Raw genomic sequence first — 72,089 nt, 5'->3', positions numbered from 1 at the left:
CACATTGAAATCCCCATGTCATGATAGATCCCAAATAACCAGTATGCGCATGAGTACAAGTCTGTCAGACCCACACAATGGCGACACATGACTGAGAAAACCCACATTGTGACATGCACAAAACCAATGAGAGAAGACCACACAAATGAAGTAAAAAACAAAAATGTATAACATACAAAAATGAATGAATGAAACGAAATTACACAAGAAAAGAATTATAAATAAAAGGATGTCCAAAATTAAGAAGAAAATATGAATGGTGAAATCAATAAAACTCCAAAGTCTCTCTCCATAACACCAAATCCAAAGTCAAAATAAAAACAAAACCATTCCTCCATGGTAAAAATAAATATGTAAAGTCAGGTCCATAACTATATACAATGTAAAAATCAAGGGTCCATGGGCCCAACAATCCAAATCAAACCTAAGAAAAAACCTACCTAATAAATAACTATTTACAAAAAGGCGGGGCATAGTCCATGCGCCCCAAAGGAAAAAACAAATAAAGGAAACCTAGAACTACATAACTATTTACAAAGGTGGCGGGCTAGTCCCACGGCTCACTGTTTGATGTTCCGGCCCAGGGCATCAATGAACTTCACGTCGATGTTCCCGAGGTGGGCCTGTTCCCTGGACTCGAGGTCTCGCAGGGATGCAGCCCTGGAATCCCTCAACTCCCTGCGAGTTTCCTCGAGGCTCTTTGCCCGCCTCAAAGCCCGGTGCATGAATTTCTCTGCCCTGACCATCCTGAGCCTTGCCCTCTCCGCACGCCGCCTCTCCGCATCTATTTGCTGGCCCAACCGCTGCCACACGGAAGACACTCCCAGTCCGGGGTCCTCCTGCCCCTCGGCCGATGCCTGCCCCCGGGGTGTTGATGGCCCTGAGCCATGATGCCTCCAACACTGAGACTGCTGCTGCCTCCGACGCAAATGCCTCTGCCACCACAACGGCATCCGGGTTGATGGAATCTCCCGGCGCCGTCGTGCACATGCCCTGCCCGATGATGCCGGCACATCCTCCATCCGCTGGGGTCCAGTTGGTAGGGTGGTCACCCCTGCTGGACCTCCGACTGCGGCAGGGATGGGATCTCCACCTAGCTGGCTGCGTTGGTTGGGGCAGATCCACAGGAGGCCCTGGTGGCATCTGGGCTGGAAAACGGCACAGAGAACGACTGGCGTATAGTGTGCACAGAGGAGGAGAGGGCTGCAAGACTGGCCGACACATGGAAGAAACCCCCAACCATGGACCCTCCCAACTGGGCCACGTTGGCACACAGCTCTTCATGATGTCCCCTCGTCCGCAGGTAGAGGAGTGCCAGATGACATGGACCTCCCCCCTACCTGCGGACGGGCCTGGGACGGGGCATTGCTGCTGGTGCATGGTGATGCAGTCACAGTGTCAGGGACAGAGACATGCACAGGCACCTCCGCGGCAACCTGTGCTGCCTCCTGCCCATGCCCCTGCCCTGGACTGCACCACTTGCACCAGTGGTACCACCCCCACCAGGCCCCATGTGCGGCTCTGTAGCGGCCTTCTCCTCCTCTATACACACCACCAACCTGGATGGCTCTGCACCGTCTTCCGCCGTTGCAAGCCCCTGTGCGGGCTCATACGCCCCTTCTGCTGCAGCCGTAGTGGCAGACGCGGCACCAGTCCCCTCGCTCCCGGATGATGGAATTTCCTGTGAGGGTGACTGGGCCTTGTGTCGCCTGCCGATGGAGGCATCCCTGCCGCTTTCCTCCAGAGCGCCATCTCCGCCCTCTTCTTCACTCACCACTGTGTAAAGGGAGACATTGAACACAAGCATCAGGGTACTGTACAATAGTCCCCTAGACAGAAAGCAATAGCACATGAGTGGCACTGTGAAACAGCACTTCCATCATGTCTCCCAACAACACATGGGTCAGTGCAGGCAACACACATGCAGGAACCGGCATGGCACATGCAACGAACATTTGCATCCTTGTCCACGACACCATAGAAACATCCAATGGTGGGCTGAAACTCACATGCATCATGGGACATGCTGATCACATGCACACGCATCACCGGAGGGTCATGCATCTGGCCCCGTATACCCAGAGACACAGTGGATACAAGGATGAGTAGGCTGCATCAGTGAATCAACACATCGTCACGGACATGTGTCATGCATCCATGGTGCACACACTACTCAGACACACAGACATGTACATCATGCATGTCCATGACAGCAGCACACATCTCTCACACCCCAAACATGTCAAAGTGCAGACACAGGCATGCATACATGTGTGCATTCCGCATGCTGCTCCGCATGATGCATTGTAACACATACACCATCCATGTGGGTCACGCCTGACTGGACTCACATGCAGCACCATCATGTCCCTGCACACACACATCCAAACATGACCCATGTCACACATGCAGCCAAGTAGCTAACTACCAGCACACTGCAACATGCACTGTTTAAAATGTGAATGCATGGCCACTTACCGCTCGACTCCAGACGGGCCTGCATCCTGAGGATCTGGTGGTATAGCACTGGGCGAATGCGCTCCAGGACCCTCATCTGCTGGGTGGTAAGCTGGGCCCAGCGCACCACTGCATCCGCTGCCTCCAAGAGGCACCAGGCCTTCTTGAGGGTCCTGGACTTGTAGTCCTCCCAGCGCTTCTGGACGTGTTTGATGTTGTGGGGTGCCACCCCCTCCGCATTGATGGCACCCACTATGTCCTTCCAGATCGTCTTCCGTCCTTCCTTGTCAGCGTACGATGGTGTGAAGAGGCCATCATAATGCCCCAGAACTTGCTCCACCAGCATACCAACTTCCTTTTCACTGAAGCTGGTAGCCCTCTGACTCTCTGCTGGGGGGTTGTGTCATACCCTCTGCTCATTTGACTAGTGAACCCAGGTCCCCTTCAGCCCGACTGACCCCACAACCCCCACAACTCACTTCACGTAACTCTCATGGTTTCCGGGGCTCACGTTGGCAATCCGGTTTTCCCCGCGAACGGGCGCAACATCGGCCCAAGGTTTGCACCGTGCATTCACGCCTACGACCTTTTCTTCATTGGCAGTTGCCCTGGAGAGTAGGAAGCAGCACGCTTCGAGGAACGCATCCTCGTCGCGTTGCCGTTTCCATCCATTCACGTGACCCAGAGTCTCGGTCACGTGACACGTTCTCACGTCACGTGACCAGGAAGTGTTCAGTACAAAAGCTGTAATTTGCTTTCGTACCGCGCTTCATAGCTGTTTTTTCTTCGGAAATTCTGTTTGGCTCTTGTGCTTCCTGTGTTTTCTCTTGGAACCTGTACCCGGATTCGTCTCACGGATTGTGTTTGGATTACCCTTGGCTTTGAATTGGAACTTTGAAATTGTTACTTGCCTGCCGACCTCGGACCGTTTTATGGACTTGCTTTTGGATTGCCCCTGGCCTTCGTCCTACTGACTCAGAATTCTACGGACTCTCCTGCTATCACGTGCTCTTGCCAAGTACTAAGTAACCCGCTCCAGGAATGAGCCCAGGTGGGGTTTCTTGGATCTGCAGTTGGCTTTCCTGCTGCTTCCGTGGCATCTTGAACCTGTCCGCGTGAGTCCTGGAACCCTTCCACACCCCTAGGTTTCCCTCAGTGCTTCTGACAACTCTTGGTAAGGTCTCTTGTTTTACCTACCTTTGCACGAGTTATTCCTGCTTGCCTGGTATTTAACATACGTTTCTTTTCAGCTTCCTTGGGGTTTCCAGCACTCGGCAGCGTCGGATTTCTCCACCTGTGGCCTCAAGGGTTATACAGGGAGTAGAATTATATCTCCCTGTGTGACAGTTGGGGACGGAGGTCTCACATATCTGCACGACGATCAAGGTCTAACAGACTGTGAAGCCATTATCATGCCGGATATGGAGGGCGCCGCAGAGGACCCCATGGCTGCTGTAATCCAGGCAATCACGGTACTTCGGGCAGACATGGTTGCTGCTAATACAGCAATCCACCAACGTCTTGATCTGTTACAAAGTGCCCAGCATCCCCTGCCCTCTGATCCAGAGCTCGGGGATGCTGCCCCGCTACCCCCACTGCCCATAGTCCTGAACCCAAACATCCCGAATCCCGTTCCTGTAGTGCTACCTTCCCCTTTTCCCCTGGCAGCCCCCGAAAGGTTCCAGGGAGACCCTGGAAAGTTCAGAACGTTCCTTAATCAATGTAAGTTGCACTTTCTATGCAGACCCCTTGCTTTCCCCGATCCCACTACAAAGGCGGCATTTTTCCTTTCACACTTGTCCGGCATAGCTGCTACATGGGCTAACCCTCTGTTAGAAACCGACCACCCCGCTCTCTATGATTTCGATCTCTTGATAACTGAAATGTCACGTGTGTTCGATACCAGACACAAGGTGCAGTCTAATGACTTAGAACTATTAGAACTCACTCAAGGCAGAGGGTCCCTTATCGAATACATCACTCGATTTAATCAACTAGTGGTGGAAACATCATGGCCGGAAAATAAGAAATCAGTGGTCTTCTACCAGGGTTTAAGTAATCCGATGAAAGACGCCCTCTCAGTGGTCCCATCCTTGCCTACCCAATTTCCTGATCTTGTTGATTTGACTCTCCAAGTGGACGCCCGATGTTCTGAACGGAGGGCCCAGGCTGGGTCTCCCTTCCCCTCAGGTACACCCACACCCGCGTCCTCTTCTGATGCCTCCGGGGAACCCATGCAGATCGGGGGGGTTAGGTCCCCTATTACTTCAAGGGAAAGAGAGAGGAGGAGAACAGATAATGCCTGTTTCTATTGTGGCTTGAACGGTCACTTTGTTAAAGAATGTCCCCGTCGACCTAAACCAAGGACTCAGGTTTTTCGCACAGCTTGACCCTAGAATTGGGGCCTGGATCGAGCGCTCTGTCAGACCCCAGACTCTGTTCCCGCGTTTGGCCGTGTTAGGCCCATTCAGGTACAGGCCACCCCTCAGCCTACCCCTGGCACCATCCATCCAGTCACTATCATTATCGATTCAGGAGCCACGGGGAATTACATTGATATCACCCTAGCCCGAACACTGAACCTACCTTTAGTTAACAAAATCCGACCAGAACCTGTACAAGCAGTCGATGGAACTGCATTGACCTCCGGTCCCATCAAACAACAAACAGCACCACTCATGTTAACAATCCTGTCCGTGCACAGTGAAACCATTCATTTCGATTTGATCGCCATGCCCCAGTTCGGGCTGATACTAGGGATACCATGGTTACGGGACCATAACCCTCATATCAATTGGGGAACGGGTCAGGTGCACTTCGAGTGGGAGCTATGCCAGAACTACTGCCTCCCTATGGTTAGAGAGGAAGGAACACCTGCGTCAGTGTCGGGGGCTATCGCCCATGTCGGGGTGTCAGATGACCTTGAATCTCCACATATAGTGGGCATGGTTGCCGCTAATGTCCCCGTGGTATACCATGATTATGCTGAAGTCTTTGACCAGAGTTCTTCCGAGGTACTTCCCCCGCATCGCCCCTATGATTGTCCCATTGATCTAACCCCTGGGATCCCAGTACCTGTGGCTCGTATCTATTCTCTGTCCCCATCCGAGGATCAAGCCCTTAAGGATTATATTACGAAATCCCTACGTTTGGGCCATATTAGACCCTCCAAATCATCAGCTGCCAGTCCAATCTTCTTCGTCCCGAAGAAGGAGAGCGATCTTCGTCCCTGTGTGGACTACCGACGTCTCAATGCAATTACGGTTAAGAATCGGTATCCCATACCGCTTATCTCTCCCTTATTGGACCGCCAACCAATGCTTCCGTTTTCTCCAAACTGGATCTACGGGGGGCGTATAACCTCGTCCGAATGCGCAAAGGGGACGAGTGGAAAACCGCCTTCTGTACACGATATGGTCTTCACGAATACACTGTCATGCCTTTCGGGCTCTGCAATGCCCCGGCCACGTTCCAGCATTTCATGAATTACATTTTTGTGATATACTGGACGTGTTCGTGGTAGTTTATTTAGATGATATACTCATCTTTTCGCATAGTCTGGAAGAACACGTACAACACGTCCGAGATGTGCTCTCTCGCTTGAGGAAACACTCCTTATTCGCTAAACCTGAGAAATGCCAGTTTCATGTAGATAACATCAAATTCCTGGGGTTCAACATCACACCTGGTGACCTGGCGATGAATTATTCCAAGGTACGAGTGGTCTTAGAATGGCCAACTCCAAAGACCCTAAAGGCCCTACAATCTTTCTTGGGTTTCTCCAACTTCTATCGCTGCTTTATCTCTGGGTTCTCTTCCATAGTGTCACCGCTTACGTCCCTTACGAGCCCGCACACCCCTTTCGTCTGGATAGAGGTACACCAAAAGGCCTTTGAGGATCTAAAGACGGCCTTTACTACCGCTCCCGTATTGCAATATCCCGATTCCGAACGTCCATTCATTGTCGAGGCAGACGCCTCCTCATTTGCTCTAGGGACAGATCTGTCACAAACCTGTGCCTCCACTGGTCGTTTGCATCCCGTGGCCTACCACTCCCGTAAGTTTAGCTCCACGGAGGCCCATTACACCGTCACCGAGAAGGAGCTCCTGGCGGTTATGGACGCCTTTCGGGTTTGGCGACACCACCTCCTGGGGGCAAAGCATAAGACCACTGTGTTTACCGACCATCAGAATCTGCAAGACCTAGCCTCCCTTAAGTGTGTGAATATCAGACAGGTTATGTGGCATCGGTTTTTTGCAGCCTTCGACTTCCAAATCAGGCATTGCTCTGGCATGGCTCACGGCAAGGCTGACGCGCTGTCTCGTTCTCCTGGGGGGGTTGCACTACCTGTCTTCCCCGAGACACTCCTACACCAAGGAAACGTTATCTGTACCTGTACACCCCCACTGGCGCTACTTGACACGATCCGTACTTGTGTACTGCAGCACCCCGATCAGGCATCAGAATGGGACTCTGTATATTATGATGGATTACCTTATGTACAAAACCGTCTAGTCCTACCCACCAGCGAAACCAGAAATATAGCCCTGGAGTGGTCCCACGACTCCCCTGTCAACGGCCACCCGGGTCAGGACCGTACTCTGGACCTCTTGAAACGCTGGTGCTGGTGGCCCTCCATGAAGCGGGACGTGGTACAGTACGTACAGACATGCTCAGTGTGTGCCCAGTGTAAACACCGCAGGGGCCGACCGGTGGGCCTCCTACGACCGCTACCCATTCCACCGAGACCTTGGCACACTCTGACCATGGATTTTGTGACTGACCTTCTTGGGACCGGGGATTCGACACTATCTAGGTGGTGGTTGATACCTTCACTAAAATGGCCCGTTTTCTTCCCTGCCAGGGCATTCCATCAGCCCCTAAATTAGCGAACCTGTTTTTTAAGTCCGTTTTTTGTTTTTTTGGCCTGCCATCGGTACTCATTTCGGAACGGGGCTTTCCAAGTTTACGTCCCGTTTTTGGCGTGCCCTGACCGGCCTTCTCGGTATTGACACACGCTACTCCTCTGCCTACCACCCAGAAACCGATGGTCAGACCGAAAGGACAAACCAGTCAATGGAACAATACCTGCGTTGTTTGACTCTGCAACTACAGACAAACTGGTTGCAGGCCCTCCGGTTTGCAGAGTTTGCCTACAACAATGCTGTCCATGCTTCCACCGGTTCCTCACCCTTTTATGCTTTGTATGGCCAGAATCCGCGTGTTTATCCCGTCCCCGATATCTCTTCGGCGGTCTATCCGGCCGCTGCTGCCTGCATTCGGGATATGTCCTCCGTTCATGCGCAAACCATCACTCACCTTAGAGAGGCGCAGGCATCAATGAAGTCCCGGGCAGACGCTAAACGCGACCCGGCCCCGGTATATTCTGTGGGGTCCCGGGTATGGTTGTCCACCCGTCACCTTCGCTTGGCGGGTTGTCGGAAGCTGCTGCCCCGTTTCATTGGTCCCTACGTGGTTTCCCGAGTCATCAATCCCATGACTTACCGTTTGGTACTCCCGTCCTCTTGGCACATACATCCCGTCTTTCAAACATCCCTGCTCAAACCTTGTCCGGACACTTCCCGTCTTCGTTCCTCTCCTGCCCCGGTGTCCCTAGGTTCCCCTGATGTTTTCGAGGTTTCTGATATCCTGGGTTCCCATCTCCTTAGGGGTGGCTTGCAGTATTTAGTGGACTGGAAGGGTTATGGTCCCAAAGAGAGGTCCTGGGTTTCCGCTGCAGACGTCCAAGCCCCCCGTTTGGTGGCCCGATTCCATCGGGAACATCCTTCCTGCCCACGTGTTTGTGGGCCTTTGGGGGGGGCTCTGTCATACCCTCTGCTAATTCCACTAGTGAACCCAGGTGCCCTTCAGCCTGACTGACCCCACAACTCACTTCACGTAACTCTCATGGTTTCCGGGGCTCACATTGGCAATCCGGTTTTGCCCGCGGACGGGCGCAACATCGGCCCAAGGTTTGCACCCTGCATTCACGCCTACGACCTTTTCTTCATTGGCAGTTGCCCTGGAGACTAGGAAGCAGCACGCTTCGAGGAACGCATCCTCGTCGCGTTGCCGTTTCCATCCATTCACGTGACCCAGAGTCTCAGTCACGTGACACGTTCTCACGTCACGTGACCAGGAAGTGTTCAGTACAAAAGCTGTAATTTGCTTTCGTACCGCGCTTCACAGCGGTTTTTTCTTCGGAAATTCTGTTTGGCTCTTGTGCTTCCTGTGTTTGCTCTTGGAACCTGTACCCGGCTTCGTCTCAGGGATTGTGTTTGGATTACCCTTAGCTTTGAATTGGAACTTTGAAATTGTTACTTGCATGCCGACCTCGGACATTTTTATGGACTTGCTTTTGGATTGCCCCTGGCCTTCGTCCTACTGACTCGGAATTCTATGGACTATCCTGCTATCACGTGCTCTTGCCAAGTACTAAGTAACCCGCTCTAGGAACGAGCACAGGTGGGGTTTCTTGGATCTGCAGTTGGCTTTCCTGCTACTTCCGTGGCATCTTAAACCTGTCCGCGTGAGTCCTGGAACCCTTCCACACCCCTAGGTTTCCCTCAGTGCTTCTGACAACACTTGGTAAAGTCTCTTGTTTTACCTACCTTTGCACGAGTTATTCCTGCTTCCTTGAGGTTTCCAGCACTCGGCGGCGTCGGATTTCTCCACCTGTGGCCTCAAAGGTTATACAGGGAGTAGAATTATATCTCCCTGTGTGACAGTTGGGGACGGAGGTCTCACATATCTGCACGACGATCAAGGTCTAACAGGTTGCCACTGGTGCCAGAAGGTTTTGTGTCGGACATGGCAACTGCCGAGGCAGGTGTGGGTGGGCAACTGGGTCCTGGGGCTGGGCTGTGGAGTGATGGCACACCAGTCGGGAGTCTTCTGTTCCAGCAGGGGGGGTCACAGCAACTGGACCCCTGCAGATGGCAGATGTGCAGGCACCAAATGGCAGGGCACGGTGGCAGCAGGCAATCAGGCAGCAGCAGATGGCTTATGGGAGGCTGCTCAGGGCTCTGCGGGGCAGTAATTCTGGGCAGGAGTGTGGTCTTCCGTGTGTTGTCACGTGGCCAGCTTGATACGGAGTGATTTGGCACGTGAAAAACAGCACGTTTGTGTGAATTCCGAGGAAAGGCCCTTGGCACGTAAGTGCGTAGGTGACGTATCGTGCGCGCGGGCGTTTCCCTGGCACGGGTTGAAGGTCCCACGTGGGTTTCCATCGCTCTGTACGTGCTTTTCGTGGAAAGCGGTGCGTGTGTTTTCCAGACGTTGGGGTTCACATGCGATTACTTCACAGCGGCTACAGTGCGTACTTTTTCTTTTGGCGTGGGTGTTGGCTACGTGTTCTTCTTCTACACGCAAGGCAGACGGTGAGTCGCACCCGCTATTTTTCCTACTGCGGGTGTCCCTGTTAGTCACGTACTCCTTTTTTTCAGGCATACTAGCCTGCTTGTTGATCACGTATGTATTTGTTGTGTTCCTGGCTGCCACAGCGTACTGCGTGTGTTTTTTTTACACGCACGTGGGCTACAGCAGTCACGTAACTCTTTTTCTTGCTTTTTTAGGATGTCTGAGCGTTGCGTGACACGTCATTTCTCCTAGGGGGCCACAGAATGGGACATTCAACGTAGCTGTATATACGTGTTTGTTGTTTGTGCACACTTTTGTAATGCGCAGGGATGCTACCGCCTGCCTTTGTGTGGCGGATGTGTTTAGGCCTGTGCGTGTCTTTGGCCGTGTGCGGGTTTTCCCTATTCGATTTCATGAATACGTGTAGTTCACATGCATGTGGGGATTCCATGTACTTCCCAGCAATACTTCCCCAGTTATGCCCTTATTTTCACACGTTGTTCCCATTCCACGCGTTCCACCCCGTGTTCCGCCCCCTTTATGGTGTGTGCGCTAACGTTGTGCGCTTTCGCTGTGCACGTCGCGCATGGCGTTCTGGATGTTGCAATGATGTGTGCGCCTGTGTGCGCCACGCATGGAATTGGCACACATCCTGGGGAAAACACGCACAGGGCCTTCGATGAATCGCACGCGTGCGCTTGCTTTTTCACGCTTGTGCCAGCTTGTGCCACGATTTTCGGCGCACATTTGTTCCATGAATTGGCCCCTAAGTCTCTAAAGTATGGAGATACTGGGAGAAATAATTGGAAAAATTTGTCGAGGATCACAAGTTGGAAAATGTGCCGCTGAGATTTAAAATGTAATTATGAGTGCAAATTACTGTAAAAAGCAAGTCAATGTATCAGCGGATGATATTGGACTAAGCATAGTGAATATTTAGGTGGAAAAGCAAAATAAATGAAAGTAAAACACATTTTCGAAAAAATTAGGAATGCATGTACAAATGCAAAAATTGGTGTTTATACTGAGGAAGCAATGAACAATGGGGGAAAGTGCTCACAGAGCGTTTTAAGGTTAAAAGCACACACAAAATGACTAAAAGGCATAGTATTTTTAAAGCAGTTGAATTGAGAAAACCTTAGGTTGAAGAAGTATTTTTTGTAGGAGCACTAAACCCTTGAAGAGTGCAAGCATGGGTGGAAACAGTGGCAGTATTTTAACACAGTTTATGTCACAGGCTGTTTGAAGTAGGCTCTTCCAAAAGCAAGTGGGGTTGGAAAGCAAGGTGTTGGAAAGCAAGGTCATGGATGAAAATACTGTTGACTATCGCACATAATAACAAGGAAAACTTGAGAAAGCCAAGTTAGTTCAAAAGGAAAGTGACAAAAATATGCCATGTGAAATGCAATACTGATGAATGGAGAAAGGGCTCAGAATGGGGCATGCACTGGGTACTTCGTAGGTGAATAATTAGTTCCAGATGGGCCAAAAAAGTAATGAATTCATGCCACAAGATAAAGGAATAACCTACAGAGGAAGGGGTGTTTTTTCAAAAAAATAACCAAGGCAGGTTTCAGAATGTGCAGAATGATAATCAAGGCATGCGGGCAGGGCAAATGAGAAAAAGCGCCTCTTGTATGCTGGGCTTGTGGCATGAAAAGCCACATTGCGCGCATATGTGGAAGCTAAGGAGATGCACTACGTGGACAATTCTCAAGAGAGGGGGACAGTTTATCCCCCAATATATAGCTCATGGGCTGGGGAAGGGTTTGCCCAGGATCAGACAGTGTATCAGACATAGGCACTGAGAGTGCAACAAGCAACAACAGCTAGAGCACGTGTAAAATGGGTTCACTTCAGGGGCAAGTGCAGTGAGCCCCGTGCAGATTCGGTAATATGCAAACACAGGACAGATATTGACACCCCGGATAGGAGGTGACATTATGGTAGGAGGAAATACTTTCGCAGGAGCAGGGGTATGCATGCACCCACAATAGGATAGCTCACAGGATGACTTGATTTGCTCAGAATTATTAAGTAATGATAGGTCCTGAGAAGTGCCAAAAGTTAATGTTGCAGTAGGAGGCAAGGTCTTTTGCTCTATTTGGTCGACACTAGAATTGCATGTTTTTGAACAAAGAGGAAAGGTGTCAAATCGTGGGAATTATCAGAAGATTGAGGTATTTTTTTACGTTACAAGTTGAATCTCTTTTTGTTGATGGTCTTTAATAGGAGAGTGTGCTATGATTGTTTTTTGTTATATGTGGGGCAGACAATATTTTTGGGAAGGGATTGGATGACAAAACTTAATATAATGATTTTATTTATTTGATTAAGAGATAGTCTGTTCCACCTTTGGGATGCACCATTTGAATACGGATGAATTTATATTGGTCTGTGCAGGGCAAGTATTGCTCTGCAAGATACTTTTAGTAGAAGCTAGAGGTCTTTTTTATTTTGAGATGAGCATTGTGTTAAACATGGTAATTTGGCCTAGTGGAGAAAATGGTGAGAACATTTGATTATTTTTTGTTTAAACTGTGGATATCTAGGGACAACGAGGGGGGAAAGATCATCCCTCTAGAATTAGCAACAGCCATGAGTGCAAAGAAAATGGCAATGTTCAGGAGAATGGACATTAAGAGCGGACCCTGGAGGACTGTGATGGTTCTCAAGGAAGGTTCTAGGGTGATTGACGTAACTGATAATGACATATTTAGATAGGAAGTGGTGTTTCTTTAGGAGCATCACACACTGAAAAAAGAAAAGGGAAAATCTTATAGCACGAGAGCAATCAGCACAAATTCAGGAAAGTTTGAAGAAAATGCCAAGTGTCTTGTTGATCATAGGCCCTTATGGCATAGGTTTATTGAAATGAACAAGGAAACAAAATAAAAATACTGGCATGCAAGGGGTTATAAATAGGACAAATATGAACGTTTGTATTATGATTAGACTAATTAGTGAGGTAGATTTGGAGAATTAGTATCCTATGGGCGTCTTCACAGGTTTGGTGGTGATTCCTTTGGAATTGCAGCTGAACAGGAATTACTGCCAAACGTGTATACCTTTACTGCCACTTGGTCAGATTAATGAGTAGCGCTAAAGTAGTGTTAATCCGTAGAATGTTGTCATATTTTGCATTCTGATGCAGTAAATCTGATGAAATTTGGAGTTAAAGGGGAGGATTTACCTCTAGCTTCAGGCTGTAGGTAAATCTTCCACTTCACCTCAATTCAGTAATGCAGGAAAGGTATGTTATGTTACATAGTATTTATACTCACCCAGCCCGACCTTGGTGGTATTAAGCGCTTGGCCTGGCGGTATAGTAGCAGTAATCATTTTGCGACCATTTTGTGGCTATTTCATCCCACATTGCCTAATTTGCAATGATAGTATTTGGATGTATGAGTAGTTCAATGTGAACTAGGGTATTCCTATAGATTTTGGTGGTTTGTTTGCACTGGCATACCTTTAACTATTATAGTCGGTCAAACTCAAGAATGGCACTGGCAAGTTTTAGGACCAAAGTGAATGTTTCTGGATAACAAAATGTTAGGCAGGGTTAGAAAGATCCCATTGACCGAGTCAAAAATGAAAGGCTGGAGTCCTGAAAGTGAAAGGTTACTGTTAGTTTTTCGTTCTGTGTTTATGTCATTCGAAACTTTGTTTTACTTCCCAAGAACACACGGTATGCCAAAACCATAGGGGAGTCAGTTGGATTGTGCAATTTACCGATGGACTCTAGACTTAATCACATGATGTAAAAAAACAGTTGTATTCAAAAGAGCAGCAACAGCATTCCGACCATTCCCAAAACTGGAACAGCGGCTTGGTAGAGATGTAGATTCTTGAAAATTGCCTTTCTTTTATCCTGAATTTCCTTTCCCTACCCTTTCATACCTTTCGGGGGTATTTGTAGCCAGTGAACCTAAAGCCAATCTTATGCTGACTTAGGTGACTACAAGAATCCCATTTTAAGCAATATTACATTAGGGGGGACATTACTAAGCCAGGTAATGTCCTGGGGCAGCAGTTACAAGCCAGGTACTGTTGTAAGTGGAAAAAGGACAGAGCCCCTTTAAGAAGGAAGCCCAGGACTATGGGAGGGAGCGGGAGGCAGGAGGAAGGGGAGGAGCAAGGGAAGGGAAACGGCCGTCAAGAGGTAGGAGGAATAAAGAAAGGTTGAACATGATGGTAGCTCTGTGTTTCATGGTATGCGTGGGCACTGGTGAGTGCTGAGTCCCCCACAACAACTGGCGACGAAGGGAAACGTCCCACGCCGTGGAGGAAATGGTACAGGTTACACCCCATGCGGGAGGTAGAAGGGCCTGGGCGCCCAGCAGCAGTGGGGGCCCGTGCACCCAGCAATAATGGAGGGCCCGTGCGCCCAGCAGCAACGGGGGCCCATGCGCCCAGCAGAACAGGAAGACGGAGGGCCCGTGTGCCCTGCAACGGAGGAGTACGGGTGCAGGACCTGCATGCCCACCAGCATCCGGGGGCCCGTGTGCCCGCAGTGACCGAGGGCCGGCGCGCCCGCAGTAACGGAGGGCCTGTGCGCCCGTAGTGTGGAAGGGCCCGTGAGCCCAGCAGTGAAAGTGGGCCCGTGAGCCCAGCAGTGAAAGTGGGCCCGTGAGCCCAGCGGTGTGGAAGAGCCCGTGAGCCCAGCAGTGTGGAAGGGCCCATGAGCCCAGCAGTGAAAGTGGGCCCGTGAGCCCAACGGTGAAAGTGGGCCCGTGTGCCCAGCAGTGGGACCCATGCGCCCTGTGACAAGGTAAAGGGCCATGTGCCCTGCAAGTGAAAAGGGCCGGCGCGCCCGACACACCGTGAGGACCCGTGTGCCCGGCTGCTTGGCAAGCAGAAAGGAGGGCCCGTGTGCCCAGCTGTCAGAAGAGGGCCCACGCCCTGCAAGTGGAGAGGGCCCGTGTGCCCGAGAGATGTCACAGGCGCTGTTTGGGTGGCCCGTGTGTGCATCCCCCACAGCCGCCCAGCAGAAGAGAGGAGAACACCGCCGCAGCATACCGACGCCACACTTCAGGACCGACCACTGCATCCTGGCCGCACGGAAGACTGCAGGTGAGCGGATCGCAGAGGACGCTTCCACCAACGCACAAGGTACTCCAGCAAGTGCAAGCATAGTAAAGACACGTAGGGAAAGCGCATCCCCGCGTCTCCCATCTCTGACATTATTATAAACAAGCGTGGGGTTTCGCATTCACACCCCGCGTCTCCCATTACGTGACACCTTTCAAAAAAAAAAAAAAAAGGAAAGTGGGACGAAAATTATAGTGGACACATTCACAACCCACGAGTACACATACCAGGTTCAAAACAGCAGCAAGGACAAACACACGCTGTGCGGGAGTTAAGTGACCCGAGAATGGCCCAGAACTGCGCCCTAGCGGCAACAGAAGTAACCAACCAGAGCCAGCACACAAAGGGGCACCCAGCATTTTGTTAACCCCCTTGGCTACCCGAACCAACGCACTCATGGGAAACTCCCATAACTGAGAATAAGCATGCAAAGGTGCATCAAGCACCCTGCCAACACCCTGACTGCCCCGACCAACGCTAGCAACTAAGGGCAACGCGCTACTTGAGAGATTAAAAGTGACTGCCCACCACCCCGCCCATTTGGCCACTGTGACCCAAAGGTCACAAGAACATTGTACGAGGACTACGGAGCGCTGACCCTCAAGCCCACAGAGGGACAGCCACTGACCACTACGGCGGACCCAACACTACCCAGGTCAACAGAAGAGAAGGACACGCACAGGAAATAAAAAGAAGACGGACATGGAAAGCTGCCCGAAGTGACACGTACCAGCAGCAGAGAAGACCCATACCAGGCAGGACCGACAACAGCGAAAGTAAAAGCAACACTGCCCACACAAACCAAAAGACCAAACACAGCGATCTGCCGCCAAAGACCGCACACAAGTGCACAGCGACTCCATACCCAAACTAAACACCGGCCACCATGACTGACCTAGCACAAGCAGGTGCCGACGCAAGTGCGCAAGCCCTAGCAGACTTGGGCCCCACGTCATATGCCACCGTCATGAGAAGGCCCAACCCATTCGCCTTGATCCCGCACCACGACGAGGAACAAGATGGGAGGAATGGGTCGAAGAATTTGAAGACTATCTAGGAGCAATTGGGAACAAAGACCCGCCAAACAAACTCAGCATATTTAGGAACTTGGTAGGAAAAGGGGTAAAGGACATCATCAAGACAATCCCAGCCACAGACAAAACCACGTCCCAACGTCTCCTCGATGCAATCGACGACAAACTCATAGTAGGATCCAACAAAGACTACGAACGCCTTGCATTTAACCAACACAGGCAGCGTCCACACGAATCCATTGGAGAGTTCGTCATACGTCTCCAACAGAAGATAGGAGACTGCGACTTCGCCAACTTCAATGATGAAGAAGCTATAAGACTAAGGATCATAGAAGGATGCACCTCGTCAACATTGAGAAAACACCTTCTCATAAAGCCCCTACCCCTAGCGAAAATACTCAATCTGGCAAAAACGTATGAGAGAGTTGACGCACAGGCAGTCGCCATTGAAAGGAAAGTGGAACGCGACGCCATCGCAGCCCTCACGGAAGAGCGACCGCAATACTCTGAGCCCACTCGACCCTGGAGAAGGAGGAAACTGAGAAGACACTGGCCAGAAGGCCCGGACACAGAGCAATGCCACGGGCGAGGGTGGAAACACACCCACAGACAACCATACCCAGCCTTTGGACGAACATGCTGGCGCTGTGGCCAGGAAGGTCACCTTCAGAGAATGTGCAGGGCAAGACCACCCACAAGCTCGACATGCCAAACCACACCCCAGGCAAGAGACCAGAGTGCACCTACAGCACGGTTAGACATCAGGAAAGACATCAAGGTCGTGAACACCAGCCCACCCAGAAGTCTCAGGAATGCACACCCCCTCGACCCTTACGGACCAGCACTTGGCACACAAACCCCACCCGTTCTGCCAGAGGACTATGAGCTTTGCAACCGCCCAGTGCCCTTGGAAATATCGTACGAGGGGGGGGAAATAGAAGTCACAGAAAACTGCACTACAAGACAACCGTACCAGACAAGAGTGGAAGAATACCCCCTAGACAAACCCCAAGACCATGCCGCCCAATGGAGGACAGCACAGACAAAACAGCCCAAAGGACAGTCACGACATGACCCAAACCAAGGAGACCGCAGAGTGCTGGACACCATCCGCATGATACCGAGTCCCGCCAGAGGACACAGCCGTCTCAGTCACCGGACAGCACTACAGCACGCACTCATCAACGTCCACTACAGGTCATTCAAAGTAACCCACAAGAAGGACTATGTGCCCAAAGAGCAGGTGACAACTATGACAGAGAACTACGGCAAAATGACGCCAAAGGACTCCCTCCTCCACAAGCTATTCTTTGAAGAGCAGGAACCAATGAAAGGAGAAGAGATCGAGAGAAAGGAAGAGGAGAGAGCAAAGACTTACGAAACACTGCAACAAGAGAGCAGGGAAGAGACCCACGAGCAACCAAGCAGGCCCCACCGAGCCACAAAGAGGCCCCAACGTCTCATCGAACAAATGTGACCCGGGAAGTCTCATGTTAAGCAAGGGGGAGGTGCTGTAAGTGGAAAAAGGACAGAGCCCCTTTAAGAAGGAAGCCCAGGACTATGGGAGGGAGCTGGAGGCAGGAGGAAGGGGAGGAGCAAGGAAAGGGAAACGGCAGTCAAGAGGTAGGAGGAATAAAGAAAGGTTGAACATGATGGTGCCTCTGTGTTTCATGGTATGCGTGAGCACTGGTGAGTGCTGAGTCCCCCACAACAGGTACCCCAACACGTCTCTGGGTACTAAAAGTGTTTAAGTTGTGAAATGACATCTTTGCCGTTTTACAATAATAACAATAAAATGACTGCCATGGATCGGGGAAAAGGGAACTACACAAAGTCCTTTCTCCCTTTCCATGGCGGCCAGTTGCGTGTCGGCGAAGCGTGTGAACACTACTGTTCCTCGTACAGGAGAGGAAGAAGGAAGTGAAAGGTAAGTGGAGCAGGGAGGACAAACTATGTATCAAAGGGGGGGTGATGAGGACGGGGTACGGGGATCACTTACTGTACACCCTGTGGGGGAAGATGGCAGCCTCCCTCTCTGTGGATTCTCAGAGCAAGGGCTTTGCAGTGTGGTAAAGCCCATGTTCCGAGCATCCATATTGGCTGGGAGGACTAAGCCACGCCCCGCCGGGTACTAATTCAATATATGAGGACATGTTGAAGTCAGGAAAAGAGGAGAAGAGATGGTCCTGAGTTTAGTACGGGAATTCAAGATGCCATGTCATGCTCTCAGAAGAATTCTGGGTGCATGCTGAGATTCAAGTAAACAAAATGGAGTCAGGTAGTAAAATGGTTTTCTCTCCTTGAATGTGCACAGGATACACACAAGAGCAGTGATGTCCTGCATTTGGCAGGTGTACTGTACTGTACACTAGCAGAATAACTACGCTCCCCAAATAGAGGTGACTCAGTCCAAAAACATTTCTGCGCTTTCGGGGTTTCTTTATACAAGACTGTCTGATATTTTTGTAATAGTATATTTTACAGCCCAGATTTTACAGGTTCAGAAACAATGGCCATAAACACATACAATGTACAATTGACGCTGTAGGAGAACGTATGAATAACCGCAATAAATGCTAGTCAAAATATATCCACATGAGCTTTTTGCAACACAATTATGCTGTAAAACATGTTTTTTATACCTCCAGATCCCAAACAGTATATGCTAGCAATGCTATGTAAAACACATTTTCACAGTGCTAGGACACAACTATATATGGCAGCATTGTCATGCCAAAACAGTATATGAAATGATTACTCTCAAAAAAATATCGTTGTGCTGCCAGTTCCAACAACATATGCTAGCTTTGCCATGTAAACCATGTTGAAATGCTGTTGGTGCCACTTGTTGCCTAAGCGTAGCCATATGTCACTTTTACTAATCTTCCCAAAAGACCCGTCCTTCTTCCCCTAGACCGACTCCACACACACGCATGCAAACAAACAATTATTTTCTTAACCTAACTTTTCTTTTCCTCCAGACCAGTTCTTTTCATAGTCGCAGTCATATGAATGCAACACAGGTGTGAGGAATACAGTCGTTAGCTCCCTGCACTATTCCCCTCCCACCTTCCGAATCAGTCGGGAGTTGGGATCCGAATGTTGTCCTGAGTCTCAGCCTGAGACAGGCAGGGAGATGTACATGCCTCCATTTTGTCCTAAGTGGCTTGTCTCGTCGGCAGCCATGGATCCTAATGGAGGCTGTGACATCACTGACACTGATGCTTGGGTCTCCCTGACAGGATGCTCAGTTTTGAGCATGCATTATGGTTAGGCTGTGTCGCAATAACTTTAATCCTGGTCAATGCACAGTACTGTGTGCAACTCCATTTGTTCCTTGGAATTAATGAAAGACACAACTCCAAAATGTAAAGGAATTTGAATGCTTACTCTTTGTAGCTGCCCTTAGGAATTTGTTTAAGTCGGATGGATCGAGTTGAGAATTTGCATCCGGAAGATGCATAATATGCACAAGCTACAAAAAAACGTACTCCTAAATTAAGGTCCATCTTCCGGAACCCCAGAAGTAAAAAGATACACGATAAACCTTAAACAGGTAACAATGAAATGCCCTTATTCTATCTGAATTCTACTTTCCTGCAAGCCCATTAGCTAATTCACCAATGTACTGTTCATAATGGCACTGGGCAACTGAGCATCTTGACACAGGATGCCTGCATGAGCTGTACACACATCTATTGCCTTTGAAAGAGCAGAGGTTATTTGCCACTCGTTGTTTGTATTCTGTATGAAATTACGCCGTGCTCTCAGAAAATCCCTATTTTACGGTGCCATGATAGTACCCATGGGCACAAGTGTCACTGATGCTTACGTTTTTTAACATAGATATCTGAGCTCAATGCTGACTTTCTATTAAACGAAAATCCATTTTTAAGGCAATCTGGTTAATCTACAAGGCTATACAACTGAAGCACAAAGCATCGGAATTAAAAACACTACAGTAAGCTTTCTCCTAGTGTGGCCTAACATCTGGAATTCCCCGGCCATCGCTCTAAGTCTGCTCCAACCCATTGCTCATTTAAGAAAGAACATCAAATGCACCTTTCCGGGAAGGACCTGACTAATTGGAATACCACTGCTGCGCACAGCACATGCAGCTTCACCCGCTCTTGCACCTGAACTAAATAGAAATGAGCCTGGGAACTCAACCATCAGCTCAAGTCCAGGAGTGTATGGTTAGGGGAGCATGTGCTAGTACAACTTCCAATGTGTAACCTAGTGAGTTTGGAGCCTCAGAGTGGGGTGATATGTGTCTGATTAGTTCACTCACTTGGCCTCCCATAAGGGACGCAGTGGCATGACACATGACTGATCTGGTCATTCACCCAGATGCCTGCCCCTGGTCCTGCCTTGCAACTCTCTACATTTCCTAAAGGTGAGTGTAGCGTGTGAGCTTATTAAAGGTAAACTTTGAAGAATGTCATGACTCTACCTTTTTCTTGGAACTGGCACATGTAACCTGAGAGATGGCTCTTTCAATGATCAAATTGTTAACCATGGTAAATGGATAGAGCTCACTATCTTTCATATGTATGCTGTGCTTTCCCTTCTTTGTCTTTGAAATTATTCTAACTATGGTGAATAATAATGATAATGACTGTTATTTATATAGCGCCTTAATCCAAAGCGCTTTACAGAGAACATATTTAGATACAATATCACCCAACCGAGATTGGTACTCATTTATCGACCTCGGAAGGATGAAAGGCTGAGTTGGCCTTGCCGGGATTCGAACCTGCGACCTGCAGATCATGCTCAGATTGCAGAAGCGAGCGCTCAACCCGCTGAGCTATCTTACCAGCGTAGATGCATTTTGCATTTTGATCAAGGTACTTTGCTGGGTTGCTGTGCAATAATTTTTCAGATATGCTTTCTCTGTTGTGTTCTTGCCCCCTTTATTAGTGAATCATACTTGTTGTGAATACCATATTTCTATAAGCATGTACCATATTCCTATAAACCATTGTAAGCGTGTTTTACCATTTGGTTTGAATTTGCAAGCCAGGTTTGTTGACTACAGAGGAATAGTTTAGCACTGTATGGTATTGTACATTTCAAATGGTTTTGGAAAGGATGTAGTGCACTGAATGAATTGCAAACGGTGAAACTATGATATCTTGGCTCAAACCCCCAGCTTCTTCACTTGAATAAGTTATTTATAAACTTGATGTGCCTTATTTCTTTAATTGCTAGAACTAGGGCCAGAAGTGATTCAGTGACTGAGCTCTCTACACAAATACCTTCCTATTACCTTGGTTAATCATTTGGCGGGTGCGTCAGTCAAGCAGGTTGTTCCAAACCTGGGCTGAATCCCACAATCCAAGCTGGGTTTCAGAACCAACCCACGTGCAAGACACATCCGTCAGCCATCTTCCTTCCATCCTCCGAAGTTTCCCTCATTTCTCTTCCCCACACCTCACTCCCTGCCGACCCGCCTCGACCCCACTTACCTGAAGCCCTTGCAGCTGTGCCCCCACTGCTCCTTCCCTCCCTACATTCCAATGGAGGTCATGGAAATGGAAAAAGGCTACCCCTGTAGCCCTGCCTTCCACTTCTTTTGTAGCCATCTTAGGTCAGGTTGCATTTTTTAGAAACAATGTCATGCTGCAACATGTTATTGCTCACAAATGCATTTCTCACTTCCCTCTGGGGTTTGTAACGTGGGCTCCAGGTTCTTGCTACCCTGTTCAGCCCCTAAAATGAGTGCCTGTTTCTATAGTTATGCAAAGGTAGAATGTAGAGAAGCAGAATGTGCACATGCATGGTGTGAGACAGCGGCTGCCATTTCCTTCCCTGGCATATCGGGCCTGTGTGGGGTCTCCTTACAATTAACTCCATGCAATTTAATATTTCTAAGTAAAAGTACTGTTCCAGAAATGTCGACTAGGAATTGCCACTTAGCGGTTTTTAGTACATCTAAATGGTCAAAATGTTCAGGATATTCATGTAAATTTTGTGACAATGTTAGGGAAGATGTTTGTCATTTCTGTGTAATATGCTTATACTATCCCAAAACCAATGTAAGGAAGACTGTACGTGATACCCTGACTTATTGTTATTTTTTATTTGGGTAAGGATGTACATTCCTTATTAGAAATATCAAGGTTTCTGACATCTGCCAGTAGGAAGGAGTAGGAGAAGGAAATGTGCACTTTGAACTGAAATGAACTCTTAAGACAAAGAATGAACCTGTCCGCATTGCACTGATGAATATACCATTTTTTCTGGACTGAGTTTATTCACATGTACAGTAAGAATTATTAGATATAGTATATTTTAACCACAGATTGAATATTTAGGTGGTGACTGACAGGTTTGGATGTAAATGTCCCTGTCTGGGATCGGAATAATCTTAAGTAAACTTTATAAACCCTCCCTGAGGTTCAGTATCGGAAATGGGCCTTGAAGACTGAGTTAAAGACCAGAGTGCAGGAGGAGGATTTAGCAAGGTTTACGGGCCCAGAACTCCTGGTACGCCTAAGGGAGATCTATAAAGCTATTTTGTTCAGCCTTGTGGGAGAAGGGGGGCTTGAAAACGCAAAAGAAAGGCTATCTGCCTGGTGTGGTTGTGGGGAGTTGGCTGGTTCCCAGTGAGCACATACATACTGAAGCATGAGGGAGGTGCTGTGGGATGTTGTAACCCACTTTTTGCTCTGCTATGCTGCAGCACTGTGTTATTATGGAGCCAGAAATAGCAAAATGGCCGCAAAAACCCTTGCGCACACCAAAACCTCTGAAAATCGCGCTTTGCAATGCACAAAAAGATGGTTGCCCAATCTGCCACGTATGTTGTCAGTGGTGGAACAGAGATCTCACTCCTGAAATATGTCACTGGGCTCCACAACAATGGAAAATGGAGTACAGAAGGAAAAAGCAGTGCTTTGCTAAAGGAAACCCAGAAATCTTGCTTTAAATTCCTTTTTCTTTGTTGCTGAAACTGCAAAATGCCAGTACAAAACACCCTCAAACAGCCAAAATTCTTGCTGCGTGCTACAATTCACTTAGTTTAAGAAATCATTGTGAACCTGCAAGGTCCTGAAGAGCTGAAAGCATAAAGGGATTTCCACAGCAAAAGTGGCCTGTCTGTGGATGTCAAAAATCTCTGTGCAGCAGAGGGCTGCTGGGATGACAGCTGTCAGGAGCCTGCCTGATTAAACTTTAAACATGTATAAACTGAAATCAAATGTTTGCAATCTAAGAGGCATGTTGCTGATAGTAACCCATATTGTAATTGTTTTGATTACATGGTTTTAAATCTTGAATGAGAATTCTAGCTGCTATTTGAGATCATAAGTTTGTTTTAAGCTAAGGAAAAATGCAACAGAATTAACATTTAAATCAAGCTTGGCTAAAGCTAGCCAAACTGGAATAACAGGCTTCCTCACAGAGGCCTTTCCCTCCATCAGGAAATCACACCAAAGCGATAATTATAGGGTTTGGAAAGAACCTGGTCTACAGAGGCAAAAGGGAACAATGAACACTGCAAGGTGTGAGGACAGTCGTAAATGGCCTCTGCCAAACATGGAGGAGATTACTCCTGAACTGCAGGGAGACAAAAAGAGGCGGACCCACACAACCATCTGTGGCTGAACCTTCACAAAGAACACTTTTTTAAAAGACTTACAATATGGCAGTTAAAATTGGGAAAATATAAAAGTAACAGATTTGTGAATCTAAATTTTGGCTGCACGTTTCAAGAGGCGGAAAAATCGTGTGACATGTTCTAAAAAGAAATGGCATGAAATGTGATTTTACACAAAATGTATTTCTGCTAGAATTATGAAACTTTATACACTTATGCCCATGCTCAACGTGCACACTTGTATAAAATTGCTTATAAATTGGACATTGTGTTCCTGATGAAAAGGGCAAAATTCTGTGAAAAGCCGAGACAAGATCTCACAGCTACGGGGTTTTGAGGGATAGCTGCTATATAAAATATGTAATCTGTATATGTGATTCTCATAGAGTTTGCACATGTGTAAATATGTATGGTGCCAAAAGTAGATTTTGTGTTCAAAGGGCTAGGGGTGGATTCTCAGCCTCATAATATCACAACATAAAGGTGAACTGTCAAAGGGGCGAGATTAGGATAAACCAGCCCACACACCCCTTTATCATAGCATAAATAGAGACAGCTCACCACTCAAAAACAGACAGATTCACTCACTATCCTGATACTGGCGGAGCACCCTGCTGCTGAACTCTACATCTTCATTGCTCCAGACTCCAGAAACTTGGCAAAGCAGAAACCCATTGCATAGCTGAACCATTTTCAGCTAGGCCTCAAATTCCATAACCAGAACCCTACAAACCTAAGGGGAAGCATCAAAATACAGCCGGGTTGTGCTGTACTGCTTGTCTGCTGAAATAATTATCATCAGAACCAAGAAGGGCAGATCCAATCCAGTCCTGTGCTGCGCTGTGACTAGAGTGCATTGCAGATCCAGTCCAGTCCTGTGCCGTGCTGTGACCACAGCGCCCTGCTGATTACAGATCCACTCCGATGTGCCCAGCCGTCTGTCCTAGAACCAGATTCAATTCCCTGACCAAAATCTTGATGGACCAGAATCCTGACGGTTCTGTTTAAAAACATATCTAGTGAGTATCTATAGAAAGAACGGTGTCACTAGCATATGTACTGTCCATAGTCAATCCCTATCTTAAACCCACTCCATCTTGTATTCAGAACCTGCGTTGTTAGGAGTATTTTTAAATTTCTGAACTCTCTATCCAAACCATCCTTTCGTCCTCTGTATTAGTATTGCTAAAGCTACTTCTGCGCTGATCTTTTCTCTTCTGAAGAAGGTGAGTTTCCTCTGCAGGCAGTCATTCTGATGAAGTGGCTGTGTTCCTGTGGGGTATTTGTTTTGTTCATAGTCATCCTTAGTGTAAGAAATCCTTTTGTCATTTAAAAAGTGCATTCCTGTTTTCCAAAATGTCAACTTCTGCTTGTAGCTAACATCCAAAGGGTATTTGTTTTATTCACAGTCATCGTTAGTGTAAGAAATCCTTTTGTCATTTGAAAAGTGCATTCCTGTTTTCTAAAAATTTCAACTTCTGCTTGTAGCTAACATCCACAGCTTTAAATCGCATCTAAAACTGCATCCCAAATCTATATGGTTCTCCCGTTATCGCGATTATCGCGCAGTGAAAAGTTTGCCGCAAATTTCATTTTTGGGAAATTCTGACACGTGTAAAACAGCTTTTGATTGCTTCCGACTTGAATTTTAAGATTTCAAATTGTTTCTTGATATTGAATCATTGCTTGTGTTTGTGTGCAACTATCTAAAGTGGCTCCCATAAGAATTTATAACAATTTCAGCAATTTTGACCATATTTGGTGTTTTTGCCCAGTCCATTCTAAGATAACTTTAAAAGCCATTCTGACAGCTTGACAGTCAATTCCCTTTTTCTCTTGTGTTTGCTGGGGGTAAGGGGGATAGATATTTTGTTTGAATTTTACCATTCTTGAATACCTGCTCTCTCCTCCTATCTCTTTACATTGCCTATTGGGGGTTGAGGGGTGTGCAGGGGTAACCTTTAACCACAGTGCTATTTGATCTGAACACACACAAAAGTATTATTTATGTGCTGAATTGTTTTGCTCACTACTACTCCATGTGTATTAAAGAGATTATTCGGTGTTACATCACCCCATTGGTTATTATTGTGTACCGTGATTAAATTGTAAATACATAAATAAATATTTTAACTTTGCAAACCAGCCTGATACTCTACATCTTCATTGCTCCAGACTCCAGAATCTTGGCAAAGCAGAAACCCATTGCATAGCTGAACCATTTTCAGCTAGGCCTCAAATTCCATAACCAGAACCCCACAAATCTAAAGGGAAGCATCAAAATGCAGCCGGGCTGCGCTGTACTGCTTGCCTGCTAAAATAACTATCATCAGAACCAAGAAGGGCAGATCCAATCCAGTCCTGTGCCATGCTGTGACCAGAGTGCATTGCAGATCCAGTCCAGTCCTGTGCCGTGCTGTGACCAGAGCGCCTTGCTGATTGCAGATCCAATCCGATGTGCCCAGCCGTCTGTCCTAGAACCAGATCCAATTCCCTGACCAGAATCTTGATGGACCAGAATCCTGGTGGTTCCGTTTAAAAATATATCTAGTGTGTATCTATAGAAAGAACGGTGTCACTAGCATATGTACTGTCCGTAGTCAATCCCTATCTTAAACCCACCCCATCTTGTATTCAGAACCAGTGTTGTTAGGAGTATTTTTGAATTGTCTGAACTCTCTATCCAAACCATCCTATCTTCCTCTGTATTAGTATTGCTAAAGCTATCTCTGCGCTGATCTTTTCTCTTCTGAAGAAGGCGAGTTTCCTCTGCAGGCAGTCATTCTGATCAAGTGGCTGTGTTCCTGGGGGTATTTGTTTTGTTCATAGTCATCCTTAGTGTAAGAAATCCTTTTGTCATTTTAAAAGGGCAATCCTATTTTCCAAAATGTCAACTTCTGCTTGTAGCTAACACCACTGCTTTAAATTGCATCTAAAACCACATCCCAAATCCATACGGATCTCCTGGTATCGCGATTATCGCGCAGTGAAAAGTTTGCCGCAAATTTTGTTTTGTGAAATTCTGACACGTGTAAAACAGCTTTTGATTGTTTCCGACTTGAATTTTAAGATTTCAAATTGTTTCTTGGTATTGAATCATTGCTTGTGTTTGTGTGCAACTATCCATAGTGGCTCCCATAAGAATTTATAACAATTTCAGCAATGTTGTCCATAATTGGTGTTTTTGCACAGTCCATTCTAAGATAACTTTAAAAGCCATTCTGACAGCTTGACAGTCAATTCCCTTTTTCTCTTGTGTTTGCTGGGGGTAAGGGGGATAGATATTTTGTTTGAATTTTACCATTCTTGAATACCTGCTCTCTCCTCCTATCTCTTTACATTGCCTATTGGGGGTTGAGGGGTGTGCAGTGGGAACCTTTAACCACAGTGCTATTTGATCTGAACACACACAAAAGTATTATTTATGTGCTGAATTGTTTTGCTCACTACTACTCCATGTGTATTAAAGAGATTATTCGGTGTTACATCACCCCATTGGTGATTATTGTGTACCTATTAAAACATAGTGTGATTAAGTTGTAAACACATAAATACATATTTTAACTTTGCAAACCAGCCTGATACTCTACATCTTCATTGCTCCAGACTCCAGAAATTTGGCAAAGCAGAAACCCATTGCATAGCTGAACCATTTTCAGCTAGGCCTCAAATTCCATAACCAGAACCCCACAAACCTAAGGGGAAGCATCAAAATGCAGCCGGGCTGCGCTGTACTGCTTGCCTGCTAAAATAATTATCATCAGAACCAAGAAGGGCAGATCCAATCCAGTCCTGTGCCATGCTGTAACCAGAGTGCATTGCAGATCCAGTCCAGTCCTGTGCCGTGCTGTGACCAGAGCGCCTTGCTGATTGCAGATCCAATCCGATGTGCCCAGCCATCTGTCCTAGAACCAGATCCAATTCCCTGACCAGAATCTTGACGGACCAGAATCCTGACGGTTCCGTTTAAAAACATATCTAGTGTGTATCTATAGAAAGAACAGTGTCACTAGCATATGTACTGTCCATAGTCAATCCCTATCTTAAACCCACGCCATCTTGTATTCAGAACCTGTGTTGTTAGGAGTATTTATGATTTGTCTGAACTCTCTATCCAAAACATCCTATCTTCCTCTGTATTAGTATTGCTAAAGCTATCTCTGCGCTGATCTTTTCTCTTCTGAAGAAGGCGAGTTTCCTCTGCAGGCAGTCATTCTGATCAAGTGGCTGTGTTCCTGGGGGTATTTGTTTTGTTCATAGTCATCCTTAGTGTAAGAAATCCTTTTATCATTTTAAAAGGGCATTCCTGTTTTCCAAAATGTCAACTTCTGCTTGTAGCTAACACCACTGCTTTAAATTGCATCTAAAACCGCATCCCAAATCCATACGGATCTCCTGGTATCACGATTATCGCGCAGTGAAAAGTTTGCCGCAAATTTTGTTTTGTGAAATTCTGACACGTGTAAAACAGCTTTTGATTGTTTCCGACTTGAATTTTAAGATTTCAAATTGTTTCTTGGTATTGAATCATTGCTTGTGTTTGTGTGCAACTATCCGTAGTGGCTCCCATAAGAATTTATAACAATTTCAGCAATTTTGACCATAATTGGTGTTTTTGCCCAGTCCATTCTTAGATAACTTTAAAAGCCATTCTGACAGCTTGACAGTCAATTCCGTTTTTCTCTTGTGTTTGCTGGGGGTAATGGGGATTGATATTTTGTTTGAATTTTACCATTCTTGAATACCTCCTCTCTCCTCCTATCTCTTTACATTGCCTATTGGGGGTTGAGGGGTGTGCAGTGGGAACCTTTAACCACAGTGCTATTTGATCTGAACACACACAAAAGTATTATTTCTGTGCTGAATTGTTTTGCTCACTACTACTCCTTCTTTTTTATTAAAGAGATTATTCGGTGTTACATCACCCATTGGTGATTATTGTGAACCTATTAAAACATAGTGTGATTATATTGTAAACACATGAATAAACATTTTAACTTTGCAAACCAGCCTGATTCCTGGTTCAGTATGACGGGGGGTTGAAGGAGAATGGCGTGATATGAGTGGTATATTATTCAGAATAAAGAACTTTGAGACAAAAATAAATAAGGATTTCAGTTGTGCACTACATGCTAGGCGTTGACTTGGGTGTGTGCCGGATTGAAATCACTTAAAGCTTGGGGGCTCGTCCCGAGATACTGAATTAGACATACCACTTGTGACAGTCCGACACAGCGTGCTAACTGGTGGGTTACATACACCTTGTTGGGCTACCATACTGTGCTACACTGAAAAAACACCCTTCAATAGAAATACTCAAAGGATTTGGGCCTGTTTTGCAAAAGTAAAATAACCCTGAGATAAGTCTGAAGGAAATTAATATTTCCGGAATGGCGACCCCAGTGGAAATCAACATTGCAAAGGAACACCAACTGCACAAATTGTTTGTCAGGGGTGAATGGATAGAGCAGGATGAGAATGTTTGGCTGCAGGAAATCAAACAACAAATCAATGCCATGGAATTAGATAGATGGCAGGACCAGGGTCCATTACACCAGGCACTTAATGAATTGTATATGGCCCCCAGAGTAAAAGAAGAGCAATGTAAAATTGCCAAAATAGCGGCTTACCTATACATCCAAATTGGAGTAATACAGGAAAAATATGCCGAAAACCTAGATCTGGCAAAGAGGCAAGTACAATCCCTAGAGAAAACCCAAACTGATTTGGACTCTGCAGAGCAAAGGCTACAAAAGTGCCAAGAATCAGAGAGAGAACCCAGACAGTACCTGACAAAATTAAAGGAAGATCTGGATCTCCTGCAGCAAGAGAAGGTAGAGCTGGATACCAAATTACTGACACTGCAAAAAGAGTGTCAAGAAAGGTTGGATTCTCTACTACAGAGCCAACAAAAGCTGGAGCAACAATTAACTTTTAACAGAGTCTGTGCAGTACAGCTCCACGTCTTACAAGACCAGATAGACCAAGTAAAGGAGAAAAATAATAAATGAATAGTGAAGGATCACCACACTCAAACAGATTTTGATGAGGAGCGCCAGAAATTATGTGCCATTAGAAAACAAAGGGACGACCTGGCTCAACAGAGGGGTACTCTAATTCAGGAAAGGGACGCCTTAGGCCAGGAAGTCAGCCATTTAAAAACTGAGGTGGAAGAAAATCACCTGGCCCTTCAGGGACTGGGTGAACTCAAAATGGACTATGAAAAGCTGTTAGAGCATAGCAGGAGTGACAGGCCCCTGGGGTGTCAGTCTAGAAAAATGGATACCTCTCATATGTGACCACAAACGTATTTTGATGGCCGTGGGCCAACCGTCTCATGCACGATATAACAGAATTTAGGTTTCAGAGTTTGCCAATGAACGGCCATTTTGATGTAACAAGAATCGCCATTTTGTTTTCTAACCATTGCTCATTGCTTTCTGTTCTTATTGCTTCGCAGTACATTTTCTGCTTACACTGCTCGACTGTAAAACATTGTTGTCTGCACGTGAAAGGACAAGGCCGCAGGGCCGCGAGGATAACAAGAGTTCGTTGAAACACAACGTAGGCAGCGCCTGGAAGAATGCCCGGCTCCTTCCGGAATGTAGCCTTGAAGCAGAGCTGCAGGGCATTTAATCATTTCGCAGCTGCCAGCCAGTCTCGTTATATGGTAGAATATGTTAGAATAAAGCAGCTACTGAGCCCTGTTAGAGCGTGTCGGCTCCCAGGACACAAATAGCACCTCATAGATAGCAAGGTCTGGAATGCAACTCTTCCCCCGTCTGTAGCTCGCTTCCAAGAACAGAAGCACTGTGTTCTGTTCAACAACTGAAAGATGCCTCTGCACTTACAAATTGCAAATTGTTACTAGAATAGATATTTGAAGGTGTCATAATTGTCGAAAGTGTCCATCATCACACCGAGTTCAAAGAAACCCAATAAAGGGGGTGTTAAACATGTCATAGCTGATTGTTTGATATGCATTTTGTATATATGTAACTGATGTATGTAATTCACTCTCTTGCGTCCCTCGAGGTCTAGAGATACACATCGCGGGGCGTGAGACCGAGTTGGCCAACTGAGACTTTTTGCTTTGCAATAAACCCTAGCTTTGGGAATACAACTTCGTGTCTGGCGTATCTATCGTGTGTGGTGACTCGCCTTGTTTCCATAGACGTAAGGGACCCCTAAGGGCCCCTTTCAAGATGGCGCCCAAATAGGGACGCTTCCCCACTTGTATCATCGCATACGTTGTAATTGAGTAAGGCGGAGAACGGCGAGGACGGGACGATCGAGCCGGGATCAAGAGGTGTTCGGGGCGCCCTGTAGAAGTGATGAGAGACTCCTTTGCAGATCTGCACACATCTGATCCCTGATCGACGTGCCTGGCTAGAGAACAAGGCGGCGAGGGACCCGAAACGAGGCGGAAGCCAAGAAACGCAGACACAACATCATTGGGTGCGTCAGTATACAGACGACTTGTGTCCGAAAGGACAAATTGATTTATCAGGTGAGTCATTCCCCGATTCAAAGTAATCCTGATATTGGTTGAGAGTTGACTTTGCAAAATCAAACGCCCTAGGTAAGGTTGATTAACCAGGGGGAAGGTTGAAACATGCCTGGGGTATTGTCCACCCTAGCAGGGTTTTTCCGCTGTGGTAGACAATCTTTGGAAGATGGCCAAATTGCACCACCTGGGGGAACGCCAGTATATGAGATGTATGTGAAGTATGGAGTGGGTGCGATAATATTCTGTGAGACCTGGCATAGGCAAACCAGAAAGCAACCAGACCATCAGTGGCCGATTAATGGTAGTTTTGAGATAGCGAGAATAGATAACTTGGAAAGGGTGTTGATAAGAAAGAAAGCGCGTCCTGCAGCATTTGATATCGTTAAGGACTGGAGAAGGGAAGCAATGCTCCGATTTAGAAGTAGAGCGAAGCATGCGCGCAGGCATAAATCGAAAGGTGAAGTAGTGGAAGAAAAAGAAGAGGAGGAGTGGACTGAGAGTCTAAGGAGGTCAGGTAGACGTGACCAGTTGAATATAGAAAAAATATACCCACAACGAAAATTACACATAGCAGATGAATTGATAGAAAACATATTGACCCATACAAAACAAGGCCCAAGATCAGAAGTGAGGCCAGACACGTCAGTAACTAGTGCCCAAACCCCGCCCGTAGCCCAAACTCTCCCTCCTGTAGCTCAAGCCCTCCCACAGCCACAGACCGCACACGTAATACTTCCTATTAGCCAACCAGGCCCACAACAGACACTCCCTGTTCCCATTGTCCCATCCGCACCTCCCGCCTTAGACACAGACTCGGTACTGTCCGTTCCTCCCGGGGTTGAAGTTGAAACCACGGGGGCGAGAGGAGGGACTGAACAACGTGGATGCACGAGGGTAACTCGCAGTGCGATCCGCAAAGAAAGAAAGGTGGATTTGCAGCAACAGGCAGAGATGTATATAGACGGGAATGATGGGACGGCAGCATTGGCTTCGATGTATGACTTCCGAAGAAGCAACGAAAGACAGGTAGTGTTGGAATGCATGGGTGAATATTTGGTGGAGAAATGGAAACAGTTAATTGGGAAATTACCACTGCAGCGTTTGTTAGATTTGAATGCATTATCACGCTGTAGGGAGAGGGATGAAGAAGTGAGAGAACATGTATATGGACTTTTTCAACTTAAAGATGAATTAGATAATGATTATGCCGAAATGTTTACTACACCTGGGTACAGGAGTAGAGATATCGGGAGACATAGGAAGGAAACTGTAGAGCCGTATATACAACGACATTCAATGTATACGAGAAGTGTTTAGATGGATGTCGGATCCCAGTATCCCCACAATGGAGATACATGGGATATTTGATGAATATTCCATGCCCATGAAAAGAAAAGCACTGCAGTCGATGGTTGAACATTTATCAGACAAAGATGTAAAAAACGATAAGGCCAGCCCATCCGAAATAATGGCAGTATATAAAAGAGCACTAGAGCGAGGGACAGGAGAAATTGCCCTATCGCTTGATTTGGGAATATTGTTACACATGAGAGAAGGGGGAGGGTCAGTAAGTGGGACATTTCCTATGAGAGAGGTCCCACCTAACTTTGTGCCCGAAGTAGAGGTTCCCGCAGTGGGCAATGTAGCGGCACAGGTAACACCAGCCCATTATACTGTCCAATATGTGCATGTCCCCTTTTCCAGACAGGAGGTGAACAACATAAAGCAGACGATTCCTGATATAAGAAAGAATCCTGCAGGGTTTTAAAAGGAAGTAGAGTCCTGCCTGCAATCATCCGTGCTTACCATGGTGACATAGACCTAATATTCCCAGTGATCCTGCCAACAGACCAGGGGCGTTGCTGGGGGGGTTACGGGGGCTATAGCCCCTGATCTTTTGGTTATAGCCCCGGATAGAATCTCAGGAGCTACAGCCAAAAGACAAGCTAGCCCCCACTCCCAACAGTTCCGACATCAGCTTAGCCTCGGGTCTTTTCCAGACCTAGCAACTCCCCTGCAACAGACATATGGAAGCAAATAAGAAAGGTGGATGACATAACGACCTTTGGCGCCACATGGGCGGACTTGATAATAGAAGACAGGAATAAAGCGGTTGGAGGAACACCGGGACCGAACCTGGTAGCATTACCAGCACGCATAGTACAGAAATTAAAAGAAATTGTCCCAGAGAAAAGAATTCAATGGGACAAATTGACTGCATGTGTACAAGGTAAGGATGAGTTAGCTACAGATTATTTTAACAGATTTGAAGAAGTATTTACAGACTTCAGTGGGCAGGATGTGAGCTCGGAAGCGGGAAAGAGGTTATTTGTTGACAAACATGTGAGGGAGTTAAAACTTCCAATCCAGAACCTAATAATGACATCAGAGAGTGCATGGCAAGCAAAAACGCTGGGCGAAGTATTACACATGGCCCAATATTATGAGAACAGAGTGACTGCGGATAAAGAAAAAGAGGAGAAGGATAGGGTAAATCTGAAAACACAGGTGCTACTGCAGCAAGTAGTAGGACATAATAGAGGGAGAGGGAACGCACAAGGGAGAAGTAATTCGAATATGCATGGGGGAAAAGTGGGACCAAATTAGTGTGCGTATTGTAAGAAGGAAGGACACTGGCGAGCGCAATGTCCGTATCTGCAGAATAGAAATGGGTCTGGTCAGAGGAGACAGTATAGAGGACACCAAGGAGCGAATGGACCAAATAGGAATAGTATGCAGCAGCACTACAATAATGGAGGTAATCAAAACCAAGCCCAAAACCAAAGTGCCCCTAACCAGAGTCAGGGACAGCAAAACCAACAGTATGGAAACCAGAGTGGGGGAAATAGAGGAAAGAGTGGGAACGTTTTCGATACACAGCCAAACACGTATTACAGTAACAGTAATGATTACACATTGGACGATGTGTTATTTCCCCAATAGGACAGCCCAGGACAGGGGTCAGAACCAGTGTCTATTCCTGTGAATCAGAGAGGACCCTTCGTAGAAATGAGAGTCGGGAATGAAGAGCACCACTTTCTTGTAGCTACAGGAGTGCAAAAGTGTTCAATACACCATCACTTGGTTCCAGATATACCACTGTCAGGGCAAAAGAATGTTTCCGTAGGGTTTGCAGGTACACCAGTCATAAACCCAGTGTCCCAACCAGTCCCAGTTACTATAGGATCATTCACTGAACATTGTCCTTTCCTTTTAACAGAAAATTGTGGGGAGAACTTGTTGCGATTACATTTGTTGAAAAAATTAGGTTCTGTTATACATTGCACAATAGACGGGGTGTTCCTAACGATTTGGCCACAAGATGCCCCTGTGTCAGGATTCATGCCTGAAACTTTACCAGGAGAACTAAGTAAAGTGCCAACCTGTATATGGGCAATGCGTGACAATGATGTAAGATGCTTGAAAACAGAGCCAGTAAAGATCATTTTGAAAGAGGGTGTTACCCTACCGCGAATTCCCCAATACAGAATTTCGGCTGAAGGTGAGAAAGGATTGAAGAGTATTGTTACAGATTTGGTGAAATTAGGGGTAATTGAAGAAATTACAGGCAGTACATGCAACAGCCTGATTCTTCCAATTTATAAAGAAGGAGGCAATGAAGTACCATAACGTTTTATAATTGATTTGCGCGCGCTAAACAAAGTGGTAGATCCACAATTTCCTTTAGTGCCAGATGTCACTACAATATTGACAATGATACCAGTTTCAGCAGAATATTTTAGTGTAGTTGATCTAAAAAATGCGTTCTTTAGCATTCCAGTGGACAAGGACAGCAGATATTTGTTCGCGTTCACATTAGGAGGACGATCATTTACATTCACGCGGATTCCGCAAGGTTACACGGAAAGTCCGAGTATTTACAGTAGAGCATTGAAAGAGCAGCTAGACATGCTAGACTTACCAGTGGGTTGCGTAGTCTTGCAATACATAGACAATCTATTATTAGCTGCTGACACAGAGGAGATTTGTAAAGAGAGCACTGTATTACTACTGTCACACCTAGCGGCACATGGCCATAAAGCTAGTTTGAAGAAATTTCAATATAATCGAAAGGAGGTGGCCTATTTGGGCTACCTACTTTCGAAAGAAGGGAGAAGGCTAACGCCAGAACGCATATAAAGTATTTCTTGTATGCCTATTCCAAAGACACAGAAAGGAGTCAGAGCCATAATAGGCATGGCTTCATATTGCCGACAATGGATTGGTAATTTTGTGTTAATTGTGAAACCGATGGTGAATTTGACTAGAAAGGATGCGGTTATGCCTTTACAGTGGGATGAGGAATGTCGGAAAGCATTTGATCAATTGAAAACTGCATTATGTTTGGCTCCAGTTTTGGGCACGCCGAATTATGAGAAGGTTTTTAGACTGTGTGTGAAAGTGAAGGATGTGCATTGGCGGTTTTGACACAGGAACAAGGTGCAAGAAATAGGCCATGCGGCTATTTTTCTTCTGAGCTGGACCCTGTAGCGCGTGCACTACCACGATGTTTGCGATCTGTCGCGGCGGCTGCTGCGTCAGTGAAACAAACGGAAGGGATGGTATTGGGGCATACTTTAATTCTGATGGTGCCACATGCCATAGACGTTCTATTAAATAGAACACAGACGCAACACCTCACCTCTGCTAGATTGACAAGATATGAGATTATCTTGTTCGTGCCCAATATCCAAATTATGAGGTGTAGCTCTTTGAATCCTGCAGAATTAATGCCACTACCCATAAAAGAAATTGGGGAGAATGAATCACCCCCCCATGATTGCTTAATGGTCACTGAGGAAGAAACCAAGGGGAGAGTTGATTTAAGTGATACACCACAGAAAGAGCCAGATGGAGAGTTATTTTGTGATGGCTCATGTTTTAAATTACCTGACAGCACGACAACTGCCCCCTACGCTATCACTACCCTAGAGAGCGTTGTAGAAAGCAAAGGAATCCCCTACATCTCGGCACAAGCCGCAGAGATAATAGCATTGACCAGAGCCTGCGAGATTTCTGAAAATTTTAATGTGAATATATATACTGATAGTCAGTATGCTTTTGGGGTTGTTCATAACTTTGGTTGACTCTGGGCTGAGAGAGGGTTTTTGACATCACATGGTGCCAGAATTCAACATGGCCCTTTGATTGTACGATTGCTGTCTGCACTCACGCTTCCAAAGCGCCTAGCAAAAGTGAAATGCGAGGCACACAAAAAGGTAACATGCAAAGTAGGAGAGGGAAACGAGTTTGCAGATAGAATTGCGAAACAAACTGCCACTGTTTTAAATACCAAAATGATGACGGTTCAGACTGAGGAAGTACCCTGTATGATAGAAAATTGAGTTGCCACTGTCAAAGAAATGCAGGCCGAAGCTACGGCCGATGAAATACAAGGGTGGGCAGAGTGCTATGCTGAGTTAGATCTGGAGGGTTGTTGGGTGGACAAGGGAACTAGAAACTGGATGTTGCCAAATTCACATGTGACTGCAATGGTCACAATGGCCCACAGCCCTACTCACATCTGTGCAAAAAAGATAATACAGCACCTATCTACAGTATGGCAGAATGTAAACATAAAGAAGAATGCAGAGAGGTTGGTGCAGAACTGTATCACGTGTTTACAACACAATGTAGGAAAGGGAACAGTGACTCCAATAGGCAGTTTTGGCCCGCCCTCTATGCCTTTTGAGGCGATCCATTTTGATTTCATAGAGATCGAGAGATGCCAAAATTTGAATATGTCTTAGTGGTGATCTGTGCATTCAGTAAGTGGGTGGAGGCATATCCCTTAAAGGACTGCACAGCAATGAGCACGGCAAAAGTAATGCTTAAAGAATATTTTTCCCGTTTTGGCTTGCCCCGTGTCTTATGGTCAGATAATGGCCTGCATTTTGTGGGTGCAGTGGTGTTACAGATATGTGCGGGTCTTCAGATTGATAAGAGATTCCATAGCTCAAGGCATCCAAGTTCGACTGGTCTTGTGGAGAGGCACAATGGGATTTTCAAGTCAAAAATCAGCAAAATATGTGCAGGAAGCAAGTTGAGTTGGGTGGATGCATTACCAATAGCGCTTTTATGCATGCGTACGTCTGTGCAGGCTAAAACTGGGCTCTCCCTGTACGAAATCGTAATGGGGAGGCCGGCAAATGTTTGGTGCGCACCTCAGCCAAAACGACTTAGAGAGGTAGAACATCCTGTGCTTAGTACTTATTGTGGCCTTTTAATGCAGAAATTGCGTTTGATTCATCAGCAGGTGCAGGAGGTATTACCAGTGAGATACACCGGTCCGGGGCACGCGCTGGAGCCATGAGACTGGGTGCTGCTTAAAAATTTTGAAAGGAAGTCATTGTTAGCACCCAGGTGGCGTGGCCCCTATCAAGTACTCTTGGCAACGCAGACGGCGATACGGGTGGATGGACGGAAGTCGTCGATCCATGCCATCCATGCCAAAAAGATTCCAACTTCACTGAAAGACTTGCCTGACCCAAACGACCGGAAAGAGACAGCGGTCCCAGAAACAGAAGAAACTGTTGCCAGTAAGCCGCCACCAAATCTGCCCAAGCGAGAGTGAAACTTGAAACAAAGCCTGAGAAGATTGCCAAAAAGGGGAAAGGGCAAAGAGTGCCCCAACGTTGCCCAGCAGAATCAACATCACTGTTGGCCGACACGAAATCTGCCTTGCAAATACCAGCTGAAACTAAACGTGTACCCCTTTGGCGCCCACCAGCACTTGCCAGCACACCAAAGACCGAATCTGCATCATTGGCGCGGCACACACCAGCACCTGCAGTAGCACCACAGGCTGACTTTGAGCCTGAATATGGAAGTGCACTGGCACTGTTCACGGATCACAAAATACCAGGAGTGAGGCGATACAATTTGCGGCCTCGAAAGACAAAGTGATCCACAGTTCTTTGGAGTTTATATCAATCTCTGGTTCTGCTCATGGACGGAGAAGGAACTAGAGGTGTAGAGGAGAGAAGCATGAGAATTGTGCAAGTCGGACAATTCAAGACTCGCGGCCCCTCGGTGCGATCATAAAAAGTACATGTGTCCTGAACCAGAGTGGACAAGCTGGGCGCAAATGGTACTAAGGCAATAAAATAACTGATCAAATGTCCTCTGAGCAGTATGAGAAAGGACAAGTGATCTTGCCTAAAAATTAATAAGCAAATCCAGGCCTGAAGGACTGGCAGTACTGAACTGTGACAATTCTGTTGAACTTATTGACATCAGAGCAAGTGCAACAAAGAGAGATATCCACGACGAACTGTAATAAGGAAGAAGAAGGACGATGAGAAACATGTCGGTTTCAGCCTCCTCCTGCACCACTGCTGAGAATGAGTCAATTGTAGAGACTGTAAGCTTAAGAAAAACGCATGGTAAAAAGAATTGTATGCTGGCACTGACAATAATTATGTGCTTCATGAGCGTGGTAGCACCGATAACAACAGCACTAGTATTATGGTATGTGGAATCGATGCACCCATTGGAAATGTTTTTACCAATAGTTAATATATCCACTACTGAAAGCCCGGTTCAGGTGATTACTTATACCCTGTCCCCAATGGAAGAAAGACACAGGGAAGGGTTTGGTAACAACACGTTGTTATTGATTATGAATATGACACATGCAATTCTGAAGAAAACAAATTGCTGGGTATGTGCCCATTTACCACAGCATGCTGGGAAAGGAATAGGTTGGTATGTACAGCCATTTCCATTAAGTTCTGCATGTAGTGCATCTTTAAGTGCAATGTTCTATGGGAAATGGAATGAGAGTAGTACGGGTCAATTAGACAGAACCAACATGAATGAGTTTGAGGAAATAATAATGAAGCCTGTGGGTTGGTCCATATTCCATAAAGCACAAGTAATGGCCCCAGAGCCTACGAGGAAAAGTACGCGAAAGATAACACGACAAAATAGACGAGATAGATTGTCCCCACCAGATAAAACATCTGTGATGACGTTTCGTGTAAGAACAGACGGGGACAAAGATGCAATTCCCCCTTCTTACACAGTGAATTATAACCCAAGAACTGTCCCTTTTTGTCTAAAAAAGAAAGGCTCCTTTTCAGTCGGAACATTTACTGGATGCATGAATACAGTGGTATTGAAATGGGAAATAGAACCAGTATATGTGGGAGATCCAGTTTATTTTATATGTGGAGAGAAAGCATATCCTTGGTTGCCCAGAAACTGGGGAGGTACATGTTACCTAGGTCTACTGCTCCCAGGAGTGTTCCTCTTAGAAACAGCGGACATGGTCAGACTATCCAGATCTAGAGTCAAAAGGAGTAGAGATGGTGTTTTGATAGCGACTGACGTAGCAAAATCATTCATTCCATTCTTGGGGCAGATAGTGAACTCCTATAATATAAGGCAGCTGTCCAGGATACTAAAAAATACCATAAACACAACAACAGATGACGTTGGAAGAAAAAGGAATCAGGTTAATGACGCTGCAAAATAGAATGGCTCTCGATGTGATCCTGGTTGATCGTGGGGGAATTTGCAAAATAGTGGGATCAGCGTGTTGTGTATTTGTAGATGACTATTCCCCTACAATCTTTGAAGCAATAAAGAAAATGCATGTCCTCAGTTCTGAACTCCCTACTGGAGAAGGAGGCTGGGGAATAGGGTCTTGGTTTTGGGGAATACTGCGTTCTTGGGGATGGAAGTTGATTTCGATATTAGTAGTGGTGTTTGGAATATTCATAACGTGTTGTTGTTGCATACACTGTCTACCAATAGTTTGCGCTGAGGTAACTGAGGGATGTACTAAGGGATGTATGCATATGATGACAAAAAGAAAACAAACTCATGGTCGGGCTGACCAAGACACAAATGAGATGAAAACAGTAAAAGAATTGATGGCTATAGATATTAATGAAGATGATGATGCTTACGATAGCATGCAAAATTCAGACATAAGTACTTCAGACTAATCGTCATTAGAGGAGGATACAAAAAATGGATGAGACGCTTGGCATACGGCCAAAGGAGGGTTTGTCAGTCTAGAAAAATGGATACCTCTCATATATGACCGCAAATGTATTTTGATGGCCATGGGCCAACCGTCTCATGCACGATATAACAGAATATAGGATTCCGAGTTTGCCAATGAACGGCCATTTTGATGTAACAAGAATCGCCATTTTGTTTTCTAACCATTGCTCATTGCTTTCTGTTCTTATTGCTTCGCAGTACAATTTCTGCTTACACTGCTCGACTGTAAAACATTGTTGTCTGCACGTGAAAGGACAAGGCCGCAGGGCCACGAGGATAACAAGAGTTTGTTGAAACACAATGTAGGCAGCGCCAGGAAGAATGCCAGGCTCCCTCCTGAATGTAGCCTTGAAGCAGAGCTGCAGGGCATTTAATCATTTCGCAGCTGCCAGCCAGTCTCGTTATATGGTAGAATATGTTAGAATAAAGCAGCTAAAGGCTTGAATTATGCTCTTCTTACGGCCCCCCTTTACTGAGCCCTGTTAGAGCGTGTCGGCTTCCAGGACACGAATAGCACCTCATAGATAGCAAGGTCTGGAATGCAACTCTTCCCCCGTATGTAGCTCGCTTCCAAGAACAGAAGCACTGTGTTCTGTTCAACAACTAAAAGATGCCTCCTCACTTACAAATTGAAAATTGTTACTAGAATAGATATTTGAAGGTGTCATAATTGTCGAAAGTGTCCATCATCACACCGAGTTCAAAGAAACCCAATAAAGGGGGGTGTTAAACATGTCATAGCTGATTGTTTGATATACATTTTGTATATATGTAACTGATGTACGTAATTCACTCTCTTGCGTCCCTCGAGGTCTAGAGACACATGTCGCGGGGTGTGAGACCGAGTTGGCCAACTGAGACTTTTTGCTTTGCAATAAACCCTAGCTTTGGGAATACAACCTTGTGTCTGGCGTATCTATCATGTGTGGTGACTCGCCTTGTTTCCATAGACTTAAGGGACCTCTAAGGGCCCCTTTCAGGCGGACCCCCGTGTATGGAAACAAGGCACAATTACCACACACGAACTGATACGCCAGACACAAGGTTCAATTCCCAAAATCTAGGGTTTATTGCAAAGCAAATAGTCTCAGTCGGCCGACTGGATCTCACGTCCCGCAACGTGTGTTATCCAGACCTCGTGGGATGCAAGAGAGAGAACATTTTACATCAGTTACATATATACAAAAATACCATCATACTATCAGTAATGACACGTCCAAAACCACCCATAATGTAACTTCTTTTAGCAAGGGTTCAGTGCTTGACAATTATGATGAATATGACACCTTTAAAGACATGTATCCCTCAACAGTTGCAATCTGCGAAGGTGCAGACTCTATTCTTTGTTACCAAGAACATAGTGCTCTTGTTCTACGCAATCTGTGTTCGTAGGAGGGACACATTCCAAACCTTACTATCTCTTGGTTTCTATTTGTGAGCTAGAGGTCGGCTCGATCTAAAGGGGCCCAGAAAAGGGGGGGCCATGAAAGAGAGTATAATTCAAGCCATTAACTGTCTATTTCTACAGTTTCTGCCGCTCCAGCGAGACTATCTGGCACATGCTTGGTGATTAAATGCCTTTCTGCTTACTTCCAAGGACTTATGAGGGAGGGAAACAGTGTGTTGCTGTTGAGGCTGTCTGGGCTAGTCTCTTCGGCATGCAACTTGTGGCCTTTCTCTGTGTAAGAGCAGAACGAAAATAGAATTCACTTTTAGCACAGCATAAGAACAGAAAAGCAAGAAAAAACAAACTTGCAAAATGGCGAATTCTATTCTTACAAAATGGACGCTCTATGGTTATGCTGGCGATTCTGTACTGACGATGCTAGACATATGATGCGGTTGGTTTTCGGTCAACATAATATACCTTCTATGCTATGGTAGGGTGTTTTCTAGACTAATAAGAGGGTGGAAGATGCTCTGGCAAAGAATTATCAGGCTAGTAAGCATCAGACTCAGGAGGTGAGCCTCCTGCAGCAAAAATTGGCCAAATACTCCCAAAGCAGACAGGAAGCACAGAGAGACAATGAGGCTCTCCGTGAAAAAATGAAAGGCTCCATAGACTGATAGCCATGCAGAAACAACTATTAGAGACCAGTAAGGCCTTAATAGAAGAACAAAAGGGTCAGATTCTTGCCTGCCATCAGGGAGTAGGGGCTGAGAGAGATGAGGTCAGATGGGAAAGGGAAACAAACCCCTGAGCATAACTTCAGGAACCCTGGCACCAGAGACTTTAATCCTTTCAATTCCATGGACTCTGCACCCCCATGTTCACTGGCTCACATGAAACAAGGGCCATGGGGATGGTAGACTTCAACCCAATGGGAAATATGGGGCTAATAGGTCAGCGCCTCCCAGAAATGGATGGGCGGGCATCTCTGTACAGGTTCCCAAGTGCTAGGGCCATCTTCTCTGACCAAGGAGACTCCAGTGAGGGGAGAATCAGAGAAATGAATCCTCAGAAATATAACTTACCTAGAGATTAGGCAGTACAATTTGGTGGGGAATTCCATGAGAGTAGGTCCGCTAAGAGCATACTAAAAACCTCTTCCCAGCTATGACAGTGGGGGGGTACTCTACCAATCCTGGGAGCAAGGAAGAGTCAGAAGACTCTTCTGAGCGCCACAGATCCCTAGAGACTAGGCCCCCACATTCTGCCAGCCATTCCCAAGCTCGCAGAATCCGGGACAGTCTAGAAGACCAGACAGCCACCTCTGGTAGCAGTGTCTCTGAGTCAGAGGATGAGTGGACCAGGGTGACCAGAACTAAAAAGGCCAACAAAGTTAAGAGGGCTCTACTCAAGAATCCCCTGAAGCAAATAAAAGCTATTAGGAGCGTCATCACGCCCTACCACATAAATGCCAAATATTCGGTTTGGGAGCACCTTGAATTATTTGAGCAGATGATGGAGACTTTTCATCTGAAGGACAGCCAAAGCTGTATTCAGTATGTAAAGTGGACATTTTCTCCTGAGTACTCCAGCTTCTTTGCGGGGCTGGAGGATCAGAACCATTCCACATGGTCCACCTATAGGGCGGCCATCCTGAAACATTTTTCCATTTATAGGAACCCTCAAGAGGCTCACAAGGCAGCCTACAACTTACAATGTGGGGAAGACCAGGCCCCAGAAGAATTTGTTCAGGAATTGAAATGCGCATTTGCGCAGACCACTAGAAGGGTGCGCACTGACAGTAGGGAATTTGTGAACACCTTTTTTCATGCTCTTCCTAAGTACATTATGACCCAGCTAGTGAGGGACTTTCATGAGAAAAGATCACTAGACTGGGTCATTGAACAAGCAACGCGCATCTATGAAGTACAGAAGCCGTTGGAAAGTAAAAATATTAGCAAGAGCTCCAAACCAACCAACAACCCTGCTGCTACTAAGGTGGCAGAGGTGAAGGTTGCCCCATTTTAGATCTGGAGATGGGGTGCCTAAAAACCTTCCCGCGCAGAATCCAATCAACCCCAAACCCAGAAGGCCCTCAGGCATCTCCCAAATGGGGAGCCAGGGAGGTAACCCCACAAATGGGACTCCTAACTCCCCTGACTACATCAGCCCACGCTACAAGGGAAATAGAGCCATCCTGGGCTATGTGTGGACTCCTCCAGCCCAACGGGGGGTCCAACCAGACAGCAGGAAACCCAGGAAACTTCCCTCCTCACTTTCCCCAGGAGGGCAGTAATCCCCCAAATGCCGGACCAAATGTCTTTCCCCAGTACCCACCAAACTTCAACCCCAAAACAGCCCTTCTTTCTTTCCCCACTTTCCTGAGCCCAGACAGGCCAATCCGGAAGAGGGGAGGCCAAGGGTGGAGGCGTACCCAAACTATCTTAACCAGGGGTATTATGCGAGAAGGGAAAGTTACCCTTCCCGGGATCAACCCAGGGTAGACCTGAGCACCCCGTACCAGCCAGAGCGGGTGTCCCAACTAGAGCGCCAGGTCCAGAACATGACACAGGATCTGGGTCGCATGCTGAGGGCTCAACAGAACCGTCTGATGAGCATGGTGGCTCAGAATTCCTCAAATCCGGGGTCTGGTGCTCCAGAACAATGATGGGGGAAGAACCCCGACAACCCACCGGTTCCTGGGGAGGAGGCACAAGGGGAAGGGGGGGTGTAAAGCCTTAGAGGAAGCTTCCTTCCCCACTTGTGAAAAGCTCCTGGAAACCCAGGAACCAGAACCAAAATCTCCTGCCCCCGAAAATCTGCAACCCAAGGAGCAGAGGATGGGGAGGAGAAATAAAGACTCTAAAAAGGCCCATTTTGTGGAGAAGGTGCAAATCTTCCAGTTTGAAGGAGAGGGATCCTCAGAGGATTCTGGGAAAAGGATCTTCTCCTTCAGGGGTGGGGCAACTCCTCCCAAAGAAAAATGGGTCCCAAAGGATCCAAATCCAGACTGGGTAGATGTGGGGACCGAGTTAAAACCACCCATCATCAGTACCCAGAATGACCAGCACGAACATCCACTGGTTCAAACCCATCCTGGTGACTGCCTCCAAAAAGGGGGGTAAGGGGGACAGTCCAGAATCAGAACCAGGGGAACCCAAAACTTCCCCTATATCTAGCTGTCACTTTTTTCTTACAGGTTCCCAAGATCCCAAACATAATCCTGCCCAAATCACCTCTCTGTCAGTATCCAAAGCAAGGAAATTAACCCACCAGTTGACCAAAAATGTGCATTATCTTTGACCCCTTGAGGAAAAGAAGGGAAGATTGTATGCCCCGGTCCAAATACAGGGGCAATGTACAATTTTGGCACTGGTGGATACTGGATCCGAAGCTACCCTTCTGTCAAAAAGGGCCTTTGATCAGCTGAATTCGGGAAGGGGGAAGAAATACCAAATTCCTCTCACCCCTCTTCCTGGACAACTTCAGAACTTCAATGGGCAGGAAATTCCTGTTGAGGGGACTGAGGATTTAGACATTAAAATTGGGCGACACAAGGTGAAGTACCCGGTCATAGTTGCGACTCCAGAGGGCACACCTTGTTTACTAGGGAATGGCATCCTGAGTAGATTTCTCCCCTCATAGATTGTGTAAACCAGGTCCTCTGGACCCAGACTAACCGACCAATAACATTGAAACAGAGTGTCAACCATGTTAGCTTAAATAGCACATGCCACATGGTTGAACAAAAACCTGACCAAATAGAATTTCACTACCAGTATAATCAAATCCCAGACGTGACAGTAATTGCAGTAGGACAACAAACTGGTGATGGTGAGTCCTCTCTATTTCTGAAAATCAACTTTCCTTCCAGTCTAAGGTGGCATTCCACACTGGAAGGAAACACTCTGAAATTCTATACAAATTCACAATCAGAAAAACCCATTCCTATAGTCCAAAAAGATGAAAAATCAGCTCAAAGCTTGGCTGATATTCAGAAAACTGGAGAGCAGTTGTTCATCCCTATTCAGTTAAATGAGGGGAAGGACTCTGTTCTCGTCCAAGTGTGTGTCAACAATGGTAAGAGCTTCATCAGCGAGGCCATGTTCCACAAACACCCAAAAGATCCAGCCATTCCCACATTTAAACTGTTAGACAAATGGGAAATGGACCTGGAAACACCCAATTCCAAACATCTCCTGCCGAGCAGGTGTATGCTCAAAATGTACACAGGCAACAAGAGCATAGTCCATAATTGTTGGATCGTGCGAGATGTCCCTGCTGCATTTTATTTAGGCAGTGACATTCTCAATCGGTTTGCCATTAGTTTGGACCTAATAACCTTCAAAGCCTGGTCCCGATTAGCGGGTAATCCCATGGAATTTGATGACCCAGAGAAAGCATTCCGGTCAGCTCAACTGCTGCCATGTGTAGTTGAAATTCAGATTGAAGAGGAAGTCACCATTCCAGAACGGGCCCGACAATTCTCACTGGAAGTAAAAAATTAAAAGAGGACAGAAACTGAAAAATCCTGACGCAAATGCCCATCTTAATGCATATTTACAACAGCAAGGGTTGGGGGTAAACCCAACACCACTAGTCAACATAGAACACGACAGCATTCCAATAGAGGTGGATAAAAGCGACCTAAAGAGTATCAGTCTGGGTGCAGGCACCATTATTGGAATGGCGGTTGATGACCAACATTTTTCCATAGATTTAGGTAATGAACTGTTAGGACCAATCCCCAAGGACTGTTTTGACAATGATAGTGACGACGACACAACACCAGACAGGATCTTCACCCGGCAGGGGGGGAATTTCCTGGTGTACTCTTCCTGCCCTTACGGTAAGGAAGATGTAACTTGTGACCTCAGGAGGGATGAGGTGATCTTTCAAGTCCAGAAGGACTGCCTTCCCCACCTGAAGCCATCAGTCCAAATCAACACTTTGACCAGGGACTTCTCCACCCAGCTGGAGGAGGCCGCTGAGATAGCCAAACCGGAAGTCTTTCCAGGCTTCAGGCAGATGGTTGAAGAGATAGTCAACCTAGCTGATGCCTGTGAGACTCTGGAAAAAAGCAAAAATTGAAACAAGTTTTCTTCGATTTTCAAGATCTCTTTGCGGTGGACTCATATGACTGTGGTCACACCAACACTCATACAACAACAATTCCCACGGACCCTGGCATGACTCCAGTGTTTGTGAAGCAATATTGCTTGCTTCTAGCATCAATGGAGTCCCTTACTGAAATAATTAAGAACCTTGAGTCCCGTGGGATAATCCGTCCAGTCCACAGCACCTTCAATAATGCGGTGCTGAGGATTTTGAAACCTACCGGCCAGTGGAGACTCTGTGCTGACCTAAGGGAGCTCAACAAATGGGTCCATACTTCCCGATGGCCTCTTCCCTACATTGACCAAGGGCTGGCCCAGATCCAGGGGTCGAAGGTATTCACTGCCATTGACCTGACCAATAGGTACTGGACTGTACCTGTCAGTGGGGAGGACCAATACAAGCTGGCCTTTACCTTCGGGGGGCAGCAGTACACTTGGACCCGGACTCCCTGTGGAGGAACACATAGCTTAGATCCGTTATGGTCTGACACAGTTAAGGGCTGCCGTAGCAAAACTCTCCTTTCAAAAGGTACAGTGGTGCAGAACCTGTGTCAATTTATTGGGGCATGAGATAACTCCTCAGGGTCTCTGTCCCCAGGAAAAGAAAGTAGAAGCCCTCCAGAAAATAAAAGACCCCACCACTCTGCGGGAACTAAGGAGCCTCATTGGACTAACTAATTACAGCAGAAAGTTCATTGAGGATTACACAGAGATCACAAGACCCCTGGTCCATCTTTTGAGGGGTGGGTCAAGTGGGATTGGGGTACAGAACAAGCCAAGGCAGTAAGACAACTCAAAAGAAGCCTTTCACATGCACCTTGCCTAGCTTAGCCTGTCAAAAACAAGGAGTTCCTCTTGGAGACAAGGGTTCTCAAATACATGCTTGACTGCAGTATTATATCAAAAGCATGACAAGGTCAATAAAGTAATCTCCTACGTGAGTAAGACTTTATCCTCTGTGGGGGAAATATTCAACGATTGTGAGAAGGCACTCCAGGCAATGGTGTGGGCATTGAAGAATTACCGCCTGTTCAACCAGGGGGAACACGTCATAGTGGAGACTCCACACCAACACACCAACCTTCGCAATATCTTCAAAGTGACAGAATCCGGGCTGGAAATGTGAGCAATTCCCAAATTACTTCCTGGATTCTGTCAATGCAAGGCTTTCTTGTGGAGGTCAGATATGGCCAAAACAAGAAGAGTCCCCTCGCGCAAGTTCTGGCTGACTTGCATGATTGTGCCAGAGAAAACTGTCTCGAGGATGAAAGTCTTAAAATCAAGGACAACATGTAGGCATACCTTAATTCCCCACACAAAGTCTATGAAGAAGACCAGTGTGAAGGAATGCCCACTGTCTATGTGGATGGATGCTCCTACCATGTTGACAACAACGGGGAAAAGGAACTTGTGGCCGGCGTAGGGAATGCATGGGTGAATGATGCCCAAGAACCCTCCGCTGGGTACAAAATCGGTCCCCGAAGTAGGCAAGTGGCAGAGTTGATGGCTGTGCATCTAGCCATCCTCACTGCTGTCCAACACCAACTCCACGAACTGGTCTTAATCACTGATTCAGAATATGTATGGAACGGCGTCGTGGAGCACCTGGTTAACTGGAAAACCAGAGGCATGCTATGTGCTAATAACAAACCTTTAAAACATGGGAAATGAATACAAAATATTGATGATCTGGTCACCTCGAATGGGATGACCATCTACTGGAAAAAGATCAAGGGTCATTCTAAAGTAGAGGGATCAGACAAAACTGGAAATTACCTAGCTGATCAGCTGGCCAAAACCGGAGCATCCAAGGGGATCTACTTGAGATCGAGTCCCTGTTGGGGAAATCCAGGCCACTGCTATCACTAGGTCCCAGACAAATGCTCACAATGAACTCTCAACTGCACAATGGAGTAAGGAGACCCCAGATGCTGATTTGATTACAGCTCAAAAAGGGGATCCAATAATTGGTAAGTTTTATCAACACATTGAGGACCCTGAGAACTTTCCCCTGACGGATACCGATTACATAGGGAAAGAGGACCTCGGACTGTTGATGAAATGTCCAAAAATGTTCCGAATCCAAGACAGTTTGTGGGTGAGGAGATCCATAGCTGGCCATGACCAGTGGGTGGTCCCTACCTCATTCCGAAGCCTGATGCTAAGTCACGGCCATGATGCGGCCACAGCCGGTCATAGCGGGTTTCATACAACACTAGAAATCTTATGAGAGGTTGCATATTGGCCACACATGGGGCAAGACCTCTATCAATACTTGAAGATGTGTCTTTGTGTGTGCGCAATTTCAGCCAACATCACTCACACACCATGCTCCCCTCCAAAAGAGGGGGATGACACTGCCTTGGTCAGATTTACAAGTCAATTTTATCGGCCCTGTGATTCCTAGGGGGAACAAGTACATGTTAACCGTAACATGCTTGTTCACTAAATGGGTGGAATGTCTCCTGGCCCCAAATTGCAAGGCAGAAACAGCAGCTGCCCTGATGATCAATCACATCTTCTCGTGTTTTGGACTACCCCAAAGGATTGAGTCAGACCGGGTAGCCACTTCACTAGCTAAGTGATGACAAAGATGTGGGAGATACTTGGGGTCAAAAGGAAACTACAAATTGCCTACCGGCTAGCTTCTAGTGGTGGAGTTGAGAGATACAACAAAACTATTGTGAGCATATTAAAAAGGTTTGTGGCAGATTCCGGGCCAAGCTGGGACATTCGATTACCTCTTGTCCTGATGGCCATCAGATCTACCCCTTCTTCTGCAACAAAAATGTCTCCATTTGAGCTGATGACTGGATGAAGGATGGTGGTACCCCAGCATCTGCTCTACAGAACCCAAGAGCAGACCTTGATAAATGCCTCCACAACTCATGAGTATGTTGAGAATCTGAGAAAACACCTTCAACATGCTTTTGCCTATGCTCAGCAGAATCTAGAAAGATCTGCAGACAGTATGAAGACCCACTATGATTTCAAGACAGCTAAAAAAAGCATACCAAGTAAGAGACCGGGTCTATTTGTACAATTTCCAAAGGAACCAAGCCAAACAGTGCAAATTCCTCCCAACCTGGCGGGGTCCTTTTGAAATTGTAGAAAGAATCTCACCAGTCGCATACAAAATCTGCATCCCCAAGGGCAGTTTGAAAGAAGGGGAAGACAAGTGGGTCCACATAAACCAGCTGAAGAGTTGCAACCCCAGGCATACGGTGCAGCAAATAGAGGAGCCAACCGGAAACCCAGAGGGGGACATTCCGGATACCGAGAAGAATCCAACTGTTAAAACCATTAGTAAATCCAGGCGGGGAATATTGTAAATTGTATTTAATGTATGCATCTGCCCCACTACATGAGTAGTAGTGCGAAAATTTCCATAACCATGCTCTGTTCTGTCTCATAGTATTGGAACCAAGAATTTCTAATTACCAAGGAGGACCACTCGGGGACCAGGAGGAAAGACCCAAGGAGTCCGGAGTATCGCTCCATACTCCCATCCAGAACCGGCGAGGAGAGCATGTCGATCCAACATTGATGGGAGAAGCAGATGACTTTCTCTACCTGGACCAAAGAAAGAAAGAACATCCCAATTTCCCGAATTCCCCTTAACGGCGGTCAAACTCAAGACGTGAGGGGGGCTCTGTGGGATGTTTTAACCCACATTTTACTCTGCTATGCTGCAGCACTGTGTTATGATGGTGCCAGAAATATCAAAATGGCCGCAAAACCCTTGTGCGCGCCAAAACCCCGGAAAATCACGCTTTGCAATGCACAAAAAGATGGTTGCCCAATCTGCCAAGCATGTTGTCAGTGGTGGAACAGAGATCTCACTCCTGAAATATGTCACTGGGCTCCACAACAATTGAAAATGGAGTACAGAAGGAAAAAGCAGTGCTTTGCTAAAGAAAACCCAGAAATATGGCTTTAAATCCCTTTTTCTTTGTTGCTGTAACTGCAGAATGCCGGTACAAAACACCCTCAAACATCCAAAATTCTTGCTCGGTGCTACAATTCACTTAGTTTAAGAAATCATTGTGAACCTGCGAGGTCCTGAAAAGCTGAAAGCATAAAGGGATTTCCACAGCAAAAGTGGCCTGTCCGTGGATGTCAAAAATCTCTGTGCAGCAGAGGGCTGCTGGGATGACAGCTGTCAGGAGCCTGTCTGATTAAACTTTAAACATGTATAAACTGAAATCAAATGTTTGCAATCTAAGAGGCCTGTTGCTGATAGTAACCCATATTGTAATTGTTTTGATTCCATGGTTTAAAATCTTGAATGAGAAGTCCAGCTGCTATTTTGAGATCATAAGTTTTTTTTTTTTTTTATTATTGTAAAACTACAGTTCAAAATTACATTGAGCTTTTGTTACAACTTCCAAGTCATGATATCATATTTCATGACAATTGATTATTCGTCATGTTAAGAGTCCTCAGCTCATTTATCCCAATATTTTGGGTTTCAGCAGCTCTTCCATGTAGTCAACAGCGACACAGCTTAATTTCACATTGTGACCTGATAAGATAAGATAAAAGTTTGTTTTAAGCTAAGGAAAAATGCAACAGAATTTACATTTAAATCAAGGTTGGCTAAAGCTAACCAAACTGGAATAACAGGTTTCCTCAGAAAGGCCTTTCCCTTCAGCAGGAAATCACACCAAAGCGATAATTATAGGGTTTGGAAAGAATCTGGTCTACAGAGGCAAAAGGGAACAATGGGCAGCTGCTGCTAAGGAAATGCGAGGTGTGAGGACAGTTGTAAATGGCCTCTGCCAAGAGCAAACAGGGAGGAGATTACTCCTGGACTGCAGGGAGATAAAAAAAGAAGTGGACCCGAACAACCATCTGTGGCTGAACCTTCACAAAGAACACTTTTTTAAAAGACTTATAATTTGCCATTTAAAATTGGGAAAAATATAAAAGTAACAGATTTGTGAATCTAAATTTTGGCTGCATGTTTCAAGAGGCAGAAAAATCGTGTGACATGTTCTGAAAAGAACGGCAGGAAATGTGATTTTACGCAAAATGTATTTCTGCTAGAAGTATGAAACTTTATACATTTATGCCCATGTTCAACGTGCACCCTTGTAGAAATTTGCTTATAAATTGGACATTGTGTTCCTGATGAAAAGGGCAAAATTCTGTGAAAAGTTGAGACAAGATCCCACAGCTACGGGGTTTTGAGGGATAGCTGCTATATAAAATATGCAATCTGTATATGTGATTCTCATATAGGTTGCACATGTGTAAATATGTATGGTGCCAAAAGTAGATTTTGTATTCAAGGGGCTAGGGGTGGATTCTCAGCCTCATAATATCACACCATAAAGGTGACACACTGTTTCTCTCCTCCTATGAAAGAGGAGAGGAGACTCTGACCCAATCACCTGTCAAAGGGGTGATATTAGGATAAATCAGTCCACACACCCCTTTATAATAGCATAAATAGAGACAGCTCACCACTCAAAAACAGACAGATTCACTCACTATCCTGATACTGGCGAAGAACCCTGCTGCTGAACTCTACATCTTCATTGCTCCAGACTCCAGAAACTAGGCAAAGCAGAAACCCATTGCATAGCTGAACCATTTTCAGCTAGGCCTCAAATTCCAGAACCAGAACCCCTCAAACTTAAGGGAAGCATCAAAATACAGCCGGGCTGCACTGTACTGCTTGCCTGTTGAAGGAATTATCATCAGAAGCAAGAAGGGCAGATCCAATCCAGTCCTGTGCCGTGCTGTGACCAGAGTGCATTGCAGATCCAGTCCAGTCCTGTGCCGTAATGTGACCAGAGCGCCTTGCTGATTGCAGATCCAATCCAATGTGCCCAGCTGTCTGTCCTAGAACCAGATCCAATTCCCTGACCAGAATCTTGATGGACCAGAATCCTGACGGTTCCATTTAAAAACATATCTAGTGAGTATCTATAGAAAGAACGGTGTCACTAGCATATGTACTCTCCATAGTCAATCCCTATCTTAAACCCATTCCATCTTGTATTCAGAACCAGTGTTGTTAGGAGTATTTTTGAACTGTCTGAACTCTCTATCCAAACCATCCTATCTTCCTCTGTATTAGTATTGCTAAAACTATCTCTGTGCTGATCTTTTCTCTTCTGAAGAAGGCGAGTTTCCTCTGCAGGCAGTCATTCTGATGAAGTGGCTGTGCTCCTGTGGGGTATTCATTTTGTTCATAGTCCTCCTTAGTGTAAGAAATCCTTTTGTCATTTTAAAAGTGCATTCCTGTTTTCCATTCTTGCGCCTATCTCGAAACAACGACTTCTCCTACAATGTGCATAACTTCCTCAGTTTATGGGCTAGAAACACAATTTCAACTTCTGCTTGTAGCTAACATCCACAGCTGTAAATAGCATCTAAAACCGCATCCCAAATCCATACGGTGTTCCCATTATCGCGATTATCGCACAGTGAAAAGTTTGTCACGAATTTCATTTTTGTGAAATTCTGGCACATGTAAAGCAGCTTTTGATTGCTTCCGAGTTGAATTTTAAAATTTCAAATTGTTTCTTGGTATTGAATCATTGCTTGTGTTTGTGTGCAACTATCCAAAGCGGCTCCCATAAGAATTTATAACAATTTCAGCAATTTTGACCATATTTGGTGCTTTTGCCCAGTCCATTCTAAGATAACTTTAAAAGCCATTCTGACAGCTTGACAGTCAATTCCCTTTTTCTCTTGTGTTTACTGGGGGAAAAGGGGATTGATATTTTGTTTGAATTTTACCATTCCTGAATACCTACTCTCTCCTCCTATCTCTTTACATTGCCTATTGGGGGTTGAGGGGTGTGCAGGGGGAACCTTTAACCACAGTGCTATTTGATCTGAACACACCCACAAAAGTATTATTTCTGTGCTGAATTGTTTTGCTCACTACTACTCCTTGTGTATTAAAGAGATCATTCGGTGCTACATCACCCCATTGGTGATTATTGTGTACCTATTAAAACATAGTGTGATTAAATTGTAAACACATAAATAAATATGTTAACTTTGCAAACCAGCCTGATTCCTGGTTAAGTGTGACCGGGGGGGTTCCAGGAGAGGGGCTTGATATGAGTGGTATATTGTTCAGAATAAAGAACTTTTAGACAAAAATAAATAAGGATTTCAGTTGTGCACTACACGCTAGGCGTTGACTTGGGTGTGTGCCGGACTGAAATCACTTACAGTGCAGTGATCTGGGAAACAGCTGAGCCACTTCTGCTGGGTTTGGTCTGGCAAGGGAATGAAGTGGTGGTCCCTGGGTGGTTAGGGAGAGAGGTTGATCATCATCTGCCAGATGCAACCAGGCAACGATTGTGGCGGCTATGGGTGAGATTATTACCACTGGGTAAGAAGAAGGTGGTGGGGTTGGAAGTGGAGATTTCTAGTGTTCAGGCCGTGTCTGTCAGATGTGGCCCAGTAGAGGACAGGAGCAAGGAATCAAGAGGTTCGGTCGGCCGCACTCTCAGCGTCATCATCCCATGATGAGAGAGCACCACGCTGAGAGCCCTGCCCGCAGAAATTGGCCAATGGAGGAGAGCTAGGTCACTCCCCCAGAACATAATTCTAATTAAGAAATGGTAGATAAGAGCAAAATTTGGTTCAAGACTTTGACAGATTGGTAAATATAGTCAGCTATCCTTACAAGATTAAGGAAAACAAACACAATGTAAAGATTTATTTGGATGTATGTTAGTTGTGTTGATATTTTTATGTCCTTGTTGGAATGTATTCGAATGAATGTATTTGGGATTGTATGTGTTTTTATGAGCTTTTCCCAAAATAAAAAAGAATTGACTGTATACTATCAATAAATCAGGATAATACTTTAGCAGAGTTATTCATATTACACAAATTATGTTTGCCTTGTCAATAGGTTCTCGGTTCTTGGGCTGCGTGAATCAGCTTCTTTACTGAAGAAACTCTATGGCGCCAATATTGCCTAAAAAATCAAATGCAATACATTCATAACAGCACTCTCTAGATTCCACACAACTCATGTGGTGTTTCCAAGCTTGCTTCAGTTAAGAGCTACATGGGAAAGAAGGCTTAGACTATCTTCTTTATTCTGGAATATGATACCCATCTGAAAAAATTAAGCTGCTGATGTCTGAAGGGAACTGGTTAGGTCTTAGACAGTTTCCTCCTATGCATCCAACCCAATTGGAGTTTGACCTTCTGTCTTTGAACTCAAATGCCTTTGGGGACCACCTCTGTTTTATAAAAAAAATAGATATCATCAATGTGTAACGCTCACCTGGTATCCAGAGGGACGTCACTCAGCCTGTTCTGACCTCTAACGACCTTGAACCCTTCCCTGGATTCTACTCGACTGGAGACTGGGCCTTGTTTTCTTGGAAAGTGTGCTCTCCGTCCTGCTTTCAGCGCAGGGGCGCGTTGATTGATGCAGGCTCATTGCTGCCTAGTTACTTCACTGGCAAGAGTCTGACAGGTAAGTATAATGAGTCTTTTGAACAGTTCTCTAACTTCGTTCCTTTTCTTCCTTAAATGATGCGTCCGGGGATGGCGACGTACTGCTGAGATGAGTAGCGCTGAAGGTGAGTGAGAGCGCAATGTGACCCTTTCGTATTTGTATTGAACTGAGTTCTTTTTCTGTGTCTTTTAGGTGCCGCGACGTTTTCAGCGTGGATGCCGGTTATGAAGAAGAAATGCGGTGAGTAAGCACGGTTTGCGGCGCCTCTAGATGTTTCCACGCTAACCTGGAGTGTCTTTTGCCTCTTGCAGATGGATGAGAAGTTCCGGAGACAGAGTTCCCCCAGAGCGGCTGGGATTCAGGTAAGCGTTTGAAGCTCGTACAATCTTTAAAAATAAGCAAAGAAATGCTTTTCCCTTTTCCTTAGGAAGCGGCTTGCCAGGATGGGAATGACACCGCCGAAGATGCCCTCAGAACAGAAGAAGCGATGAATGATGGGCAGAAGCGCTGCAAGGTAAGGCTGTTCCTAACGGTGTTCTTGTTCTTACAGGAGTTGAGCGCAGAAGAAAGATGCAGGCCTACTGGAGACCTATCTGAACACGGTGAGTGTCACGCTGCAGGTGCAGAAAACACAAAGCATGTTTCTCAGCCTGGGCGTGGCTTAAATAGTCTCTGGGTATCCCAGGTGTCTCTGGGCTGAACCACACCCAAAAGACTAGACTGCACATGCCGTTCTGGGAACCGAAATATGTGGGGGCATCCATCTTGTCCCCATCAATGCACTACAAGTCCAATCCCCAATGTTATCCTATGGGAGTGAGTGAGTCTGGTGCCACAAGCGCCACGTCTGACTCCAAGTGGGTCTTTGGAGGGATGGAGAGGCCCTTGAGGGCCAAGTAGGTGATCATGGTCTGGCTCCAGCCTGACATCTTGGAGGGCTGGGGACATGAGGGGCAGGAAGCATGACACAAGGTTGAGTTGGCACAAATCTTTCATTTGTGGGCTGTAACACTACCAACGACAAGGCTTCCACAAATCATAAATATGTGCCAATTTAACCTTCTTAATATCTTGTCTACAAATGCATTTCAGATGTGTATGTAAAAAATATAAAATTGTTATTTGGGGACAATTGTATGTCTTTTGAAATGTGTTCTATTGTCAAACTCCCTTCCTTATTTCAAGTCATTCAGTGGTAGGTGTAATCAATGGAAAGCTTGTGTGGATCGGTCTGACCTTCACCCTTTCGGCCTGCCTCTTACGCAGAAATCGAAGAATTTAAACCTACCTCTCACCCCTTGTTTGAAAATGCTCTTGGCTGAAGAAAACGCTAGAATACATCTCAAGTATTTGAGGCCGAAACCCTCAGCTAAAGAGTATTAAGGCTGTAATCAGGCTAAGAAATGTATGATGTGTTTCCTGTTTACTATCCTGGAAAGGAGTGTGCATATGAAAGCTCATTTTGCTATGTGGTGTAATGTAAAGGAACACAATATAAGCCGCCAGCACACTTTCTCTCTGCCATACAAATACTACAGCATTTGCGCCAGCAGGGATTTTCATGCCAGTGCAAATGCTGTGCATTCCTATGGAGTCTGCCTGCTTTTTACACCAGCAAAAAGCAGGCAGACTCCATAGGAATCCATTGTAAGCGCTGTAGGCCATGCGCATGTGCCAGGCAGGGTTTACTTCATTTGCACGGTGGAGTGCAAAAGGACAGCATACTGGAGTCTAGGCTTCCTTTTCCACTCCCCTGTTGCACTAGCTGTGCAAATGAACACAATTGATATGATATCATATGATATATTTTGTTTATAGCACACTTTTACCCAAGTGTTTCAAGGTGCGACAAAGCATGGGAAGGGAGCAAGGGCGTACAAGACAAGGATCTTACTAGGCCCAGTGACATTGAGATCGCGCAAGTGCGGTAAGTGGAGATGGGAGAAGTGCTGGGGGAAGGGGAGGAGGGGCAAGTGCAAGACATAGGATTGAAACATCAAAAACAAGAAGTGCAGCCAGCAGTTGGCAGTGCAGGGGTTATGTGCAGACAGCAGGTGTTAGATAGTGCAGGTAGGGGTACTGTAGGGTTTCAGATACAGCCCCAAGTGCAGGGTTGCCTGGCAGCAGTGCAGATGTGCAACTGGATGGGTAAGGACCTAGGCCCGAAGTTCAGTGGATAGCCGGGTATCCAGAGCAGTATCAGACAGGAGATCAGCAGGGGAGAGGAAGAACGAAGGCAGAAACAAAGAGGAAAGTCTTGAGCTGCTCCCGGAACCAGAGATGGTTCTGCTCAATTTTCAGAGAGGTAGGGAGGCTGTTCCAGAGAGAGACGGCAGCCAAAGAGAGAGATCTACGCCCAGCTCATTGCTTGGAAAAGCGATTGACCCTCAAGGAGTTGGAGGAGCAAAGAGCTTGAGTAAGAAGATACTTCAGAAGAGAAAGCTGGAGGTATTTTGGTCCCAGGCCCCAGAAGGTCTTGTAGACAATGCAAAGGGTCTTGAATTTGATCCTTGCAGCCACAGGGAGCCAATGGAGAGATTTCAGTGCTGTAGAGTTACAATCCCTGGGCTTAAGGCTAAGGACAAGTCTTGCAGTCCTGTTCTGGATGAGTTGCAGGGGACGGAGAGTAGAGGCATGCAGATTTAAAAAGAGACTGTTACAGTAGTCAAGCCTAGAGAGAACCAGAGCTCTGGAGACAGTGAGCTTCTGAGGGGAGAGGAAAGGAAGAATACCTCTGAGGAGGTGCAGTTAGTAGTTTCACTTCTTAGAGACGTCAAGGATGTGAGGAGAGAAGGAGAGTGTGGAGTCTAAGATAACCCTGAGATTCTTAGCCTCACAGGTGGGAGCAGGAGGCCGCCAGAGAGTGCAGGGAAAGAGAGGTGCAGGTGCGCTGATGAGGAGGATCTCCGTCTTGCTGGCATTCAGACAGAGATCATTGGTGGTGCACCACTCTTTGATTGCAGACAAACAAACCGAGATGAGAGAAGGCGAGGAAGCGGCAGAGGGGAGTCTGAAAGCAAGCTGGTTGTCATCCGCATAGCACTGGAAGTTGGAGCAGAGAGCAGGAATGCAGTGGGCGAGAGGTTCAGGTATTGGTTGAACAATCAGGCGGAAAGGTTAGACCCCTGGGGAACACCACTGGTGGAGAGAGAGATAGAGGAGAAGAAGGACCCAAGTTGGACCTGGGAGGGTCGGTCAGAGAGGAAAAAGGTCAGCCAGGCCAGAGCCTGATAGTGATACCCAGGTTATCAGGGAGTCGGTTGAGCAGGATGGCATGGTTGAGCGTGTCAAAGGCAGAAGAGAGATCGAGTAGGATGAGGGCAGAGGGTAGATTAGAATCAAGGTTAGAGAGCAGGTCTTCGCGGATGTTCAGGAGAGCACTTTCATGGCTTCTGGATGCTCTGAAGCCAGACTGATGGTCATGGAGACAACCAACAGAGTCAGTGTGAAGATTAAGCTGGGAGATGGGCAGCTTTTCCATGAGTTTGCCCAGCAAAGCAGTTTTAGAGATGGGGCGATAGTTAGCCGGAAGGGAGGGGTCGGCTGAGGATTTCTTGAGAAGAGGGTGCACAAGAGAGTGATTCAAGGAGGAGGGGAAGTTTTCAGAGGCGAAAGAGTGAGCCAAGGTTGGAGCGAGGGTGTCAATGTGGTCCTTGATGGTTTTGGAAGAACAGAGAAGAACGTGTTTTGATGAGGTTTTCATAGACTTGTCTAGAAATTCTGTCAGGAGAGAAGAGAGGAAAGGCAGAGAAGAGAGGGGAGTGGCTGCAGGCGGGCTGGAGGAAGAGGGGGGACTCAAGGTAGAAACAGGAGAAGCTGAGAGGGTGGATCGGATGTCCTGTGCTTTTGAGATGAAGTGGGAAGCCAGGGTCGTACAGATGGCCTGTGAAGGAACAGGAGAGGTAGAGACTGCGGCAGGATTGGCCAGCTCCTTGCATACTTTTAAGAGTTTGGCCGATTTGTTAGTTGCTGCAGAAACACGGGCTTGTATGTGAGCTCTCTTCTTAGTGAGGACAGAGAGTCGGTATTGCCTTTGGAGCAGGCGGCAGGTGACAGGCCAGTTTGTCACAGAATGTACAAGATGCCAACCATTTCCTCTCAGCAACCCAACACCTGCGTTTAAGGGAGACGAGATCTGAGTCGTACCAAGAGTTGCACTTGGCTTTGGGCTTCATGTGGATCCTCATGACAGGGGCAAGTGCGTAGAGAGTATCAGAAATAGCAGAGTGGAGTAAGGAAAGGGCTGTGTCAGGATGTGAGTCAGCCAGGGGTGGAGGAGTGGGATCGAAAGAGGCAGTGAAAGCCTCAACTGACACACGCTTCATGGCTCGAATGACTGAGAAGGTAGGTGCCATTGTGGGGGTAGGCTTGGCCTGAGGGGTAGAGAGAGAGAGATGAGAGGAGAAGAGAAAGTAGTCACTCCAGGAGAGAGGAGTGGTGAGAGGGTTATAGAGGGGGAAGTCTGAGGAGGTCAGAGCATCAAGAGTGTGCCCTGCAGAGTGAGTCAGGCCAGAGGGACGAATAGAGAGAGAGAGTTGCAAAGGTCGAGAAAGAGTCCCGTGGTGTGACTGGAAGCATCCAGATAGATGTTGAGGTCTCCGGGGGGGGAGGAGTTAAGTGGTTGAGGGCAGGAGGGAGGAAGAGAGGTCATTCACTCAGAGGGGAAGGAGGAGATTTGACCAGATGGCTGGTAGATAGTAGCCACTTTGAGAGAGTGGCCAGGAGAGAGAGAAAGCCTACAGACCAGGCATTCAAAGGAGGAGTAGGCCTGCATAGGAATGACAGAGGCAGGAATCCACTCCGGGAAGATCAAGGTTACACACCCACCGGAATGGTTGGATCTGGGTGCAGAGATGATCTTTTAGTCATTAGGAAGGAGAGTGTCAAAGCTTGTGACAGAGCTGGCCGTGAACCAGGGAGGGCAAGGAGGTAAGATGAGAGGGCAAGGTAGCTGTGGGGGAGGAAGAGGGCGCCAGAGGAGTGGCAGAGGGTGGAGGCAGGGAAGCTGAAGAATGGAGAGAAGGGATAGTGGGAGAGGAAAGGAAATTGATAAGACGTGGGAAGCATCTATCAAAGAGGAGGAGGTTGGCCTGAGGGCCTTGGACCGCCACGGTACCATTGTGGTAAACATTGATGATGACCATAGAGGACTGGAAGGAAGCCAGGAGTGCCTGCCACCGGGTACCACCATTAACTGGAGAGGAAGAGTATGGAGAGAGCACAGAGACCATATGAAGAGTCTGTAGTAATCTGCTTTCAGTGTGTGACATCACCTCTTGGAATGTTGAGGTGGAATGTTGGTGTGCAGGGTTCTGTGAGTGACGGTTGGAGTTAGAGGAGAAGAGTGAGCTGAGAAGATGGGTGTGGGGGTGAGCCCGGTGTTTTCCTGTGTCAACTTGTGTCCCCTACCATCCCTGTGTCTTGAGGAAGAGTACTGGACATGGACAATAAAGGAACCTGTAACTTACCTGAAGTACTGGAGGTCCACTTTGTTACACTGGCGACGAGGATGGGATGGTAGGTGGACTGCCTTTCGTGTGGCGCTGCTGGGGGGGGTGCAGCACTTCAGGAACACCGCCCCCGTGAATCTCCCCCACACCCAGGCGGGCCCGTGTCGAGTGTCCGCCTTACGCAGTTCCTTGCCCTTTGGTTGTCCGGGATGGTTCGTGTCCCGAGATGCCCCAGTAGGCTGGAGCAGTTACTGATGAGCGCCGGGGGCCGGCGTTGGATCCGCATGAGGAGTGTCGGACTGTGGGTTTCTGTGTTGGCGGTCCTCCACTCAGCTTCTTGCCATGTTCCACATCTGAGTGGGGAGCTTTGTTTCGGTGGTCCTGCGCAGGGTGTTTTGCCCTCGTGACTGCCAAACCCCTCTTTCGAGTTGCAGCTGGGGAGGGGCGGTCTTTCCATCTGGACCCTTTCATTTTAGCGGTTGAGCAGCAAGTCTTCCTATTTGGCATCGGGTGAGGAGTGTGCCCGTTAGTGCTGCTCAGAGGATTTTGACGCCGCACTGGGTAGAATGCGACACACGTTATGTGTGTTGAACGGAGTTTCTATGGCTCCGTTGTTCATGCCTGGCCAGTGACTCAGAGCACTATGATGACGTCAGAGCCGGGAGAGGCGGTTCCAGTCGTCAAGTGAAGTGTTGTTTGCGTGTCTAGCCTCGCTCTGGGCTCATCCTTGGTTGGAAGGGACGCGCTGATAGGTAGCGTGTGATCCCATCACGTGCTGTATGGAGTCGGCTCTTCGTTTGCACAGCAGTGAAACGTACAATGAAGATTCATTCTGAGTGTGCACCGTATGGAACACACCATTTTTGCAGCGTTTGAACATGGCCTGGACTGCTATCTTCGGCTCATCATGCGGTAGTGAACGTTCGTGGTGTGCTCCCTGTGACGGATACTTTTGCTGAACTGGGTGCAATGTATTTGCATTGCCTTTACGAGGAGAAATTTCATGAGACTACAGAGTGGTTTTGTGCCAGCCAGGGTTCGATTTATCAGGTCAGTGTTTGGGCCGTATGTGTGGGCATGAGTGAATATATGTTGTGGCCCATATATTAAGGTTGGGTGACGGGAGTTCTGGCTATATGCCCCGGGGGTAGTATCAGGGGTATGTTATTAAAGGCCGTTGTCTCGTGCCTGTGTGGTCCTTGTTGTGGCCTTCCGTGGATAGTGAACCATGAATAAGGGTTTAGTGTTTTCCCTTTGGTAACTCCCAGGTCCGGGGAATGGAGAGTTTACAAGGTGATTCATTCTGCGGGGATGTAATGTGTTTCATTCTGCAAATGGCTAGTGACATTGCTTTGTTTCATCTGGGGATGGAGCGTTGGTCCGGCAATGTGAACCCAAGGAGTGTGGATTGCGGGTGAACCTACTTATGCAGGAAATGCATTGTCAACTTATTTATGCATTAATTGCATCGTGAAATTACCTATGCGGGAAAATGCAGAAATGTGACTCTTCACCCAAAACTGACTTTCATGCAAGTTGTTATTGGTGGTGCCTATTAGCCCAACCTGGTGGCATTGAGGGATGGGTTGGGGGTCATCATTTAATATTAACATGTTGTGTGCAATCTTTTCAACATGTTTTGTGCAATGCTTCCAACGTGATGTGCAATGTTTCAATATTGAAATGTATTTTATGATGCCTGCATTTATGCTTATTGCTATGTCATGTTGTGTATGGTTAAGGTTACCAGTGTTTGGTCCGAGAGTGCACTGTATGGGTGCGTGCAAGTGTTCTGGCGAATCTGGGGTCATGTGTTCCAACTGCAATTGTTCATAGTGCCTGGCGTAGGTTGTGCTAGGGTTGGTCACTATGTTTGCTGTGTTGCTGATCCCTTTACCTTTGGTTGCATCAACCTGTGTGGTTTCAGGTTAGGTGTCATTGGAGTGAGGTGTGAGTATGGTCTTTGGTGCTTGGTCTGTCCAGGGTGGGTCACTTTAGATGTTCTTGGTGCCTGGTCTTTCCAGGGTAGGTCACCTCATTACTGTAGTGATTAGTGCCTGATAGTTCAGGTTTGGTCGCTTTGGCCTGTATGTTGTGGTCATTAGTGCCTGAGCGTAAATCAGGGTAAGTCACTTTTGGCGGAGTGTTATTCTCAGGGCAGTGTTCGCTGTAGTGATTCATAGCGTTGTAATCTCTGTTTTGGTCGCTATGCCTGAGTTGAGTGGAGTTTTTTCTTACTGTCCTTAGTGTTATCCTATTGGACGAGGTGGTGTTCTATTTTGCTTTGCCAGTGTGCCTCCTGATTCCGTGTCTGGTATGTCAGGTTGTCTCCTGGTGTGTTCTAAATGGATTTTGTGGATAGAGGGAATGGCCAACGGTTTTGTGCAGAGTAGCAGCGTGGTGTTGTGGTTCTTCCCCATACTGTTGTCAAAGTTGTTTAAGGTCCCTCGGTTTGTTGGGCATTTGTTGTTGCTTCCTTTGGGGGCGGTTGGTTAGCGCTTGGAGGGGCAGCTCTGAGACTTTGGGGTGGCAGACCGAAGTGGAAGGTGATTTGTGCTAAGGTGGCTAAGTTGGTTAGGTGTTAGTTGTGTTAGTGTTCGCTAACAATAGTTTTGGCTAGGGGTGGCAGCCCTAGGTCCTGAGGGGCAGCTCGGGACTGGCGTAAGTGCTTGTTTTTTTTTTTAAGTTACAGGTTCCTTTATTGTCCATGTCCAGTACCCTTCCTCAAGACACAGGGATGGTAGGGGACACAAGTTGACACAGGAAAACACCGGGCTCACCCCCACACCCATCTTCTCAGCTCACTCTTCTCCTCTAACTCCAACCGTCACTCACAGAACCCTGCACACCAACATTCCACCTCAACATTCCAAGAGGTGATGTCACACACTGAAAGCAGATTACTACACATCTCCCCCCCTTAGAAACACAAACATAGGTCTGGGGAAGAAACGACAAAGAGGACGCTGGTGAGGGTCTGTCTGGAGGAAGCGCTAGTGTAGGTATCAGTGATAGGGAGGCCTGGGTTGGAGACCAGGATATCCTTTTTGAACTTCTTCCTACCAGACTTAGTGAGGAGGGTAGGATAGTCGATAGTGAAAGAGTTGGAAAAGATAGGAGAAACGGAGAGCACCATAGGTGAGGTGGAAGAGGGGGAAGAGGAGAGAGGAGGTGTGGGTGGGGGAAGGAGGGAGAAGCGGAAGGAGGGGTGGAGACACTAGGGTAGAACACAGGTGGGGGGGGTGCAAGCAGAAGCGACAGAACAAGACAGGGACAGCCGGACAGATGAGAAACACAGTGAAGCCACTGGGCACAGCCACATTCGAAATAAGCAGAGCAGATGAAAACACAGTGAAGCCACTGAGCACAGCCAAATTCGAAATTAGCAGAGCAGATGAAAACACAGTGAAGCCACTGGGCACAGCCACATTCGAAATTAGCAGAGCAGATGAAAACACAGTGAAGCCACTGGGCACAGCCAAATTCGAAATTAGCAGAGCAGATGAAAACACAGTGAAGCCACTAGGCACAGCCAAATTCGAAATTAGCAGAGCAGATGAAAACACAGTGAAGCCACTAGGCACAGCCAAATTCGAAATTAGCAGAGCAGATGAAAACACAGTGAAGCCACTGAGTACAGCCAAATTCGAAATTAGCAGAGGAGATGAAAACACAGTGAAGCCACTGGGCACAGCCAAATTCGAAATTAGCAGAGGAGATGAAAACACAGTGAAGCCACTGGGCACAGCCACTTTTGAAATTAGCAGAGCAGATGAAAACACAGTGAAGCCACTGGGCACAGCCAAATTTCAAATTAGCAGAGCAGACGAAAAGCAAAGTGAAGCCACTGGGCACAGCCAAATTCGAAATTAGCAAACCTGTTAATGGTGGCGGGGACCTGTTCACGCAAATAACAGGTCCCCAAAAGACCAAATTACAGGGAACTCAAATATGAGCCTCATTGTGTTTTGTTTAAATTAACGAAATTCTGAGCCTCCACTCATGTGGGAGACCGCAACCAATTAATACAATAGGGAAGGGTGCCCCCCCCAACCACACTCATGTACTCTTAGACACTCAGAGGTTCAGAGATTGCCGCTAGCAATCTGGCCCTCCATAGCTTTTTTCGGCTACAAGTTCAGCAGTTCTGGTATCTCGCCGGACCCCCAAAAGGTCGCTGACATTCAGGCCGCAAGCCCACCCAAGACTCCCACTGACGTCTGCAGCTTTTTGGGGATGGCCACGTACTGTGGAAGATTCATTCGAAACCTGGCCACACTGTCGGAACCCCTCCGTGAACTCACGAAGCTCAACGCAAAGTGGGAGTGGGGAAAAGCTTGCCAAGATGCTTTCGAGAGCATAAAAAAGAGTCGCTGTCCGCAGAGATGAGAATGGCGTACTATAACACTGCCCTTCCGACAGAGCTCTACGTCGATGCCAGCCCGGTCGGCCTGGGGGCCATCCTCATGCAGGTTACCAATGAAGGCGAGAAGAGACCCATCGCCTATGCGTCGCGTGCCCTCACAGCGACGGAGCAGAGGTACTCGCACATCGAGAAAGAGGCAATCGCCGTACTATGGGGGTGCCGCCACTTCCACCTGTACCTATATGGCTGAAAGTTCACTGCCATTACGGACCACAAGCCCCTCCTCCCCATCTTCATGGGCACCTCATCACACCCACCGGCCAGAATAGCCAAATGGCTGCTACACCTTCAGCAATACAACTTTGAGCTCCAGTATCAACCGGGATGTGGCAACCCGGCAGACTTCCTCTCCAGGCACCCGAGAGAGGCAACGCCGCAGGAAGTCCAGGTGGCCGAAGAGACTGAAGAGCACATCTGCCAGGTGGTGCGAGCAATGAGGTTGAAGGCGGTCAGCACTGAGGACATCGCGGAGGAGACATGCAGTGACCCGTGCTGCGATCTGGTGAAAGACGCCATCATTTCGGGCGACTGGAGGTCATTCATGAGCAACACGCATAACCAGACGGAGGAGGCAAAAGTTTCTCACAGGAATGTTCACCGTCCGCCAAGACTTATCGATAACAGACCAGGGGTTGTTGCTCCACGGAGATCGCATCGTCATTCCACCAGGCCTGCATGACCGGATAGTGGCACTCGCCCATGAGGGCCACCAAGGGATGGCTCGAACAAAGGCGCGCATCCAACACCGAGTGTGGTTCCCTCGCATTGACGAAAAAGTCGAAACTCTGGTCAACACCTGCCTGCCGTGCCTCATAACTGGAGCCCCACCAGATCCGGAACCCATTTTATCGGCGGAAAGGGGCTCTGGCAGGTGGGACACAATAAGCATTGACTTTTGCAAACTACGGGAGGGCCTGTACCTCCTGGTGGCAATCGATGACCACTCTCGATACCCCGAGGTTGAGGTGGTCGAGTCCACAGCAGCGGACGTGGTCATCCCGGCCATTGAGAAGATGTTCGCGACACATGGACTACCAACCATGATCAAAAGTGATAATGGAGCCCCCTTCCAAGGGGTGGAGTTCAAACAGTACCTGCATGATCTAAACATCCGGTACCACCACATCATGCCCAGATGGCCACAGGCCAACGGCGACGTAGAACGCTTCATGAGAACACTCAATAAAGTGCTGAGGCTGTCCAAAGCAAATGCCAGCCCGTGGAAGGTTGACCTCTATCGATTCCTGAGGAACTACCGGTTCACCACGCACTGCACAACAGGCGTCCCCCCAGCGGATCTCATGTTCGGCACCGTCATCAGGTCGTCCATCCCACACCACCCCAGCAGGGGACCGGACGAGCTAGACGAGGTGCGCACTGACCGACGACGCAGGGACGCCAACGCAAACATGAGCACCAAGAGGAGGTCGCGACCATCCGACCACCAAGTGGGCGATCAGGTGGTCATGTTACGGAACCCGTCGAAGTCTAAAATGGACTCCCACTACGAGACTCTCCCATGGACTGTCCGTAAGACATGAGGGACCATGATAACTGCACAAAGGGGACATCGCCAGGTGACACGCAACGCATCCTGGTTTAAGGCAGTGCCGCGCAACCTGTGGACGGATGGGGAGTGTCCCCAAGAAGATGAGGAGTCTCCGAGGGTTGAGGAAGGACCCGAAGATTTCCAAGGCGAAGGACACGCGGATGACAGAACGTGGGAGCAGGGGAGCTGGGTGAGCCGGAGGTGGAAGATGAGAGATCCCCTGAGACTGTATCAGCCGCACCACGGGGTGGACGGTATGGCCTGAGGGCTGCCATCCAGCCACCACCTCGGCTCAAGGACTATGTGTGGTAGGTGGGACTCTGGACGTTTTGGAAACGGGAGTGTACAACTGCAGTTCCGTTATGAGTAGTAGCAGTAACGTTTGTGTTGGTGTGTTTTACTGTTGTGTTTGTTTATAATAAAGGAGGAATGTTATATCCACCCTTCGCCCCGCTACGCGGTGACGTAGGGCGTCTGAATAAAAGCCCCCCCCCGCGCGAGGGAGGCAGTTCCGGCACAGACCCTAGCAGCGTGTGTCGTGTCTTTCTTTCTCGCTCTGGCTGGAGCTGCGTCATTGAGGCCTACTGCTGCGGCCTACCACGCTATGCCTCCGCGCGGGGCAGGAACATAACAGGGACTCTTTAACTCTCGGGGCACAGTTTCACAAGCACAAAAAATATAGCACATTGCCTTAAAGCGCACGGGGATATGACCCAGATCAGGTCACTCTGCCATAAAACAAACTGTGATGTTAGACAAGTGCATTAAACTCACACGCCAAAGGCTTCATCCAACACTGCCGTACAGGGCCCGGCCGAGGATTCTGCCAGGGGCAATTTTAAGGTGTGGAAATAAATACTGCGAAACTGGTTGCACGCGAAACTCAAAACAACGCTGGTTTGAACATTAAACTGCAAACTGTTACAAATCAGCCAGGCCATCCTATCTGAGCGGCAATCTGACAGCCCTGGCAGGATCGCGCCAACTCCTGCCTCTCGGCCCCACTCAAGTTACACTTTCAACAGGCGCAGGAAAGTTAACTTTATGAAACTGAAGAGGTCCCAGAGGATTCATAAATAACGGAAAGCCTAACAAAGGCAGTAGCCAAGAAGTAACACAAGGGATGCGAGGATGGGGATGAAAACGGGGCCTGGATGCTTCAAACACAGCCCCCATTAAAGGGCCTGAACATCAGTGGGAAATGTAAAGAATAGTTTTGTTTGAAGGACAGTAAAAGAAGCAGTAAAAAAAACTTGTATTATTAAAAAAAAAAATGGCAATGCCAACAGTTTAGGCTTTTTGTGTAGGCATGGCAAAGGCACTTGCCAGGCACTCCCTTTGTGGTATTAACTGGCCATTGATGGTAGCAGGAGCACAATCTTGCAAACACGTGGGCATCTGATAGTAGTGCCTGGCAAATGCCTAATACTTATGCACAACCCAAAACTGTTGGCGTTGGTTTGTGTTTAGCAGAAGGAAACACATAGTTCTTATAAACAGAGTGGCTGAACAGACCTGGTGAAGACATTTGTATTACACCAGTAGCACGTTTACAACTCGACGACTGCTTTGAAAAAACATTGGTAGACACGTCCAGTGCATGAGGAGGTGCTTTGAGTGGGAGGGGCAGGACCTAGGTGGGATGGCTACAGGGATTAGCATGGTTATGGGCAGTCAATGGTTGGGCAAATAACCAAACAAAACCTACAAGCTTTTTATCCCTCCTCAAATGCCATTTCTCCCTATTGGTACTCTAATGGAATAGTTCTGGCTTGTAGGTGTAGCTAAAATGCCACCTCATAGTCTAAATTAATAAGGCCCTACATAGCCGAATGATAGAGGGAAAGAAAGAAAAGAGGAAGGAAGGAAGGAAGGAAGGAAGGAAGGAAGGAAGGAAGGAAGGAAGGAAGGAAGGAAGGAAGGAAGGAAGGAAGGAAGGAAGGAAGGAAGGAAGGAAGGAAGGAAGGAAGGAAGGAAGGAAGGAAGGAAGGAAGGAAGGAAGGAAGGAAGGAAGGAAGGAAGGAAGGAAGGAAGGAAGGAAGGCGAGGCAGGGAGGGAAACGAATGCAGGGATAAAGGGAGATTGGGTGAAAGGGGTGAGGATGGTATTGAAGGAAAGGAAAGAAAGAAAGAAAGAAAGAAAGAAAGAAAGAAAGAAAGAAAGAAAGAAAGAAAGAAAGAAAGAAAGAAAGAAAGAAAGAAAGAAAGAAAGAAAGAAAGAAAGAAAGAAAGAAAGAAAGAAAGAAAGAAAGAAAGAAAGAAAGAAAAGAAAGATAGCTAGATAGATTTTTGGAAACTTTTAATATACCAAAGTTGTAATGTTACAAATATATAAATGGGGTCCTGTTTGCCAATGGGAAAGTCACATCTGTTGGAGTTGCCCGTGCTTATTTAACTAGTTGTATCTGGGATGCCAGTCTCTGGGCAGTTTAAACGATTGGGCTCTACCTCCACATCTCTTTGCATCCTCCCATCTGCAAATGTCTGACAGTCACTGAACAGGTGGCTCAAGTACGGGCAGCAAAGTGGCAGAGAGGACTCGAGGGGGTCAATGGCATTCTCCATGGGAGTAGTAATGTTTACTCACCTAATCCCCACATCCCTTCTTCTGTGGTACCCATCCACAAGAATGGAAACTTAACACTGGCATGGCAGTTATATCTTGGTCCTCACAGCTGATCTGTGCAAACCCATTGTGGGACCACTACTCCCTTCCTCTACATTAGCATTGGCACTACCGGACCTAGGGTAGTTGCTAATGTGCTATAAGTGTCGCTACACCAAGTCATCTCTGTGAGGGTCATCCTGTGGCGCGTTGCACCTTAGACTCGTTGCACCTGGAAGTGACCTGTCCAGGCCAAAGAGCACTGCTCGCGAGGAGCCTCAATGATCAACAAAAATGCTTCACTCCAGCAACCAGGTTTCACGTGTCTGTCAATCACGGCCTACTGACAAGGGAACCCAGGCAAGGGACGCCTCCTCAGACTCTACTGGGTGCAAAGCGCATCATGAAAATGGGGAGCATCTAAAGAATCCATTGCAAGGGTCTTCGTTTCATGTCAAATGTGATGCCGAGGAATGTAATGGAGAGCGAGCAAGAAGGGAGCAATAGAGGTCACTGGGCCTCCCTGTGTAAAGGGGAGACCAGAATACAAGGCAAGCATTGGCACAGCCAACAGTTTTGACGTGTTTTTAGGTATTCGATCTTTCACTCCCTGCTATCCTATGCGCAGGTAATAACACCATATTCCACCTGTTGCCATTTAGGACACCAAGCAAGTATCATTAAGGCAGCAAACATTGTATCCATATTCAATGCCCCCACAAAAGCCAATACTGTTGACTTTGCCGGTGTGCTGTTTTAACAAAGGAATTGATATGAACTAAGTAGCTGAAGGAATTCTTGGTTAAAGATTTGTATTATACCAGTAGTGCAGCTACAGCTGCAATTAAGTCATTCACTCCCAGAAGGCTGAGTAGAAATAACCAGGCAGGCCAAAGTTTGATGATACTGCTTGATAGGGATAGCTCAAAGAGATCCAAAGAGGATGTGGTTTGGGCAGGGCGCAGGAGTGGGTGGGAATGGCCATGGGCATTAGCATTGCCTTTGCTATTCAGTGGGTGGGTAAATAAACAAACAGCATCCACACGCTGTGCGTCCCTCCGCAAGTGCCATCTCCTTCTTAGCTGCACAGTCCAATGCAATCGCTTTGGCATATAAGTGGTGCTTAAGCGCCACATACTAGCCTAAAGTAAAAAGGGGGTGAGAAGCGAGAGAAGGCAGACAAAGTATCAGGATTACGTAGCAGGCCCTTCAAACTGGAAGTGCACAGGAAGAGCATTGGGATGGTGAGCGCTTGGTCAAACAAGCAGTGGTAATGCCAATAGTTTGGGCGTTTACTGTTGTTTGCATTTTGCATTTATGGGCACCTGGGTATAAGAATAGTGCAAAGTTGGAAAGCTGGATGCTATAAGGGCTGCAGGTGTGCAATAGAGCAAGAAGAGGAATAGAGTAAGAGAGGATCAAGGGTGCCATCGATGATGAGTAGGGGAAAGATGAGCGAGAAAGGGTATGAGTGAGCAGGTACAAAATAAAGCGAGAGAGTGAGAGGAAGATGCGAGGGGATATGGTGAGGGGCAAGAGAAGGTGGGGTAGGGTGGGTAGTGGGGTAGTGCAAGGTGGCAGGGTTGAGTAGAGAAAGAGATGGTAGGGTGGGCGGATGGGGTATATGGAGAGGGGATGGATTTGGGTAGAGAGGGTGAGTGTAGGGTGGGTAGAGAAAGAGAGAGCTAGGGTTGGGTGGGTGTGGATATTGAGAGTGGGGGTAGGGTAGCTGGGGCTAGAGATTGACGGTAGGATAGGTTGGTGAGGCTAGAGAGTGGGGATAGGGTGGGTGGGGCTAGACAGAATAGGATCTAGGGTGTGTGGGGGTAGGGAGAGGGAGTGGTGTAGAGTGGGTGGTGATAGAGAGAGTGGGGCTAGGGCGGGTGGTGGTAGAATAAGTGGGGGTAGGGTGGGTGGTGGTAGAGAGAAAAGGGCTAGGGGGGTAGGTGATGAAGAGAGAGTGGGGTAGAGAGAGTGGGGTAGGGTGGGTGGGGGTAGGGAGTGGCGCTAGGGTAGGTAGGTGAGGCTAGAGAGTGGGGGTTAGGTGGGGCTAAAGAGTGGGGAATGGGTGGGTAGGGCTAGACAGAGAGGGATGTAGGGTGTGTGGGGGTAGGGTGTGTGGGGGTAGGGAGAGGGGGAGTGGGTGGTGATAGAGAGAGTGGGGCTAGGGTGGGTGGTGGTGGGGATAGGGGGTGGGTGAGGAATGGGTGGGGTAGAGAGAGTGGGGGCTCCTAGGGTGGGGTAAGGTGGGTGGGGGTAGGGAGTGCAGGTATAGGGGGTGGGTGGGGTAGAGAGAGATTGGGTTCCCGAGAACACGCAACTTAAAAATGCATAAACGTATCATATGTGTAACCCTCTTTCGAAATACTATGTGTCGGTTAAGCCATCCTCTAATGGCAAAAGAAACTCTAGAAAGCAGGTTCCCTACCTGGGGAGGGTGGGGGTGGAGGGGTGGAGGGGTGGACCTTCATGTTCTGGGGTAGTGCCGAACTCGTTTCTTTTGCAAGTCACACCTATACTCTCAGCAATACTGTGGCAGCATCATGGAGCATCATGGAGGCAGTGCGTGGATGTCTTATGCAACCTTCCTCTGTCCCCTTGCAAGGGATAGAAGAACACACACAGGGACCGGAAGTGCAGTATTCACCCCTCTTCGGTGATTAATCATTCACAATAGGTAATGCCTCATCTTTCACAATACAGACCAAGAAGGACGGGCATTGAGGAGAACCCAAACGGAAAATGCCCCATGCAGAAAGGACAAGTCGTTTTTCAGCATTATGAATAAGGCAACCGTGTTAGATACAACGCCCTTCCACCAATTTAGCGAACGCATTCTGTCAATACTAAAAGAGCTCTACAGTAAGTGTCAGCATATGAGGTGACTAATGCTACAATCATGCTGCACTGTTGAAAATGGCAGAAGCACAGCCGTCCTTGAAAAATCAAGGCCCAGCTGATACTTAGGCCATTTTATCGTCAAATGTCGCCAAGTTGCCATGCCAGCGCCATAGACTGCACCTGAACTCCTCTT

The sequence above is a fragment of the Ambystoma mexicanum genome, chromosome 4p (assembly GCF_040938575.1).
Source record: "Ambystoma mexicanum isolate Mex_15411 chromosome 4p, UKY_AmexF1_1, whole genome shotgun sequence".
In the NCBI taxonomy this organism is placed as follows: Eukaryota; Metazoa; Chordata; class Amphibia; order Caudata; family Ambystomatidae; genus Ambystoma; species Ambystoma mexicanum.
Note: the sequence above shows the minus strand (reverse complement) of the source record.